This window comes from Mytilus californianus, unplaced genomic scaffold (assembly GCF_021869535.1).
Source record: "Mytilus californianus isolate M0D057914Y unplaced genomic scaffold, xbMytCali1.0.p SCAF_29, whole genome shotgun sequence".
NCBI lineage: Eukaryota > Metazoa > Mollusca > Bivalvia > Mytilida > Mytilidae > Mytilus > Mytilus californianus.
Window position 1 is genome coordinate 2134740 of NW_026262678.1, and position 72089 is coordinate 2206828.

The 72089-nt window shown below is 32.9% G+C and overlaps 1 protein-coding gene and 3 long non-coding RNA genes across 6 annotated transcripts in view; 1 reads left to right on the forward strand and 3 right to left on the reverse strand.

Moving 5' to 3' along the window:
• Nucleotides 1-2531: 2531 nt before the first annotated feature.
• Nucleotides 2532-10260, reverse strand: LOC127732837 (uncharacterized). The gene is made up of 7 exons (XM_052242018.1): nt 10147-10260; nt 9708-9793; nt 8613-8755; nt 7710-7820; nt 7089-7290; nt 3665-3782; nt 2532-2722 (listed from the first exon to the last, which is right to left on the reverse strand). The coding sequence occupies exons 4-7, from the start codon at nt 7731-7733 to the stop codon at nt 2554-2556; spliced, it is 513 nt and encodes a 170-aa protein (XP_052097978.1). The 5' UTR covers nt 7734-7820; nt 8613-8755; nt 9708-9793; nt 10147-10260; the 3' UTR covers nt 2532-2553.
• A 6622-nt stretch (nt 10261-16882) lies between these two features.
• Nucleotides 16883-23276, reverse strand: LOC127732838 (uncharacterized). Its single transcript, XR_007996450.1, has 2 exons — nt 23181-23276; nt 16883-18427 (listed from the first exon to the last, which is right to left on the reverse strand). It is a non-coding gene; the product is annotated as an uncharacterized LOC127732838 (long non-coding RNA).
• Nucleotides 23277-34663: 11387 nt separating this feature from the next.
• Nucleotides 34664-42774, reverse strand: LOC127732884 (uncharacterized). 3 transcript variants are annotated; one of them, XR_007996479.1, is made up of 3 exons: nt 42266-42774; nt 39433-39626; nt 34664-35059 (listed from the first exon to the last, which is right to left on the reverse strand). It is a non-coding gene; the product is annotated as an uncharacterized LOC127732884 (long non-coding RNA). The 3 variants fall into 3 exon arrangements; XR_007996480.1 differs by lacking the exon at nt 42266-42774 and adding an exon at nt 40752-41199; XR_007996478.1 differs by lacking the exon at nt 42266-42774 and having other exon boundaries at nt 39433-40441.
• A 15543-nt stretch (nt 42775-58317) lies between these two features.
• LOC127732888 (uncharacterized) overlaps nt 58318-72089 on the forward strand; it is a 19900-nt gene continuing 6128 nt past the window's right edge. Inside the window, exon 1 of the long non-coding RNA XR_007996485.1 lies at nt 58318-58421. This is a non-coding gene — a long non-coding RNA (uncharacterized LOC127732888). The remainder of the gene's footprint in view (nt 58422-72089) is intronic.

A 72089-nucleotide genomic window follows, 5' to 3' on the forward strand; every position in this document is an offset into this window, starting at 1 on the left:
GATCATTAATTTCTCCATTTGTTAAGTGCATAACTCTAGAACGGTATAGGTGATGCCTCCAAACGTAAGCTGTGTTATACAGCAACAAGCAATGTGTATAAGTTTCATAACATTTGGTTAAGGCAAACTAAAGTTAGAGAACGGAAAAAAACAATTCAGCAATTTATCAATTTGAAAAGGGGCATAACTCTATAACGGTAAAAGTGACACCACAAAAATTCAAACTAAATCTTTATTTTGTGGTAATAAGCATTGTGTATAAGTTTCATAACATTGTGTTGAGGGAAACTAAAGCTATACAACGGAAACGAAAAATTCAGCAATTTGTATGTTTATAATGAGGCATAACTCAAAAACAGTAAAAGTGATGCCACCCAATTTCGAACTTGATCTGAACTATGTCGTAATAGGCATTGTGTATAATTTTCATAACATTTGGTTGCGGCAAACTAAAGTTAGAGAACGGAAACGAAATATTTTTTATGTTTATAAAGAGGCATAACTCAAAAACGGTAAAAGTGACGCCACCAAATTTCGAACATGATCTGAATTATTTGGTAATAAGCATTGTGTATAATTTTCGAAACATTTGGTTGAGTCAAACTTAATTAAGAGAAAGGAAACCAAGTTTGGGACGGGCAATTGTAAAACTACGGCCCCGCCGCGAAGTCGTGGGCACAACATAAGATTATCTAAAGATAATAACAAACGCGTAACAACATCCAGGATCGAAATACTTTTTCAAAATAAGGTAAGCTTGCAATTTTCATTTAGTTAAATGAACCTTGAACAAAAGGGAACGAGATTAATAGTGCAAAGCAAAGCAGAATAAGCTACAGTGACCTGAATCATATCTTTACTTGAAAACGAACGTACTTTAAACATTATAGTTGCCATTAACACTGTGTGAACATTGTAAATGTTTGCCTCTCCTTGTCATCATGATGAACATTTACAGTAAATTATAACTTGTAAAATATAAAGACTATATCTACAAAGCAAAAAGCAAATTAGTAAATTATTCACTAACTCTAGTCACACTATCAAACATTCAAAAACGATGAATATAGTCGCCATCCCTATCAGCATATAACGAAAGTTACGATTATCACTGATCAGTTACTATTATCATGTCCAAGTTACGACTATCTGATAATCAAGTTACGATTATCATTTCTACCAAAATTCTTGGAGTTACAATGATCTTCCATAAAATTGCAATGGCTATTATTTCGGTAACAAGGCTACATATGATATTAAGAACACACACACACAACAATACCGTACATCAACCTAGCGGCTGAGTAATTCTTGAAAACAACGCGTGCACACTGAGAAATTAGAAGAAGGCGATTTCACTTGTTTTTGGCTCCGCCATGTTTGGATCGTGGTTACTGCAATTATCATGATCAGTTTAACAACAGTGAAATGTGCACCGCTCCCGTTCGACCTCTTCTTATTTTCCTATGAGTCGAAGTAGTTAGTACTTTGTAGTTTTCATTGATATTGTTCTGTTGACCAATCTATGTTGTACTCTTTTCAAAACGTTTAGAAAATACATACAGATGAATAAGTACATTTTATCTTTGGTTTAGATAACTTGATTACGTCCTGTCTATAAGTAATATAATCTTGTGATAAGATTTTACTGATTCATTCTCCAAAGTCGGATATGAGATAAGTAGAAAGAGCAGAACACTCCAAAATATGACGGCAAGAGATTAAGTCTTTCACATGCTAGAGGTTGTTGAAGTGAAAATCAAATTAAGTATTATTAAAACCGTTTGATTGATGTTTTTCAATTGTCTTGTATGCAATGTATATGGTTATTGTTTTGTATAGTTTATCAGTTAAATTCTGATTGATGCTGGGAATAACAGATTATTGGTATTCATATTATAGCTGGTTGATTTGGTCATATAGTTTTCTCTAAGTAGTTTAAACTTAGTCCTGTATCTCTTATGATAAAAATGTATATGCATATTAGTCGAAAATTAGGCAGCCTTGTAACCAGGTCCTATTGTATTTTCCAAATGCAGTGTAGTAGAATCCAAGATGAAACGGTATCGAGGCTGATTTCTTGAAATATGACAAGGCATACATGAAATCGAAAATTTGAAAATATTTAACAATTTTAAAGTTTAATCACAGGTTTTTGCTCGTCGTTGTTCTCCTCTTATATTTGATGCGTTTCCCTCAGTTTTAGTTTGTAACCCGGATTTGTTTTTATCTCTATCGATTTATGAGTTTCGAACAGCGGTATACTACTGTTGCCTTTATTTTTTGCTACATGGTTTGAAGGGTATGATCTCGGATGGTTATTAAGTTATAAAAAGATCACAACTATATCTAGTCATCTTGAAATGGTAAAATATCCGTTAATCAACATCATCAGATAATTACTTATTAAAAATCATAGTTTCTATGTTAAACTTTTTCCAGATATGTATACCTATTAAAACATCATTCATTCAACTAAACAACACTAGCAACAAGATTTATGTTTTAATATTTTTTATTTGTTGGTTATGATATAATGTTTGCTCGTTCCAACTAATGCTTCCTTCCAAGTAACTGCGCCATTCTTGTGCATGTACAATCGTTTCTTGTCGTATCGATGTATGTGACATAAGGACAACATAAACACATGTAAGCACGAGGTGAAGTTATGGAAACATTATCGCAGTCTTGGAAAACCCTTCGTCCATTCACTATTCCAACTCTATAAAATAAACAAATTACTTTTGAAAATCAAATAAAACAGGCATCACAATCACCCTTCACAATATTCAAAACTATAAATACAAACATTTTATCTTTATCTCACTCGATGATATGCTTTCTTCTCTATTAAACTTTGAGACTTAAGCACTGATCTGGTAATTTCACTCAAACCTCTGCTTTATTGAGTGAAGAAATTGAAAGAAGAAATTACTAAAAAAAACATGACTTACATTTGAATTTTGATGATGAATGCACTTTTTTATTGCATTAACATTATTGTCTTTTATCTGCTTCCCGATTTAAACTCAAATATGAAAGGTCATATTCCTTTATGTTTTCAACAGACCACTTGAAGAAACAGGTTAAAAAAAAACGAGCAAGTTTTTTCGAGCATTTCAAATCTCCTGAAAATTACGGTTTTAAATCATATTTTAACCAAACACCTCAAACATATTTATTTCTAAAGATATTAAAGATTACAGATTTGACCATCGAATGCAACATTGAAAAAAAAAAGTATACATGACGGAATCTTAAAAAAAACATATCATTATTTGGGATTCTTCAATTAAAAAAAACGAAAGGTATCTTTTCAATAGATTTAAGACAAGACGATTATTAAAATTATCAATATACAGTATTGTTTTATATCAAAATATAGATTAGAGCATGTTAGTTGGTTCTTTCTTAAAAGCGACTGTCACTAGAAAAAAAATAAGATGGAAATAAAATTCGGTAGCAGACAAAAATAAATTGAAAACTTGGAAGTCGAACAGATGAATAGTCGGTCGCAAGACCAAAATTAGATGGGATTTGACTTCTTTTGGTCCTCTTTCACCTTGGGGAACATAAAAAACAGCCCATCAAAAATGACAAAAACAGTTTTACAAGACAGGAAAAAGTAATATTTTGTTTTCTTGTTTGTTAAAATATATCTTACCTGTTGCACATTTGAAGTCGATTGGAAGATGTTCCTGAAGTTAAACCAAACTTCATTGTTGGATTCTGTCCATAGCAATCAGTAGGAAATACTGTTAATCCTCGTTTTACACGCCTTCCTAAGAAAAAAGAAATGTTTGACTTAGTCTGCTGTTGAAAATGGATATGTTCATATTGCACAACAGAGAAAAACACAACCGTATTGTTATAAGTTAATAGCAGTCAACCTCAAAACATTTGCATAGATGAGACATCCTGTACCTTTTAACTAATTTTTTTCAATAAAATTGAGAATGGAAATGGGGAATATGTCAAAGAGACAACAACCCGACCAAAGAGCAGACAACAGCCGAAGGTCACCTATGGTCTTCAACGCAGCGAGAAAATCCCGCACCCGGAGGTGGTCCTCAGCTGGCCCCTAAATAAAATAGTGTACTAGATCAGTGAAAATGGACGTCACACTAAACTCCAAAACATATAAATGAATTAAATTAAAAAACAAGACTAACAAAGGCCAGAGGCTCCTGACTTGGGACAGGCGTAAAAATGCGGCGGGGTTAAACATGTTTTGTGAGATCTCAACCCTCCCCCTATACCTGTAGTCAATGTAGAATAAAGAAACACATAGCAAAACGCACAGTAAAACTCAGTAAAAAAGAAGTCTGAGTCCAATGTCAGAATAGGTAACAAAAGAAACTAAGCAAAATGACAATGATACATAATTGAACTAAGGACTACTAGCAGTTACTGACATGCCAGCTCCAGACCTCAATTAAACTGATTGAAAGATTATGTTTTCATCATATGAAAATCAAGTACAATCCCTCCCGTAAGGGGTTAATATCATACCATCATAAAATATATGAGAAAAACATAACCCGTATCATGCCAATAACTGGTTTTAGAATAAATGTGTTTATTTCCGATGCAAAGACCCTATGAGTGAATCAATATTAATACCAAGATATGCAATCCTTAATGACTTGACAACAGTATCGTAACTATATCCTTTCCGAATAAGTCTGTTTAAAGGTTTGGTTATCTTTTGAGGTGAATGCCGACATTTTTGTGCTTTGAAAAGAATATTACCATAAAGTATTAGATGTGAAATACCCGAATGTATAAGATGTCTGCATGTTGATTTATATTTACGAATGATGTCCTTGTACCGATGATAAAATTTAGTAAATGTTTTGACTAGTTTGTGATATCGAAAACCCTGGTGTAATAATTTTTCAGTAATACAGAGATTTCTTTCGTTGAAATCAAATCCATTGTTACATACACGAGTGCATCGAACAAGTTGAGATGTATAAACACCCTAAGATGGTGACAAAGGAAAGTCACCATCTAAAAATGGATAATTAACAATAGGAAATGAAAAATCATCTCTTTTATTATAAATTTTGGTATTAAGCTTCCCGTTAAAGATATAGATATCAAGATCCAGGAAAGGGCAGTGTTCATTGTTAGTATTAGCTTTATTTAAAGTCAGTTCGGCAGGATAAATGTTTGTATTTAACAAACTGAAATTGGTTAAACCATGCCAATATCTAAATGTTCATTTTTTAAGTAGTCCTGTAAAGTTGTTGCTACTCTCTTTTGATTAATTTTATAACTTGATGTCTAATGTAGGACCTTTAGTCGTCCTTTGTTACCGTATATATTTATGAGCGTGGGTAAATCTTTGTTGATTTTAGTTTGCATATTCAAAAATTGGACCAAGACATTAACCATTGTTAATATTACCTTGTGAACCACCCATTTTAAGAGTAAACATTAAAATTTAACATTGAACAAGATCCTGTTTTTTCTAGTCTGTGTATGACGTCTTTAAAGTAAACCTTTTTTGTAAGTTCCGATTGGTATTTAATCATGGTTTATTTATAAGTTTAAATTGGCATTGAGTTGTAGATGATTACACCGAAACCTGTTATTATTTGCTTGTTTTTGTTCTAATATTGCTGATCTGATAAAACACTTTCCAACTCATTTTCCAGTTTGTCCCAGGTTTAGGGGAGCTTTAAGCGCTCATATATATTCCCTATGTCTTTCCAAGCCAGGAACCTGTGTTGCTGTTGTTGTCATACATTTGTTCAAGTACTAATATTTTTTTTATCTGTTCCTTTTAAACCATACGACGTGGAATGGTTTTTGCTCGCCGTTGAAGGTTGCACAATGCCCTATTGATGGTATACAAATCCTTGTCCATTGGTATCATGCGGATATTTGTCTCATTGACTCTCATTCCATGTCTCTCTAGTTTTATTTTGGTAAAAGTTTATTCTTTGAAAATCACTGAACCGTTTCAAATGATGACTGAATATGAAAAAAACAATTATGATGTTTTCGAAAAGCTTTTTGGATTAACAAACGTCATGAACGTTGAAACCCAAAAATCCGATTGCGAACGATGTATGAATACTTGAATGCATAAAGGGCTTCAAGTTCTAGTAATTATTTGTTTCGTTTATTTGCTGATGAGACAATGTAACGAAAATGTAACTAGAAGTTAATATGTGTTAACAATTATAATTTTTTGGAAAATTTGAAATGAAATCGCGTTAAAGGGAAAGACATATTCAAAGAAAGCGTGGAACAAAATTCAAGATTTGATTTGTATATAGATATAAGAAGATGTGGTATGAGTGCCAATGAGACAACTCTCCATCCAAGTCACAATTTATAAAAGTAAACCATAATAGGTCAAATTGCTGTCTTCAACACGGAGCTTTCGCTCACACCGAACAGCAAGTTATAAAGGGCCCCAAAAAATTACTAGTGTAAAACCATGTATGTCTGACAACAAAAAGGAGAACATTTAACGGGGCGTACAAACAAACTGATGTACAAACAGGATTTAACCAGTATACAACTTCTTTAAAGTTGTGGCACAAAACGATTAATCATTAGAGAATTTAACAATTGGCAAGGTTCCTGACATGAATATGTGGCAGGGTTCAAGTCGTTTTCTTATCTCTTCAATGTTGAATATTAAAAGGCTATAAAAGCGATCTCTACAATCTCTATTTTACTCTTAAATTGAAGGTATCGCATTTAACATAATTTCATGCACAAATAAAACATGATAAACACTAAAGAACTGAATATTTAGTCAATAAAACCGAACATACATAATAAAATAACAATTTCTAAATAAAATTGGCCTGGTGATTAGCATTATCGTAGAAAGATGGTGCGAAGTATTTCCAGTATAACTCTGCTAAAATACTATAAAAAGCCTTGGGTAACGAATATTCCTTGAAATCTATTTACCCGCTAGCCCCTCAGCAATTTTTTCGACGATAAATACATATCATATGGAAATTACTACGAATAACACAAATCAATTTCATTGAATATTTCATAGGTTATTTATGGTCACAATTAATTGACCGATAGTCATTCTAAAGTCAGAGACGTACCTGCTTTAAGATTTCTGATATTAAGTATTTTAGCGTCATTGAGTATTTTCTTTTCCTTACACAGTGGGAATCCAAAGCCGTGGTAAAACTCTCTTAAATCTTCTTCCAGTATAGTTGTGTCAACCATTTCATCTTTATCAACATGAAACAACTCTCCCTCAATTGTGGTATGCGCTTCCGATATACTGTTAACTTCGTTCAACTGAAAAATGATATTTGATTTATTTGAACTCGAAAACGAACTGAAAATGCCATGAAAAAAAATAAAGAACGAAAGACAAACAAAATTCTAAAAACAAATCAGGATAAAAAAAAACTAAAAACTTTAGCATTACGACCCAATTTCAGGGTTTCATCCAATGCATGTTGCTGTAAAAAGGCTACATATATTCTGTGGATTCATTATTAATCGTTGGATAACAATTTTCGTAGATATCAATAGTACAGGGGAAGCCCGAAGTTAGCTGTTCCACGAATAATGAATGTTCTATAGGCTTGTAAACAGACTGCGGCAAAACCAGGAAATTAATCAATTGTATCATATTTATACATATTGTAATATATAAAATAGGCATTCACAGACTAAACATGATTATATGTTGACATTTGTATATTTCTTACCAAGCTTTGCATAAATGTTTCCATAATCAGGCTTGCATCTACATTATGCTCTGCTTTGTTCTCCCGCAATCTACATTAATTTAATGATGGAATGCACGTGATCTGCTGTCCCTGAAACAAAAACGTAAGAGTCATGTTGGAATAATATATCTTTTTCATTTCAAAGAAACCCAGCATCATTCTCTTTCTACGCATACTCTCATTTTCTTTTATCAAAACAAATATGAAGATAATCCATATATATCCATTAGTTGTAAGTATTAAAATGTGTAATGTCTTGTTGTTTGTTGAATTTTAATGAAATTTGGGGTATCAGTCAACATGGTCAATGAAACAACACCACAACATTGTTCTTTTATCAGATTAAGTAATGATCTTACTCTTAATTGTGATTGCAAATGCATTTTTACCGAAATTTATCTGGTTGTTACTGGTAACTGTTTAAATACTGACATTATCCGAAATACTAGCGAATTTTTACTCCGGTAATCATGGTAATAGATTACAACATATGTATTTGACCAAACCATTTAGAATTATGGACCGTAGAGCTTTTCAGCTTCGTAATTTATTAGGCCTTAAAACATATTTGTTTCAAACGTAACTAATGAATATTTTGTATATGGATACGATTTTTGCGTACCCAATTGTAGGCCTGGTATATTTCACGATTGTTTTATCATACATGTACAAGACAATTCTTTAAAAAAATAAGTAATGACGCAATAATTAGTTTTCGTAGCAGCCTTTTTGAGGACTACTTAATTTAAATATGAGTTTCAGCGTATTCCCCATATAGAATATTTGTAATAACAAATTGTGTATCAATTGGTTTGGTGTGTTATTAAAGTTTCCACTGTCTTAAGTCAAAATGTTTCTGTCAGAAACTTTGATGTTACAAACCTTTTGAAAATTTTGCATTGAGTACGATTCCAAAACTTCATTGTGTGCAAGAGTATGAATTTTGAAAATATTCATTTCTCGATTTGTCTCCATCTCTCTCTCTCATAACTGGCATTTCCGTCATTAATCAGATAACCCAATTTCTGAAACAAATATAAGTTTTCGAAAATGTGTTTTAACTAGAATGTAAAAGAAAACGTTGTATCCATCCATGACGCAAAATCAGTACAAGCACAGCAAAAAAAAACAAAATCCTTTTATTGCTGTTCTTCTTATGAAAGTAGCAGTGAGTCCTTCAACACGGAGCAAAAAAACTCTCACCTTATACCAAGTTTCAAAAATTCACTACCACCGTCTTTAGTGGAATGCTTTGCAAAATGATAGTCAGATAGACTGTGTAAGATGTAAAACCACCATGTCGGGCCCGGTCAAATAGCATACTGGAAAGTAGTTCATTTTTAACAAACTAGTCTCTACGCATAGGTTTACATATGCATAGAATAAATATTTAGGTATCACCTGAAAGGTGAAGGACGGTGATCCTAGTAGAACATATTTTGACTGATAAAATTGAAATTCAAACATGTATTTAATAATTCTAAAATTGAGGGCATATCTTGTCTGTTTATCAGATATCAAGTACCTGATAACAATTTATTGGCAGTTTTGAATTAAATTATACTTCTGCTTCATTGAGTTTATCAAACAGAAAAAAGTATGATTACCAGAAATCCCATTCATATAAATTGAATAAAATGGGGGGAAATGTTTACTAAATAAAACAAGATAGCAATCCAAATATACACAAGTAACTAGAAAATATATAAAGTGCAAATATATGTCTCCAATAATGTATTGAGTTATAGAAAAAAAAACATGATTTGATATTGAACATTTACTCCCGTTTGTAAAGAAAATTTCAGACAAAGTTACAATAACGTTCCATTACAGAAGTCAACATTATAGATTTTGTTTTAGATATTCCGATAATCATAGATCTTATTTATGCCATATGGTTTATTCTATGCTCTACAATTATTAAAGCCTCAAATAAATTGACTTTTAGCTGTTTTCTTCGACATTAAATATACGTACCACATCATAAGCCGTTACAACCAGCAGACAGATAGCATTGATGTGAATGAAAATTATCAAGCTCATTTTAACGTTGATGTTGATATCTATAAAAATGAGAATAATAAGCAATGTTTTAGCTTTAGTTTTGATGAATACGATTGATTGCATAAACATGTCCATGTGAACCTAACTTGATTAAAAAATACTCCACTTAGAATTGTTTACTATTGTATAGAATTTTTCGATTTAATCTCAACATCTAGCCAGATGTACAATTTTTAAAGTACAAAGATTGAATTGTAAATAAGTTTTAACAGAAAATGAACCCGCATAGACTTCTCATTTAGTATATGTGCAAAAAAGTACAAAATTCTAACATTGATAATTAACAACTATTGCCTGTAAATAATATTTCATGAATTGAAAAGAAAGATAATCATTTTGTCAATTCACTTACCTTTTAAAATGTGATGACCACGTTATGATACAAAGTCTTTTTTAAAATCTTTATTTATACTTAGTTGTAAGTGTGCCCACATATATAAGTAAACCACTTTATACGTAACAAGTACTTAACTTGATGATATGTGAACGACATATAGATACATATACTATCCTTTTTCAGATATACGATCAAAAGTTGGAAATAGTAGAATATGACGAAATTGTTGAATGACAATCAACTACAAAATACCATGTCTTTTCACAGATGTTTTTTTATAATAATATTTGGTATTACAATAGAAATAGTTCAAAAACTGTTCCAAAAAGGACATAAAATTAACAAACAGGTCACCCATTAATTATTCAAACTATCGCTCATTTGCAAAATGCAGCTTAAATATACTCTGTTCTGTATGGTGCTGTGTTTGTCTACCATTTTGTGACTACCCCTTTTTCTTATATCATAGCTGAAATAATTTTGTTAGATTTAAGGCGTTCTTGTGATTTCGGAATGTTCTTTTAACCTTTTTATTGTTAATTGGTATATGCAGAATTTTTTTAAAATATATGTGTAACGGTCCCAATGAATATTTTTGTATTTCAATGTTTACAATCTGGTTTATTTCAAGAGATACAAGAATCCTCTTCACTTTCCGTCTGATCATGAATGAAATGACATGAATTGTCTTATAAACTGTTGAAATGTTAGTTAGTTCTCTAATATGAGCATATAGTCAAGAGTAAATCTTAAACATCTTTTCAAGTGACAGATTTTTTCCTCGGTTAAAGATTTTTGGAAAAAAAAATGTATTAATCCAACGTCGATCTTGTCAGTTGTTTCTGCTGAGCTATGTGTTGCGTTATGCAGTCTTATTCATGTCTGAACTTGAAAAAAATGAAGTATTTTAGGATATCGTTTTTTTTTTTGTAATCTTGATTGACATGAACACAGACAGTGCACGTATGAATTAGTCCCACCCTTATTTCATAAGACAGATATGGAATATTTTAAGCGTTTACTGCTACAAAGGTGAACATTCCTTCATATTTCATATACGTTAATTTTGATATAGGGCTATAAAATATTTGTACATACTTTAAATAATATAAATTAACATCTTAACACACTTAATTTTGTTGTCCTTTTGGTTTATACGCTCTTCATAGTGTAGATAGTTTTGGTTTTCAATAAATTCAGTACCGTTAATATTATTGTTCCCGGATACTTAGATTCAATTTTAAAAAATAAGTTAAAAAAAAACATAAACCCTGATAAAAGAGAATTCAAAAGTTTTAATAAAAACGAACTTTGGATCATTCACGTACAATCCCGGGTTAAAATAAGAACTCTACTTTTGCAGTGTACTGCCTTCATACAAGACCTAGAGTTAATACGACAGGATTCTTCATGCAAGTCTATTTTCTACTTACTACATATTTGTTCCATTCTGATGTTTAAAGTCTGGTCATTCATTTTAAAGAGCCTGTTTACATCAGAAATTAGATTGTTGAAGTGTACCTACTTTATACAAGGACAATATGAAAGATGTTAAAAATAATTTCTTCTGCTGACCTTGACAATTGATTATTTCAGTCTTCTGGTTTTGCCATCTTAATCGACATAAAAACCCAGTTTATACCAGGAATAGCTTCATACAAGAGCCAATATGAAAGATTTTCTGCCACTGACTTACTTTTCATTGAAGTGCGATCTTGAATACCAGGAATTGAATTTCTGAAGTGTACCTACTTCATACAAGGGTCAATATGACATATTTCGGAAATATCAGAAAGTTGTCTTTAATTGATAAAAAGATATAAATGTTTAATCTTCTTCAGGCAAAGATAACCCTCGATTAGTTTGCTATTTTTTTAGGTATATTTTTTCATTTAAATGTGCATATTGCTTTGCGAGTGTTTAAATTTTATTATCCGCTTTCAAATGTTTGGTTTTAATCGAAGGTGAATTTGGCGACACGATCCAGTTATACAAAGTTAGTTATTGTCTTTGTGTAAATAAGTAGAGTATTTAAACAAAACTAAATGATGTTTATTTTTCATTTAATTTATAAATGTAATAAAAACTTTTACATGTCAATATTTAATGTTGTATAAAGGTCATTGAATACCAATACACATTTTATGTATTAACGTAAAATTGATTTCAAAACATTATCATAAAGTCTCTAAACTTGTTTTACTTTAATAATTTACATTGAACATTAAAACCATATATATATCCCATGTGAAATTGAAATAATCGTCTAAAAGAAATAATCCACAATGCTTTTTAACATAAAACATAGTCTTTGTGAATATAACTTTTACTGTTAAGTCTAATTTTGGTAATATCCATATGAAGTGGCTCGGTATTTATACATCCCGTCATTGTATTATTGAGCTATGGTAAATTGTTATATTCTTGTCTTTCATTTTTTACTGATGTGCTATGCCTATATCCCTTTTTGTGTTTCATTGTTGACATATTTTTTTTTTTATAGTGATTAAGATTATAACACAATTTTGTATGTTGTACTCCTTTTTTTGACATTTCTACCTCTTATGTCTGTTTGTTTTGTTCACACATTGTTGTTTATATAATGGAATTTTATACGACTGTCATACAAGTAAAAGGTTTAGCTAGCTTTAAAACCAGGTTCAATCCACCATCATTTAATATGAAAAGGCCTGTACAATGTCTGGAATATGACAGTTCTCTTTCATATTTTTGGTGCGATTGAGCTTTTAAGTTTCCCATTTGATAAGGGATTTCCCGTTTAAAATTGTCCTCGGATTTCGGTATTTTTGTTTTTTTACTTCTCACCTAGTTTTTATTATTAATATTTAAAGGTACATTTTAGTAGAGATTTATAAGCACATTTTCCCCGTTATTGTATCGAACTCTTATGATTTTAAATTTTCAATGTCCAACAATCGAAACATATATTTGATATGAATATAATACATTAGCATCGATATTATCATAACTTTCATGATTAATCTTTAAAACAAACAAAAAAGATACAAATGCTCTGTAGATCAACATAAACGTTCATTGACAATAAAAAAAAATGCGTAACTACCAGCAAGAGTTACAAATACGTCTGACTTAATGTTCGCCCAATTTCTTATATAATCGTATATCTCATCTATCTTACTATTACTATACAAATAAGCGAGACGAGGTACGATAGCCACTAAGACAACTATCCACAAGATTTCAAATAGATTGATGAAAGCAAATACATTGTGTATATAAACAATTATAGGTAACCGTACTGCCTTTTATGATGCGAAAACCCGATATACTTTATACTTGATGAAATTATGTCATTGTCAAGAACATAAAGCTGCATCTTTTCTCAAATAAAAGAATTATGTTGGTATTGCTAAAAGTAACCGCGACAACACATCAAAATACCATTAAAAAGATGTACGGTAATTGAGCAAATGGAAGATGATGTGATTGTCTATTTCCCGAAGTGCCGCATGTTTACAAAACAAATCTATTAAATAAACATTGATTCACGAAAACCAGTGGTATGATCCATATATAAGTTTACCTGCATTGCGTTTTATATCATATTTAAAATAATGGAAAGTAGTGAAATTGCTAATTTGTAAACGTATATTATCAGAATATTACATGGCATTTTTCATAGCAGAACTGAATGCTTGAGGGCTGATATTGACAGAGGGCTGATATTACATCTGATATGAAAAATTACATGTTATGATCTTTAATCATATGCTTCAACAATGGAGAAAAATAACAGTTAAATATATTGATTCTTTTTAAGTGGTTCCGAAGTAGAAGTTCGCTTCTTTTTATCATACACGTCAAACAGAAAAAATACATACAAGGATTTTTTAAACTTTGAAAACATGAATTTTATTGTATCATTTTTTTTTTTTTTGCATTACTCAAGATATTTTTTCCTGTTTCCTAATATTTTGTTTTTCTTCTACATGTATCCTACACTATGTTTTCACTAAAAACGTACTATTGTGCCGAGTGACGTTGATATACATGCGAGAACGTTACGGAAATGCATGGGATAGTAACCAGAAGCTGTTGATATCAGCATATTAGGCCAGTAAGCACCATTACGGAAAATATGGAATTTACGTACATCTAAAGCTATTATCATACTGTTCAAAGTTATTTACTCTAAGTACAGATGGGTGCAGTCCTAACATGTACACAATTTAATTTGGAACATATTTTTTGACTGCACAACAGGTGAACTTGAAAATTTTTTAAGCAGACAAGAAAGTTAACTAAAATTGTCTCATTGGCAATTATACCACATCTTCATTTTATTATTAGCCGTTGGAAGACCAAACCTAGGTCTGCTTTTTAGGACTTCTGCAGACCTATTGGCATGCCTGCTCTAGACCAGACCTGTGGAAAAGTCTGCTATGGACCAGTCCTGATGAAATGTCTGGCCCAGAGCAGACCTAAGGACAAGTCTGCTACTGACCAGTCCTCAAGACAGGTCTGCTTTTGACAGATTATCGTGTTATAAGACTTTACATATTATGCCTGGACTTTTATTATGTAAACGGTGAACAAATATATCGTTATTTTTTCCAGGATAGCAAATTATTATACTCGTTAGATATTATACAAAATGAAAATTTCTTTTTTTCATTTCATATTCTTATATACAAATTTACATTAAATAATGGCTATAACATTATCCACTTGTGATCGACAAATATACATGCAGCTATCACGAAAGAAAGGTATTTGTTTTAATTAGAAGACGGATAGAAAGGTTATCAACCGCATAGGATTTTTTTTTATATGATGGTATATAAACATCATTGTTTACGTTGCTTCGTTGCCAATTTCTTAAGTCTCTATTTTAACAAAATGTGACTTGGATGGAGAGTTGTCTCATTGGCACTCATACCACATCTTCTTACGTTCATCTTCCTTAATATAGCTCTTTGTATTACATGGAAATTTTATCGTTATTCACCTTGTTTGCCTAGGAATAACGAATTTTAACAAAATGTTCAAACAAAAAAAATTATACAGTGTCCGGATATATAAGGTGTTGTATGATTATGAAACATTTCGTTAATGTGTACAGATTTATTTTGACCGATTATGAATGATATATTGGACGTCCATAAAGGTATACTCGTTCTGTACATGAATGGAATATTTGCCTCTGAACGTTTGGCTACCAACAAAATCAATCAACCGACATAATTTACTAACAGAATACTATTCCAAGAGAACTTCTCATACTTTTCATTATAAAGTACAAATGAAATCAGTCATGTAAGTGTTAGGCAATATGGACAGCGGTTAAATAGTTTTTTTTACAAACCATCCTGCACTACTGACTTAAGTGACGGTTCAATGTTATGAATACGGAGAGGGAATGCCGACACTTTAGTGCAGAGAATATTGTGTAGTCATCATGGCTATTATGTACCAATGTTGCTGTCATTTATTTTATACAATCGATTCTGCGTTAACAAATTTATAGATTTGCGATGCGGCTATAAAATAGCGAATGATCATGAATATTTTGTAGCATTGTGTTCCAATATTGCTGTCATTTGTATGGTACAATCCATTCTGACATAAAAAAAAAATAATGATTTATTGTGCAGCCATATAAATTTACACAATACAGTGCAAAAATGGTAAGTTTTGGTTGATGCGATCAAATGATTTCGTTATACGTGTCAGCCTCGGGTATCACAACTACTGATTGTTTTGGCTAGTCCATATTTTTAGCATGTTGTGTAAACGTGGTAAAGTGAAGACATACTGGCACTCTAAATTGACGCAAAACAACATTCTGTAGTCATTGTGTTCCGATATTGCTGTCACATATATTGTACAATATATTCTGACATAAAGATATTACTGATTTACTATGCGGCTATATAGATTTACATAATGAAATGCAAATATGGTCAGTTTTTATTGATGCGGTCAAATAATTTTGTTATACGTGTCACCCCCAGGTATAAAAAAACTACTGATTTTTTGTGGCTAGTCCATAATTTGAACATGTTGTGTAAACGTGGTAAAGTGAAGACATACTGGCACTCTAAACGGGTGCAAACAACATTGTGTAGTCATTGTGTGCCGATATTGCTGTCATATGTATTATACAACCTATCCTGACATAAAATTCTTACTGATTTTCTATGCGGCTACATAGATTTACTTATCTAAAACGTAATATGGTCAGGTTTGGTCAATTTGGCAGCTATACAGATTCACATAATAAAGTGCAAATTTGGTCAGCCTTAAAAGCGCAGGGTTTGGCTAGCCACAAAGCCAGGTTCAATTCACCTTTTTTTCTTAAAATGTCCTGTATCAAGTCAGGAAAATGGCAGTTGCTATCTTATAGTTCGTTTTTCTATGTGTGTTGCATTGTCTGTTGTTTTTGTTGCACTTCAGTGTTTCTGTTGTTTTGTTGTTTTCCTCCTCTTATAGTTGATGTGTTTCCCTAGGTTTTAGTTTGTAACTCGGATTTGTTTTCTCTCAATCGGTTTTTGACTTCGAACAGCGTATACTACTGTTGCCTTTTTTGGTTAATGCGGTCAAATATACGAGTCCACCTGAGGTATTAAAACTACTAAATGTTGTTGCTAGTCAATATTTTGAAGAAAAAAAAGAGGACATGATTGCACTTTTAATTGATGCGGACATACTTTTGTAGTAATTGTGATCCAATATTGCTGTCATTTGTATTAAAGAATCTCTCCTGACATAAAAAAAAAACACACTGATTTATTATGCGGCTTTAAAAATTTACATAACAAATTGCAAATATGGTCAGTTTTGGTTGATGCAGTCATAATATTTGTTACACAAGTCAGCCTGATATATCAAAACTAACGATTTTGTGTGGAGCGTTTATATTTTGAATATGTTGTATATAATGAAGACATGCTGGCACTTTAAATTGATGCGAACAACATTTTGTAATCATTGTGTTCAAATATTGCTGTCATTTGTATAACACAATCGATCCTGACATAAAGTGATTACTGACTCATGTTGCCGCTATATAAATATACATAATAAAGTGCAAATATGGTCAGTTCTGGTTGATGCCTTCAAATTATTTCATTTTATTTGAGCTAGTCTGAGTTGTGAAAACTGCAGCTTTTTGGTGATGTTGCAATTATTTGGATAAAAAAAGACAGACTCGCACCGTTAATTGGTGCAGGAAAAAAGAAATATTAGTTCGCCGACCATAAGAATGATAAATGTTAGTAACTGTACACTAATACACTTTCGTTTATAATGATTATTTTATACAATCTAAGTACTCTTCGTTATTGGCATTTTTATCGATTTTATCTGATAACCAAGTTTATAAGATAAATGCTACGTTTTGAAACCAATCAGAACTGATAACATTCTTTTCTATAGAATACATTTATATAAGACTTACAGAATTTGATATTCATTAGAATATATGTGTAATACCCGTCAGCATTTTACATGTTTTAACCAATATCGTATTCAATCTATAAATAGGCAGATTACGGAGAAATTTGTAAAGAAAGCAAAGTTTTATGCCACCATAAGCATGATAAGTTAATATATCCGTGCTGCAAATATATACTATGACTATAAACAACATTGACATAAGAAGCGAATACATAGTTAACACATTAACTAACTTATATGAAACACTGACATACTATTGTACCACCTCACGTTATCTTTTGACAATTCAAACTGTTAAACTATAATCAACACACACATACATGACACACAAAGTCCAAGCATCGCCCTTACATTTCTGTAAAAGACACTTGTGAAAAATGGAAATTTGAATCCGAAAAAAAAAAGTTTTGCTTATCCAACTATGTAAATTATAGAGAACGTTATTTTTCAAAGATCAATTTTAAAACACTTACACCGACTAGAAATTGCAGTATATGTCTTTAAATCCAATGAATCCATTATGAGGCAGAAATGTAGATGATAGGTGAAATGTTTTCACGAATAACCGGAATTGCAGTTTATTTACCGTAACGTATTGTTTTTGTTTTCCGTGTATTCATTATAAAGCATAGGTTTGTGTAATTTAAATGTAAGTAAATGAATATTGTTTAGATTTTTTTATATTTTATAACAAAACGGTGTTCTCCAATCAAATGTTTCTAGTTGCGTGTTCAACAGTGAACCAGCAGTAGTCATAGTGGATCTGCAAAAGGTTGTTTCCAGATCGAGTCGGCTTTCCACCTTACGGCTCATTTGCAAATAGCAATGCCTTCTGCTCCAAGGCATATTATGCATCCTAAAAAGAAAAAAAAAGATATCTTTTAGTTAGATTTTATGAGTTTTGTTCTTTTAATTTGCTCACTTTTTTGACTTGGTACAGATATTTTGGAAAATGGTATATTAAACCTCGTTTTTTAGCTAGCTAAACCTCTCACTTGTTTGACAGTCGCATAAAATTCCATTACATTGACAACGATGTGTGAACAAAACAAACAGACATAGTTTTGTCCGTTTCTTCCGACTTATTAGTTTTAAATGTACCCATAGTATCGTCTGCCCTTTTTCATAAGCTGGAAGTGTATATTAAACAAATCTATTAACATTTTCTGTCTTTTAGTTCCTGTTTTACTATTCCGGTTCAATATGTAAATATTAAGATAAAGAAATGATAAAAAAATGTACGGAATTTTACAGATATAGCCATGTTCATATTCATGATTACTGTATCTATATTGCTTTAGAGTACCTTCTTATTAACAAACATATAATTTACATTACATATACATGTAGTATAAGAATACATTTGCAGTTGATTGTTTGTCGCATGGTTTCAACGAATAAAACTGGTCAGGACCATTTGCATAATATATTTTCCAAACATAATTTTGGAACAAATATCGACCCAAATTTATGGAATGGAATATACGCAATTATAAAAGGTACCTGTATGACATTCTACAATAAGCAAACATCTTCCCATATAACCAGTTTTTAAATGCCTGAATATAATGTCAAAAAGTTCGTATAAAACATTAATCACTGACAAAATTTTGGGAAGTAAAAGATGTTTGCCCTTAATTTGAAAAGGGAAACAGTAAATAATTGAGGCTGTATATAATATTTTATGATAAATACTGCTTTATACTTGTACAAAGTGGTTTCTACTTCGTTTTCTTTAGAGTGACAATTCATAATCAACAAACTCATTCTTAAGGTTAAACGGGCACTAGCTGTCAAATTCATGTTCAGCGATTTGACTCAAATTATCATATGAAACCTGTAGCCAAATTGCAATAAATTTGAAATAAAAGGTTAACAAAGCTTGTGTTCGATAGTATGTATCAGAATTGTGTGTGTACATCTTTGCTTATTTTGACAAAATAGAACCAAATTGGATGCTAAAAACGAATAATTATTCTTTATTTCACTTTTATTCTTGATTGAACCTAACGAAATAATATGCCATTTTTTCATATCTCGTGCTAATGCCCCTAATTCATTAATTTAAATATTAAAAAAAAAAACATGCATGTATTTGTCAACAGGATCTTTTTGTTTTCAAGGAAATCAAAACACATAATTTCAGGCAACAGGTTTTGTCTATGGCATTTGTTATACCAGTATATATATGGGTACAGTATTATTGCCATGTGTTCATCAAACAGATATGTACCAAGAGAGTTACAATGCAGGTTAAAAAAACTGAAAATGATGTAAATACACAATAACCGATAAAAATATGGTTTTTGATTAAACGTAATTAATATGAACGGTGAAATACAGGTGGAATGTACGAATGGGTTACCCTTCCATAATGTCCTTCATTTCTTTTGATGGTATAACATTTTTAGATATACATCACAATGATGCATTTAACTTTGAATGCATTAAGCAGAAACAATCATAGTCAACGAATAATAAACTGTTATCACAGAGATATGTCTCGCTTTTTTTTAATTTTGATTATGCAAATGTTGAAATTTAAACAGCAATACTTTTACATGTGACGTAAGTGGCAAATATTCAAAGTCGATGAACCATGCCTGAGGTACATAGGTAATCAATCTCCATGTAAATGAGATGTGCCAATGCTAAAACATCAATACCAAATATCATTGACTTATTGTTTTGAACAAACCTAAACACAAACAATAACTTGTAAACTATGTAATAGTTTCAAAGTCAATGAACCTTGAAGAGGGGTGGAGCTATATAATCTCCATGGAAACGATACTTACAAATGTCAATAAATTTGCATACCAAATGTATTTATCAAAGTTGTACAAAAATCGAACATGTAAAAATGTTGTTTGTTTATAGTTGACTAGTGTTTGGTTAATTATAGTAAGGTCGGTTCGATTGGGATATTGAGTTCATGCACGAGTGAACTCAGGTAGTTTAAAGTCATTCGAGCCATTGCAGTCAAAGTGTACAGTAGCATTTTGCCAAATAAATAATATTATTAATTATATTATTTATTTTCAGATTTGTAGAACTAGTAAGGGGAAACCAGTACATGTACAAGCTGCTTAATACCTGTGTATTTATATGAACTTTTCACAATATTATACTCATATTTATAATACAATGTGCGCTTGTCTCTGCAAGTGGCGTCTCCCATGTAAGAGTTTGTGGTTATTTGATAAATATTGTATGTTCGTTTGAGTTTACGAATTAGAATTTAAATATCATTTACTTAACATTAGCAGTTCATCTTAAAATGATCGAATCACAAACTAATACATATATGTAAACTAAGCAAAAGTTTCAAAATCAATAGACCATGACTGAGGGGCAAGGCCAAATATTCTGCATGGAAATGAGATGTGCTAAAGCTTATACAACTGAATACCAATTAACTTTAGCCTACTATTTATGGTATCCCTTGAACTGACCTAATCACAAACTAATACATGTTAACTAAGCAAAATAGACCATGATGAAGGGGGCGGAGCCAAACAATCCCCATGAAAATGAGATATGCCAATGTTTATGCAACTGCATATTAAATATCATTGACCTACCACTAGTGGTTCCCCATAAACTGAACTAATCACATACTAATACATGTTAAATAAGCAAATGTTTCAAAGTCCATAGACCATGACTGAGGGGACAGGGCCAAATAATCGCCATTAAAATGAGATGTGCCAATGCTAATGCAACTACATACCAAATATGATTGACCTACCAACTAGACCTAATTACAAACTAATACATTGTTGACGGCGGCGGTCGTCGCCGACGCCGGAACCAGCATACCTATGTCCTGCTTTTTGACTCCGTCAAGCGAGACAAAAACCGATGAACCCACAAAATGTTGATGTTTGCCTCGCTGATATTATTTTACCACAAACAATAAAATAAATGAAAATTATTTTTTTAATCTATTCATGCTATTCTCACTTTAGAATGCTCAAAACAAATAAAGACAAAACATTTCTACATCTCAGACACATTGCAATTATAAATTGTGGATGAACGTTTAAGTTATCATCAATTATGGAAAGACATACCAACTTGCAAATATTAATAAACCTTCAATATTTTGTATCTTCTACTTTAATTGATTTTAATTTTTTGTGTTTAAACGCCACGTTTTAGCACTGCTTTTGGGCTTTTTCCTGGAGGCCAGTTTTTATTGGTGGAGAAAGCCGGAATGCATGGAGAAAACCATCGACCTTCGATAGAAAAACTGACAATCCTAATAAATTTAGATTACGTTTTTGTATTCCGAAACAGAAAATTTAAGTTGACAGAAAGACTATTCTTTATATCTGTAAATTAGTATAAATGTCAACTTAACCACAAAAAGACTCCGGGAGCGTTTGCATGTTAAATCACATATGTACAAACAAACACAATGTATATTTTTAAGTAGAAGTTGGGAACCTCGATGGCCGAGTGGTCAGAGTAGTTACTACTGTAATCACTAGCCAGTCAACACTGAGGTTGTGAGTTCGAACCCTGCTCGTACGGTTGCACCCAACTCCAATCTTAATTGACAAGGATTTGAAGATTGCCGCAAGACTACAGACACTGTTAAATACCGTATAAAATAAAAGGTAGTAGAAGAGTTGAAATGTGTAGATTAAAAATGTTTAAAACAAACTCTTGTAAATAATTATAGAATAAGTCTTACCTGTATCTATTCGGTGTGCAATGAAAAGACACGTGCTTGTAAAAACTGTAAATTTCAGTACATCATTTTTGGTAAATATCCTTCTTATATTACCTCAATGTTTTTATACTATTTTCAATTCTTGCAGGGAATTTCTAAAGATATTTTTACTATCGGATTTTCCTTGATAGATAAGTCAAACAATGTTATCTATGACCAAGAAAATTATGTTCAATATCAAGTTTTATATTTGTAACTTTTATCTAAGGAAGAACGGACAATCGTGATTGTTCACCTTGAATTGTAAATACATCGACACAAATACATGACATAATATTTTCTATCAAATGTAAATTGTGCGGATCGATTGCTGATCTCTTTGTTGTTTAAATACCCAGGTTTCAAAATAGTTGTTAAATCAGTAAGTAAACACTAAAAAATATTTGGATGAAGGTTTTGGTCGTTTAAATTATTAAACTAAGCTGTCTCGCCCTTTGTGGGGTTATGAAATTCCCGAAAATACACATCACCACTTGATTGATCCAGGAAGAAGGTGCACACACATATTTATCGTTGTATGCGAAGTAACGGAGACGAAAAGAGTGTAATGGCCTGACCATTAGGTATAACCGACGATTGGGCTCAAGCAGAAAAGACTACCAGGTGCTGATACTTTAATTATGAACCAATCTGACATATGGTAAAAAGCTGAAAATACAAAATGAAATACAATTTTACAATGTGTTGAATCAATGTTATAATGTATGAATGTCAAATGTAGATAATAGCACAGTCCGTAGAACACGAAATAAGCTGCAATTATTAACGGTAAAGTTTCCAGTATATCACGGATAAAGTAGGATAAAGAGTTCAAATATGTGAAGAACGATTTGAAGGCATCAAATACAAAGTTATAAATGTAACTCACTCTGTGGTTAGCCACGAATTGTGTCCTAGATGACGTTTGTCCTTAAATGTTCTCCAGTTCTGGGATGACCTTGCAATGTTCAATTCGAGATACGTGTCAGAAAGGGAAAGGTAGCGATGATAAGATGTTTTAAAGTTTTTTTAAGGTTAAAGATGAATAATCCTCCTAGACTGGAACACATACACAGATTAAGAATATAATTAAACGAACAATATAAATTGAGGAACGGCGTAACAGAATACTTCCCGTCTGATGTCTATCTGATATCACTATTTCATAAATTAATCGCATATATATGAATATAAGATAAATAAATAAATCCTAACATAAATTGAATATGTACAGGTGAAATGTCCACTATTGGTCGTTTGAGAAATATCAAGTCTCAACTTACGACTTTTCACAATAAAGTTTATTCCACGCGAAACTGGGTTTGGTACAGTTTCTTGTCCTTTAAAAGAAGGATGTCTCGGGTGAGATTGGTGTGTTCTGTAGAATGTTCCATTACTGCTGTATCGATAATAGGAACTGTTTTCTCCAACGTTTTTAGACGGCGATGACGGTCGAAGATGGTCCTCCGATAAGTATGACGAGAGTTAGTACTTGGTCCTCGCCCGACTTGTCAAAATGTCACATCTATGTGAGGATCAGACGAAATTAAGCGTTTCGGCGACCTCGATGTTTGATTTTGTCGAAGTAATGTCCAACAAAGGGTGCTACTTTGTGATGATGTCCAGATAAGACCACCGGTTCCTTATCACTAATATTCAAGTCAGACTTGGCGATACTGCTTCCTACTCGGAGTAGACGTTGATTGTACAAAGGCAGATTGAGATTTGCATTCGGTCCTTCTTTTGGAATAAGTTTGTGAATGCGACTGATTTCCTCTCCATGAACTACATGTCATGTTGATTTCGGAATAAAAATTTCTTTCTCCATAGATTTTTCTATAGAAGTCACATATTTTGCTTTAAGTGACACGAGTGCTGTCCCCTTAGAGAAATTCATGATTCTACCAGACTTGGTACTAGATCCAGTACACTGAAGAAATTGTATGGAATGCTTTTTTGCAACCTTGACATTCGATTTAAAGTGTTGGTCGTTATCCTGAACAACAATTGGATTTTCGTCCGTGAAGGCTATTTCCGGTCTTGAGGCAAGACGTTGTTCTGGTTCCGTGATTCAAATGTTAGTTATATTCGTGTTGACTTCAAGCGGAACAGTTTGCTTGTCAATGTATGTATTTCCAATTATGACCCAACCAAGTTTCAACTTTTGGGCAAATGGAGTTCTGGATGGTCCTAGGCGTTGTTAAAGGACGTGGTGTGCCTCTACAAGGTCTCTTCCAATTAAGAGAAGAATGTTCCTCTATTGGTGGAATTCTTCCTCTGAGTTCATTTAGATGAGGATGATGCATTGCGACTTCAGGAGTAGGAATTTCGTCTCGAGTATTGGGAATATTATTACATTCAATTAATGTAGCAGATCAAATTGTACGTCACCATGTACAGATTTTAAGACGAAATCTTGTCCTTTTTTCCCGGAAGTAGCTACTCTGCCGGAGCATTTTGTAAGAGAGTAGTTTTCAGGTTTTTCCTGAACGTTGAACAAACTGAAGAATTCAGGCGAGGAGAGAGACCGGATGCTTTGGTCGTCAATGATCGATACATCCGGATAATTTTGTCTGTCCTGTCCTTGTGGTACACATCCACAGGTACCATCTTGGCACAAGTTTTCTCACTCTTAGGATCCTTGTGGATCTCTGTGCAGGTTGAACTCACAGAAGTTAACTTGATTTCAGCCGATTCTGTTGGCTCCCCGTCGTAGGCTTGTGTTGGCTCCCCGCCGTAGGCTTGTCTGGGCGAGCTAGACTGAGAACTTGCAGGTTGCTGTGGTCTAGTGATGTGAAGTGCGGTGGTATGTCGTTGACTTCCACATTCATAACAACTGATACTTGCGTTGCAGTCCCGACTTCTGTGTGTGGTTGACTCACATCACTTGTAGCACACATTGTTCTGTTTTAACAGTTCTTTGCGTTCCTCGATTGATTTGGCTCGGAATGCTCGACATTCATTCAAGGGATGATTTGTATTGTGTAGGATACACAGATCTTGTTGTTGACCGCTGTCTTCAGGTTGCTGTTCAACATCCGTCTTATAGGCGTTGACTTTAGAGTACGTCTATGGTGTGAACCTTGGCATAGCGCCTTTTGTATTTGGTGTGACTTTTGATCCAAAGATAGCCTTAGAATCGTTCTTTATTTTTCTAATTTCCCTTATGAAGGCAGAGAATTCTGTGAAAGGTGGAAAGGCAACTTCATATTTAGACTTGTATCTTGAAGCCCTTGTTATCCACTTTTCTTGAAGTCCGTATGGCAATTTTTCCACAATAGGATTTATCCCGGACGAAGAGTCAAAATATGCTAGCAAACATTCCAGCTTCGGATTTTCTTTGTGATACTCTATTTCGGAGATAATATCTGACAAATCGTAAAGGAGTGAGTTGTCCTTATTCGTCAGTGTTGGGAAGTTGACAAGTTGTTGACGAGAGACGCCTCCAACACTTCTGGAGCACCATATCGGTCGTCCATTTTCTCCCATAGTCTCTGTATCCTCTTGTTGGGTTATTGGCAGTTGATGCCCTTATACTTATGGCATGTTTGGCAGACTCTGGTCCAAGCCATTTAATAAGTAAGTCTATCTGTTCTTAGTCCGAAACTTGTACTTCGTCTATGACGTTTTTAAAGCTGTCTTTCCATGTATGGAAGGATTCTGCCCTGTCATTAAAGTTTGTTACCCGGGAGAACAGCAGGTCCTTGCGTCGGAAAATCTGGTTATCTCCGACATAGGGTTGATTTGTTGCTGGTGTGCAACAGGGATCTCTTCTGCAACACCCTGTTTTTGGTGTTTAGCAAGGATCTCATCTGAAAAGCCTAGTTTTTGTATGCCAGTTACTATTCCCAGATCTGGGATAAAAGTAAATTCTGGTGACTAAGTATCGGTTGGGAAGACAGCAGATGTCTGTGACGTCAAGTTCAGTGCCACGGATGGCACGAACGCTGGTGCTTCATGACTTAGCTCAATCTTAACAGGAATTTGTTTTATCTTTTGTTACTTCCTGTACTGTAGTTGGTACAGGATGATTGTTTACGAAATCTTGCACACGTTGGAGCGGTCTTCCGTTTCTTCAGGAAGATCGTCTAACGCTTGGCTGTCGTCATATTCTAGGATACGAGCCTCGGCTTCTGCGGCTGAAGCTTCTCTTCGTGCTTCTCACGTGTGGCTTCCTGTTCCATTTCAGCCTTCTTACTTGCGGCTCCCTGCTCCATTTCAGCTTGTCTGAACAGGGCTTGTTCCTCTAACATTGCCTCCTATTGTAGGATAAGGGCATGTTGTTCGACAAAGGCTATTTTTGATTTAGCGGCCTCTGCTTTGGCACGCTTCCTCCGTGCTAGACTTGACATGTCAGACACGTTAGACTACCGCTATGTGAGGTTTTCTTACTCTTTGAGGTCTTTGTTTTAGTAGATTTAGCCTTTGTCAGGTCGAGACGATGTTCGTGCAATATTTCTAGAGCCAGGTCTACTTTGGACAGACGAATATCCAATGTGATATTACTTGCGTCTATTCTTTTTGACTGTCCAATGTTCTGGTCCTTTTTAGAAAGTCCAGGTACTCATCTGTGAGCCTACGATAATTCGTACAGGCTTTTACAAGTATATCCTGGGCTGTCAAGAGTTGCTGAAGCTTGTTAGGAGGCGTGGTGACTTCCAATAACTGTGATTCTACATCGGACCAGAGGGCATCTAGTTCCTGACAGAACTTGTCACGTTTTTCTGTGAAAGCTCCTTTACCCTTTTACGTAAGGTCACGTACTCTCTTAGTCTCGGGATTTTCATATAAATGTGTAGTATTAGACGGATTTTCCACTAATTCTTCAGGAACATCTCCCTCAGGGGGTTGAACCTCATCTTGCTGTTCCGTGTGACTGGGATCCATGATGGCTCAACGTTGTTGGTTTGCTGCCAAAACACAAGCTATTTTGCGTAGTGTCAAGGTAACATCTACAAACGATGCTCCGTTGTATTTCCTGGTCAGGATATGTGTAGACAAGTTGTTGTCAATTTACTGTACGTCAAGGGATGACGCGTTCTTGCAGGGCTCAACAGGCAGGTTGTAGCTGTATACTAGTAACTGTCGTGGAGTGGCGTTATCTGTGAGACACAACAGGCAAGTTGTAGAATTTTCCAGACTAGAAGTTTCCAGTATATCACGGATAAAGTAGGATAAGGAGTTCAAATATGTGAAGAACGATTTAAAGGCATCAAATACAAATACGCTCTGTCTGCCTACTGTAAAAAGTGGTATAAACGTGAAAAATCTGATAAAAAATCTCTAGACAGTTATTTGAATAAATTTATGAATACTGTTAATATTCGTATATCTCATTTTGAAAACAATTCTGAAATTAATAATAGGGTCCATGATATTCCCATTTCTAAAATAAAAAATAAACTCCAAGAACTCGCAAAGCGGTTTGAGTTCGTACCGGCAGACAAGGCAGCCAATAATGTAGTGGTGGTATGACTCATATACTACACGGAAGTTCTCCAAAACGAAATTATCAATTCTTCTACATTCAGGTTCGTACGCTCAAATTTCATGACTTCAACTTCAACTTTTAATACATTTTTCTGGCTTTTGCTAGCTGTAACGATTAAAATGGTACCTTATTTTTTAAAATTGGTTCAGTAATAAAGATGTTATAAATGTAAGCAGTTGACATTGAAATGCGACAAAAAGTGATTTAAAAAAAAAATTCTTGATCAAAGTGTAAAATATCAAATCTGTCTCATTTTTTGTTTAAATTTCTAAAACTTTTCCCATTTTTCTGTTTAAAATCATAAAATTACCGCTATAGAGGAAAAAATGTACAATATTTAGATATTTGAAAGCACTTATAGGTCAATTTTGATGTAAATAGCATGCCAAACCTTAGTTAAGAAACTCTCAAATAGGGTATAAATTTCTAACAGTAGTGGCAACTTTAGATTTAATTCATGCCAAATTATAACATCAAATCCTACTAAAAATGTTTATTTAACTTATTCGCATGCAAAAATATAAAGCGATATATTTTGAGGCTATCATATAAAGTGCAATCTTTGGTTACAAGGGAGAAGCTAATGGAGTACAAATTTAAGACCGAACCATATCTTAGTGTCAACATGTTTATATTTGGTTGATAAGGACAGTAAACAATAAAATTAACATGTATTGCCATCCTAGCAGATTTTTTCCCTTTAGAAACAAAATAAGAATCTATCAGTCAATAGATTTGTGGTAAAATTTATCTTAAAAAGTGCATTTCTGTATTTTCAGATGTGCCATAAGGTAGCACTCCACAGTTAGAAAATAAAATTAAAATTGAGCAACAAAATGTTTAATCATCTTCTATTCATGGCTTTCTAATACATTAGGCCAACTGTTTGTGTCATACATGTGCATATATATGTAATCAGTATCTTCCATAGATTTGATTTTCAAAAGTTAAAATGGTGAAAAATAATTCCTTTTTTGTGTATCCATGGCAACATTCTGCATTTATTTATCATAAAATATTGCAAAAAGGGGCATGAAAATGTCACATATTCCCAAAAAATTAGTTTTAAACTAGAACTGCAATGCCTATGAGTGATACCTTTTCTGAAACTATTGACATTAATCTACCAAATAATCAAATAAAAATTGGGTGTCTTTCTTCTCATTTGTTCGTAAAATTTAATCACAAAGTTTTTGCTACAAAAAGTTAGAAAAAAACAATGCAATAATTGCAAGACCGATGTCTGGTATGGATATGAAAATACGGACTGTCATACAGAAAACAGCCCATAATAAATGCATTACACAATCTAGATGTTCCTATAAACCCACTATGAAGGCTATATTAATCTTCAGCTATCCAAAAATGAATTTTATGCACACTAGCTCTCATATTTGAAAAATCCACAGGGGCCAAAATGCAAAACTACACACCTAACTGTGGAGTGTTACCTTAGTAAGTAGGAGAGATCGATTACGGGGAGGAACTGAATTATTCGGGTTATATGGTCACCTGCGTAATAGGTAATTCATTGCTCTAATGAATATTCAGTAGCCTTTTACAGTCACTATAGAGATCAGTTGTTATCGAGACTGATTGATATCCTACATCAGTAGTTGATTAATTATAGATGCATACATCACTACAAAAGTCTAAAAGTCTGATAAGACCAGATTTTGTCTTAATTTGCATGAACTTTTACTCGACATTCTCCAAAAGTATGACTTGTGTCTTAATTTTTCTTGACAAATTCTCATTTATATTAAATTTGTATGAAATTTACTCGACATGTTCTTGACATTCTGAATATGGTCTTAAAATTTCTTGACAAATTCTTGACATTTGAATACTGTCTTGAAATTTCTCGACATATTTCCGACATTCTTATTTTTTCTCAGTATGGCTTGACATATTCTGAACATTTTGAATCGTGTCTTAAATTTACTTGACAGTTCTGAGTTTTACAAATCATGACCAATATTCATGATATAACTTGAATCTTTATTTCTCTTTATATGATATACTGTTGTTTCAAGTTACACTTCTTTACAACAAAAATAAAAGTTGGGCATGTAAAATAATTGAAAATTTGGGTATATAAATATTTTTACAAATGCAAATATGGCTATGAAATCTAAAGTATAACATAATTCAAATGTGGGTGTGTTGATATAAAACAATTTCAATGTGGGTTTTTAAATAATTACAAATTTTGATTCCTAAATCTTATAAATTAAATGATTCAAACCAATCATACTGTAGACATATTTCATTCTACATTCATAATATTCAATGTTGATATGGTAAATAATTATTATACCAAAATGTGGTTTATATAAATAGCAAATTATGATGATATACAAATCATTCATTTAACAGAAGAAAAATTTGTGTAATGTCATCTGTTGGAATATATTAAGTATTACACATGGACAGGATGTTCCCCATAAAATTAAGGTATTCCACACCCCAGAGTACACGCAACTGTCAAATAGAAGTTATTGCTTTATCTGTAATCATGCCACTACAATTTAAAAAGTTTGTTGATAGATGAAAATGAAAATCATCATTTTGATGAAAAAAAATTTAATTGAAATGGATTTTCTTCATCAAAATTATGAAGTTAATTATTTTAACATAAAAACAAATTGAATAATTCCCAAAGATTAAAAGAAAATTATTATCTACTCCAGGAATAATAAAAAAAATGTATTTATAATGGGTCCCATCAATGATTTCTATAGAAATCATCGGTCTTATAAAATCTTTCTCAAACAGACATGCATAATATAGATCTAAAAATTTTTTTCTTTTCAGGAAGGAGTTATCACAAATATTTATTTTTGATAAAAAATTATAAAATTCAACACTCAAATTTGAATAAAAAATGTTTTTGGGTTGTTCTAAAAAATGAATAAGGTTTTTGAATCAAGATGGGAACAAATTCTTTGACCTAAACGAAAGCCCCTCCCCCCCCCCCCTCTTTTTTTAGCCACACAAACCCAAAAGATGAATTGTGGGGTCCAAAAGAGATACAAGACACCTATTTTAGTAAAGCAAATTTTACTGGCAGTTTTGCGAACGGCAAAAATCTAAATGCTGTTTGTCAATACCTTCGACTTATATTCCAAGTGAAAACAATTACTTTAAAAATGTTTAATAAAAATAAATCAAAATTAAACTACATGGGGGATTATTCAGGGTATTCCAACTTATTTGCACCAAAAGGGTATCTTACTATACCAAATAAATCCTTGATTCTTCAAAGTTTAGTTTAGCCATAATAAAAAGGAGTGTATAACAGCAATAGAATGTCATAAACAGTGCAGAATAAGTCTGTTCACATTTCAGGCGAAATTTATACTGTTGAGATAGTGTCAAGACATATTTAAGACTGTCAAGAATGTGTCGAGACATATTCAGACATTATTTAGAATGTCAAGAATATGTCAAGACAGATCGAGACAAATTTAAGACAGTCAAGAATTGGTCGAGACTAATCCAGACTCTTATCAGATGATACAGGAAGTGTCGAGAAATTTTAAGACAATGTTCATACTGTCAAGACACTTGTCAAGAAAAATCAAGAACCTTATTAGACAAATTCATACTATGTCAAGAATTTTTAAAAATTATTCAGACAAATTAAGAATGTCGAGTAAAAATTCAGGCAAATTCAGAAAAAAAAGTGTTCTTTTCAGACTTTTTGACTTTTGTAGTGCATGTATGTGAAGTGTTCTAAAACACAAGCTGTGTTCACATTAGAGATAAGACTTAAAGCGAAAAAAAGTGACCGTCGATGGATAGATCGTTTTTAGGATTTTCAAACTGAGCCATTTTGACTAAATTTAAAAAGAGCGCAGTCTATTGAAGCAGCTATTACTTCTACGTCCAGCACGTCCCGGAAAGATGCGAATAGAAAAAAAGGTTAAATTAAGTGTAAATTAAAATTACATAGGAGGGAATTACTTTTAATTTTACCTAATTGAGTAACCATCATCGTTTCAAGAGGAATATATTGGCGGAATATTTTTAACCTTCATCAAAGTAGAAACAAAAAACAAAATAAATTACGGCCACGAGGGCTTACATCCACAGTGGATAATTGTCTTATTGGCATTCATGCCACATCAATTTATTTCTTTTATTAATCTTATAAAAACATTGCCAGGTAACCCTAAAGATTCAAACGAAATTAAAAAGGCAGCTTTTCAATGGGTGTGTTAAATCAAAGACATATAATACGGCATTGTATATGCCATATATTGAAACAGTTGATTAGAGCTAGTTCCATAATGCTTGTACATTAAGACTTCGGTTGGCTTACTTGCTTTGTTTGTATTATAATTTGCTCAAGCATTGTAATTGAGATTATCATCTGCAAACAATATCAACTTGGCGGAGTTAAACCTGTATACATTATACTTAAATTTGATTGGATGTTATCCTGGAGGTAGGGAAAACCCAAACGTACATGTTAATATTACAAGACAATGTTAGTCAGGTTTAACTCTGCCCAATCTATATTGTTTGCAGATGTCAATCTTAATTACAATGATTGAGCAAACGTTTTTAAAACAAAGCAAGCAATGCAACCAAAGTCTTAATCTACAAGCATTAGGAAATTAGCACTAATAAATATGCCGCTTTGATTCCTTGAAATCATCCTATAGATATAAAACGATTCACGGACACTGAGTTGATGCGATGACTTTCTATTTATTTTATTGCAATAAAAAAAAAGAGGTTTGATATATTCTTCGATGTTTGGTATCGAAAACAATTGCAAATTACTACCAGTATGTGGTTTGTGTGAATAGATTAAAAATTGCTAATTTAAAGTATATATAACACTAGGAAGATAAATATTATTTAGTTATGACTACTTTATCAAATTAGAGATCCGTAGGTCATTTTTTGTCCAAGTTTTCCATGGGACACATGTGTAGACTACCCTCTCCAAAAAAAAATATAGTACTGTTATAAATGGATAAATCAATTCTTTTGTTTGTTTGGTATGTAAAACCCCTCCCCCAAATAAATAAGATTAAAAGTCAAGTAAGCAGGTGCACAATTTCGTTTTCCATCGAAAGAAGAATCATTGCAAGTTTCTCATAATTCCGTCAATTAAATTTCAAGGAGTCGCGATAATCATAAGCCAAGTTAGAGGGTCTAGTTGACAGAGGTCCAGAACGTGTTTGGCGACAAAACAGGACGATATGTTAATATAATAGGCGTTATATTCATAAGCAAAACAAAACAAAAATCACATACGCACCAGCTTTCATTGTAAAAATCGTTTTTCTTAAAATCTATATCAGCATTCAACGGACAGGCTATTGCAAAAACAGCTTTTTTTAAACGCAAACTAGACATGAACTATATTGCATTGATCCTATTATTCCTGCTTCCTTCTGTCTGTAAAACAATGCAACAAAACAATTTAAGAACTTCATTTTATTTTCGCTAAATTACAAAAGGACAAGTTAAAAATGAAAATTTGAGATTTAATTGAACAGCATACAGTTGAGGTTTCAAACTGTTTCACTCCAAAAGCATTGATAGCAAAAATAAGATATCCGATAAAAACACGTTGAATGCATACGATATGGACCGACGAAGTCTTATTTTATAGGGCTAGGATGTTATAATGTAGACTGGCATGGTCAGTGAGTTTTCATAGAGTTATAGTTCTTTGCATAGTTTCTTGCATATATGTTTCGGATACTGTTTTGTAATTTAAAATAGAAAATTAGACGTTTTAGCGCTAACGTATAGAACCAATTTTTAGCACCATATGTAGTTTAACAAAAAGTGAAATTATCAAAGCCCATCTTATTGACGGAAATTAAATCATAGTAGAGTAATAAATGTATATAATATCTAGACAGCACAACATTATATCCAATAAATTATTATAAAAGTGATTTTTGTAGCAATACAACCTCATTCCTATTTGTTATTGTTTTAAATTAATTTAAAAGACAATATACCTCAGTGAGTCAAATCGCCATAATTTTCATACCTAATACCAACTATAAGATATTTAAATTCTAAGAATGGTAAGCTGACAATAGGTATACTGAAGTCATTGCGTTTGTCATATAGGTCCTATATTCAAGTTTTCCATAAGCACAGTAAAATGTGCAAGTTTCTTGTCTTCGGTATTGTTAATTTTACAGAGTATTAATAGAAAAGAACATCATCAATATATCAAATTGTTTCCTTTGTCCTTTAAGACTACATGAAGAAGTCGGCTAGCAAGGACCTACAACTAGGAACTAGCAATGATTGGAAACTGACTGTCTCTTGAAATATCGATACACCAAAAACACTGGACACTTTTAATTTGCAAAACACTCATTTGCAAATCCGCCGCCGCCTCTCCTTAGACCTACAGTGTCGTGTAAATAACCAAAATGTGCGGAATTACATGGGATTCAATAATTTCATTGCTTTTCTGCTGTTTTTATTATATATATTTTGTAATTTGATTTAGAAAAACATGGGATTTTCAATATCCCATGGGATAAGGCAAATCCCATGGGATTGACCATTATCCCATGGGATTTTTTTGGGTCCCATGGGATAATTGTAGTCCCATGGGATATTTGTTGTCCCATGGGACAAAAAAAATCCCATGGGACTATAATTATCCCATGGGATTTTTAATATCCCATGGGACAAAATAAAATCCTATGATTCAAATTATAAATATACAGTAAATAAATGTGTATGTTACAATGAATTCTGTTTGGTAGTAAATTGCTTTAAGATGAATCTTTTTAGTTGAATATCTTTTTTGTTCCTTGGAAATGTTAATGCAATTATATTGTTCTATAACTGTTCAAAACTAAACTTTTAAACAACAAAGCAGATAATGTAAGTATCAATATATGTTTATTTATGAATTCTAGAACACTTTTTTGAAACACAATTTTTTCCCATTTGAAATCAATGAAAACTCTATTAATATGCTTAACATACTAGTAGCTTTTTACATAAATCTATTTTTTTTCAGGATATCCCTCCACCCAAAAAATTAATAGTTTCTTGTCATCCAGCATTGTGTGATCGTAATGTATAGTCCACTTTTTTGCCATTCAGCACAGAACATTGTCATTATTGTGGTTTTAATATCTTTAGATATTTAATAGAACTGCAATTCATTGGCTGAGTGATGAAAATAATAACTGATCTGACTTTTGTCTTTGAATTTATTTTGGTCTTGTTTCTGTGTTTTCTCCTTCTATTCTCAGTGATGAATTCCAATCCTTCTGAAAAAGAACCAATAAAATCCGAAGTTATGGATAATAAAAAATTGTATACATACACGACACATGTAGCAAGAACATATGATTTTCAACAAAAAACTGATTGTTGAAGGTTGTCCAGTGTCATCAGTTGCTAACCTCTTACATCCTTTGGTCTCTGATGGAGAGTTGTCAAATTAGCAACATACCACATCTTCCTATTCTAATATTATATAACAATCAATTTATGTATTCTTCTTTATAACATTTGGGTATTTTCCCCAGTTATATATATATATATAGATCAATGTTAAAACTTTAGGCAATTACAATAAAATTCCATTTTTCACAAGAATTTGCAATATATTATACAGAAAGCCAACAATAGAAACAGCACTTCTTTAAGCTTCTGAAGTTCTGAAAGAGTTCCACTTGTGTTTTATTTCAATTAGAAAATACATTGAACTCTTTGGAGATGTTGGAAATTATAACATTGATACAAAAAATTATATTGGTTTTTTTTTCTTATTTTTGTGTTGTTCGGTTGCTGTCTCATTTTTGTATATGGTTATACATATATCCTAAATCTTCTTTTTTATATACTTAATCATTAATACACAATGTAGTAAAAATGGGATATTTTTTATTTTGATAATCTCAAAACATTATTATTCTATCAAATAACTTATTTCCAAGTTCACAAAACACCAATGTGTCAGATATTAATTTTAAGACATGTATAAACATGATCAACAAGCAGTTGACAGGATGTCATGCAAAAATCTCACTAATATTAAACTTTCACAAAAACTCCATAATCAGCGAGTACTATTAAAGTTCTTAGTACAGGACAAATTCCTAGTACAGGACACAATGCCTGACAAACACTAGCATGTGTCAATGTCTAGTCAATCATGTAATCAGGCTCAAAATCTTAGTTTGGCACTGAATTTAAAAATTCACCACATAATGAACATGTGTATGAAATTCAACTTCATGGTAAGCTATGTACCTTAACCTAAAACTTTAACCTAAGAATGTACTATAATTTCACATTATGACATAACTATGTTCAGTGATCCATAAAATCAGGGTAAAAACAGTAAATGTGGTGTTTAATGTATACACAAGAGTGCACACACTGAAATGTTGCACCTTCTTTACTCATCATTGATATCATGTTGATAGTCCTAAATATAAAGCTTTACTACAACTGTCACATAAACTCAACATGATCCAAGAAAATGAATTCAAGAACATATAAACCTGACAAGAAATATATGTAAACCTTACAATCATTCAAATTACTAAATACAGTTGACCTACCGGTATTGCTTATAGTTTCTAAGAAGCAGACTTAACCAAGAAAACTAAACATTGACCAATGAACCATGGAAATGAGGTGAACATCAGATGAACCATGCCAGGCAGACATGTACAGCTTACAATCCTTCCATACAACACATATAGTTGACCTATTGCTTATAGATTAAGAAAAACAGACCAAAACACAAAAACTTAACACTGAGCAATGAACCGTGAAAATAAGGTCAAGGTCAAATTAAACCTGCCGGACTGACATGAACATCATAAAATGTTTCCATACACCAAATATAGTTGACCTATTGCATTTAGTGTTAGAAAAAAAGACCAAAACTCAAAAATTTAACTTTGACTACTGAACCATGAAAATGAGGTCATGGTCAGATGACACCTGCCAGCTAGACATGTACACCTTACAATCATTCCATACACCAAATATAGTAGACCTATTGCATACAGTATAAGAAAAACAGACCAAAACACAAAAACTTAACTATAACTACTGAACCATGCAAATGAGGTCAAGGTCAGATGACACCTGCCAGTTGGTCATGTACACCTTACAGTCCTTCCATACACCGAATATACTAGACCTATTGCTTATAGTATCTGAGATATGGACTTGACCACCAAAACTTAACCTTAAATATAAAAAAGAAGATGTGGTATGATTGCCAATGAGACAACAACTCTACACAAGAGACCAAATGACACAGAAATTAACAACTATAGGTCACCGTACGGCCTTCAACAATGAGCGATGCCCATACCGCACAGTCATCTATAAAAGGCCCCGAAATGACAATGTAAAACAATTCAAACGAAAAACTAACGGCCTAATTTATGTACAAAAAATGAACGAAAAACAAATATGTAACACATAAACAAACGACAACCACTGAATTACAGGCTCCTGACTTGGGACAGGCACATACATACAGAATGTGGCAGGGTTAAACATGTTAGCGGGATCCAAACCCTCCCCCTAACCTGGGACAGTGGTGTAACAGTACAACATAAGAACGAACAATAATAAAATGCTCCGCTGGGGCGCAGCTTGATACGACCGCAGAGGTCGAACCTTGAACAGTTGGGGCAAGTATGGACACAACATTCAAGCTTGATACAGCTCTGAATTTGGATTGTGATTAAATATTTGACACAGCATAGGTTTCTGACACAGAATGAATGTGGTCTAGGAACTTAAAAAATTTTAATTTACCTATTCAAACCATATCATAATGATTTGCTTTTATATATAAATCAGAAATAACCAATTTAAAATGGAAAATTTTAAAGAAAAAAAAAGGAAAAAAAATCCTCCCCCCCCAAATTTTTTGAACCCCCTTATGATTCATCACCCCAAAACTCAATAACAGCCTTCCCTTTGTGGTATGGTACCTTGCAGTTCAATTTCAGAGAGATTCATACACTTGAACACAAGTTATTGTCTGGAAACTAGAAAAATGCTTGTTTTTTTGGTCCCTTTTTGGCCCCAAATTCCTAAACGTTTAGGGCAATTACCCCCAAACTCAAACCCGGCTTTCCCTTTGTGATATGGAACCTTGTAGTACAATTTCATAAAGATCCATACACTTACACACAAGTTATTGTCCTGAAACTAGAAAAATGCTTGTTTTTTGTCCCTTTTTGGCCCCTAATTCCTAAAATTTTGAGGCAATTACCCCCAAAATCAATCCCAGCCTTCCCTTAGTGGTATGGTACCTTGCAGTACAATTTCAGAGAGATCCATACACTTGAACACAAGTTATTGTCTGGAAACTAGAAAAATGCTTATTTTTGGCCCCTTTTTCCTAAACGTTTTGGGCAATTACCTCCAAACTCAATTCCAGCTTTCTCTTTGTGATATGGAACCTTGTAGTACAAATTCAGAAAGATCCATACACTTACACACAAGTTATTGTCATGAAACTAGAAAAATGCTTGTTTTTTGCCCCTTTTTTGGCCCCTAATTCCTAATATTTTGAGGCAATTACCCCCCAACATCAATCCCAGCATTCCCTTTGTGATATGGAACCTTGTGGTACAATGTCAGAGATCCATACACTAACACACAAGTTATGTCTGGAAGTTACAAAAATGCTTATTTTTGGCCCCTTTTTGGCCCCTAATTCCTTAACTGTTGGTACCATAACCCCCAAAATCAATCCCAACCTTTCTTTTGTGGTATTGAACCTTATGGTAAAATTTCATAGAGATCCATTCACTTAAACTAAAGTTAAAGTGCGAAAACCAATGTGTCTTCGGACGACGACGACACCGACGACGACGCCAACATCATACCAATATACGACCGCAAAAAAAATCAGTTGAAAGAGGCTTAACTCATCAGATGGATAAAAATACAAATACTACAAATACAAGTGGACGTGGCCGGGTACTTGTACATCCAAACAACAAAAAGACACTAAGTACAGATCTGAGAGTACTCGCAGTTACTGACAGCTAGTACAAAGCCACTAACAACTAATAAAAAAAATCATGCATCTAAGACTAAGTTCTTGTTCACTGATCCATGAAATGAGGTCTAGGTCAAGTGAAAACTCTCTGAAGAGCATGAGGACCTTGCAAGGTACGCACATACCAAATATAGTTATCCTATTACTCATAATATGGGAGAAATTAACATTACAAAAAATCTGAACTTTTTTTTCAAGTAGTCACTGAACCATGAAAATGAGGTCAAGGACAATGGACATGTTTCAGACAGAATTCGTATCATGAGGCATCTATATACAAAGTATGAAGCATCCAGGTCTTCCACCTTCTAAAATATAAAGCTTTTAGGAAGTTAGCTAGTGCCCACTGCTTACGCCACTGCCGTAGCCGCCACCGGATCACTATCCCTATGTCGAGCTTTCTGCGACAAAAGTTGCAGGCTCGACAAAAATACATGAACATTTTAAAGTACTAAATTTTGAGTATATACATGTAAAACCACAAGTTACTAACTGAAGTTCATGGTGAACTGTAACCAAAAACTTAAAGTGAATACAATTAAGAGAAAGACAGATGGATGCACAAACACTATCATAACAGAGCATAAAACTTACCAAACAAGATGTTTTACATTTATCCTTCAGAAGCAGGAAAACTGAAGTGTTTCTTTTCTTTCTCTGCCCTCCAGGATATAAACTTCAAATTCATTCATGCAAAATATGAAAATCTGCAAAAGTAGGACCTTGTACCGCAGCTTATCCACATTTTGACTTTTGAACTGCATTGTTCTTTTCATCTTGCTGGCAACCTAAACATAAAAAAAAATGATAAACACATAATTCTGGATTAACTTTCTGTATTTATTTTTGTTGGTACAAACAATTTTTTCCAACTTTAAACTAAATCTGCCTCTGCTTTAAAAATCAACTGAAAACCATGTATTTATCTTAATTGAAAACAATTTCTTGAGTTTTTCTCATTTGTATCACCCTGTTATTATATATAAATTTTATTTTTGTCCCTTTTTAAAAATAGGAATGGTTCAAATTCCTCAATAATCATGATAATTCTAGTCAGTCAATTAAAAATGTATGAATAAATTATTTAACCTGTATACTATTAATATCAATATATTTCATTTTTGATAAAAACTAGGCTCTGTGTTGAAGACCATACCTTGACCTATAATGGTTTACTTTTATAAATTGTGTGACATGGATGGAGAGTTGTCTCATTGGCACTCATACCACATCTTCCTATATCTACAAACAGATTCTATGGGCGAGCAGACATTATACCCTGGAGGTGGTTTTAAAAAAAGCATACGACTTAGATGTACCATAAGCATGGAAAAACAATTCAGCAGTCAGTTTCACAAAAAAACTTACAAATAATATTGATAGTAATTAAGTCATGTACAATACAGTATACTTACGATAAATTGTAAGTTTTTTTTTTGTAAAACTGACTCAAGTATACTTATAATCAATCTTAGTCGTAAGTATTAAGTATTATTCATCTTTTGGATAATTTGTTGGTTTATTTTATGAATATACAGTGGCAGATCCAGAACTTTTCATAAGGGAGGGCCGGCTCCAGTCATGCATCAGTGATCCCTATATAATCAACCAAATTTTTCCCAAGAAAGCCCCCCCCCCCCCCGCGGATCAGCCTATGATATATGTTTATATATCTCTCTGATATGCCATTTCAAATCAAATGTGTATTAAATAAAACTTTACACTAGAAAAGTAATGGATAGTTACTCATTTGGGAAACTTACAAGTTCACAGCATGTCGGTGCCTGTGACTGTGTTCAAAGTGGTGGGTTTTCACCCTCGTTGTATTGCGGAATAACGATTTAGGCAAATTGAGAAAAACATCATGTCTGTGGTTGATAATAGTGTGTGTGCATTAATTTAATTTTCTATACCTTCTTATTTAATATTTTTCCAATTTTGAGTACTGACGGCAAGTGTTGTAACCAATGTCTTGAGACCAATGTGCTATTTACAAGTGCGATCGAGAAATGCAGGGGAAAGAAACTTATCAATTATGTTTATTCTTAAGACAAAACTGAGCCGCCGTAAAAATGAACCGTGTCGAGGAGGTTACTGACACGTAATAGGGAAGAGACATATTTACACATATGTGTATATATGTCTCTGTAATAGGGTCATCCCTCGAGAACATTAACTAGTACATTGATAGTTTACTATGCAGTCAGTATCCCGAAAAAAAACCGTATGGATGCAAAACGCTTAGTGGTTTCGGCTGACTACTAATACGTGCACTTTGTCTAAAAAATATCCCGGCAGCGTCAAAGTTGAAGTCAGGATCTTGGGGGGGGGGTCTTCTTTTTCTGTGTTCTTTATTTTTTTTTTTGCTATATTTCTCTAAACTTACACTTTTTGCTCATTACTCTCTTTCCTAATATTTTAGCATTTCATTATTCTTTAATCTTTATTGTTTGCCCGTTATTCTCTATTCTGTTAACCCCCATCCATACTTAAGCTTTCGGTAGTTTATTTTATCCTATTTCTGTCTAAATACATTATTTATCACAAAACAAAAACTTACTAAATATTTTTTCATGAAGTCCTCACCAGTTGCGGATCCAAAAAATGTCATAAGGAGGCACTTACTGTCATGCATAAAGAGGGGGCCCGCTTCATTGATTCTCTAAATAATCAACCAATTTTTTTCCAAAAAAGGGGCGGCCCCCCATGCCCTCACCTTAATCCACCTCTAAACCCTTCCCACTTCGTATCCTTGAATTCAGATTCAAGATCTCTCTGACTAAAGTAAGTAAGTAAGTCACATTTGCTTATATCAGGTTTTTGAATTGAACTGGCGGATAGTTGTTTCATTACCAATCGTACCACATCTCCTTATTTATATATATACGAAAGCTTTATTCATATTTTTTGGTGTATTGATGAATGTGTAAAGATGCAGCAATTGTAATACATTTTAAAATACAGCACAAGAGATGCAGATTATATAAAACCAATCTCACTATACAAATCCTTGATAAAACTTATAAGTCGAAGACATACTGACAAACGCCATGGCAAAAACTTAAAAACGACCAAATGACGTACAACAGTATATAAAACTTGACTATAACATTTAAAACACATAAGAAGCACCCAGACAGTCAAACAGAAATTAAAAGAATAAATAATTTGTAAAGATTTTCAACTAGGCCTACAGCTATATTTTCTTATCGGCTAAACATAGGTTCTGGTATTATGTGATAAGTCATTTTTTCATGCAGACCCAGTTTTATTGATACCTTGAACTTAAAGTGGTTTTATGCATATCAGCCCAGATTATGTGTGTAATTTTATTGAACAATTCAACAATACACGTTCTAAACAGGTTAAATTCAATTTAAAAATTTACAAATTCAGATCTACTGGCATTCAACACCCAATTACTTACTTGCTGTATATTGCTAACTTTGATTGTATATTGTCAATCCCTCCACATCGTGAATACGCCATGCGAGGTGTTGGATAAGTTTGATACAGGGTGGCGGCTTCGAAGCGTAGAAAAAAATCCAGGTAAATGAAAGTGTAAAATTGTGTTGTTGAAAATTTTAAGTACTAAATTCCTAAATTTGTACTTAACTCTGTTCTACGGGTAACATGGTTGTTTGATATGAAAATAGGATAAAAAGCATCCGGAAAAATTAATTATCACGTTATAAGTATTCGTAAATGGATATGAAAAAACTTAACAAGGAATAAGTATTGGTAAACGGACAGAAAGTCGCAGGACAAAGGTTTAGATTAATTATTTTACAATTGTTTAAATATATGAGAGAAAGTTCTTGACGAATTGACTTTATTTATAGATAAATGTATTTAGTTGAGGAAATGATTAATTCGCCTTCAAATAGTTTTTTTTATCAATAACTTATAAAAAGGAGACATTTTTGACAGCATGACTTCAGTAAATTACCAAACCACTTTTGCAGATTGTTTTCTTAACAATCATTGTTCATATTAATATTCAAAAATAAATTTTGTTTACAAGTCCGTTTCCTTTTAAAAATGTTTCAGAAAAATACTGAAACGTTTTTAAAATTAAGTTTATTCAAAGAAAAAAATATCCCAAAACTGAATCGTGACTTTTTACTTGTTACTTTTTGTTGTACGTTCTAAGTGTCAATCCTAGCAAACAAAAATTTGGAAATAAAATCGATTACAATGTAATTTTATAGAAGGAAAAAGGGGGGTTAATGAACAAATTATTACTATACACTCACATACTTCTAAAAAGATTTGCATATGTAAGCTGTCTATAGATAATGTTAAATTATTTCAGGAGTTTCAATTAATTTAGGAGAAAAAAAAGATTATAAACAGTTTAGTTTTCAACGCCTACTACTACAAAAAATAGTGATTCTTTTTGTAGATTTGGTACTTCAGTTTCGACTCAAAATTTCCTATTGTAATTGTTAGATGCCAAATATTTAGGAGAAGATTGTATTTGTACTTTATGTAATTGTGGTGATATTGGCGACGCAATTCATTATATTATAGCAAGGATTTGTAAAAATCCTTGATTATAGAATGTTCGGCAATAGACGAAAGTAGACAAACCCTATTTAAACGGGGTTTTGATCTCCAAGGACGCCACATTTTACATCGAATAAGATCTACATTTGTTAACGTTTTCAAATGAAATAACTTGAATTGAAAATTTCCCGACTATGTGAAGATTTCTTATATTTCTAAATGGCTTCAATTATTACATACAAAACGAAACATTTATTTAACTTTTTTTGTAAAAACAATATTCATGTATTTTAATATTTTTTCCAAGGAAACGTTTTTTTTTTGTTTGTTTGCAAAGTTTACTTGTATGTGTTTATAACCATCACCAATCAGTCCTAATTATTAAAGATCAAACGTTGTAATCAAAATGATGATTGGTATTGAATATGATCATCGGTCATGCATGACGTATCCCAGATAACTTCTTTAATGTTGGTTTGATTTTATCAAAACCAAAATTATAAGATCAAATATTAAATTATCTATCGAATGTATACCCTCAACGCTCACTAAAACATATATACATGTCCTGAGTGACTTTTTATGTCCTGTCTGCACTCAGGAGGTCCTTAGCGGTTTTTAGACGTACCGTTAATTTACAGGCATATATTTGAAGCTTTTCTTAATTATGTACATTATCTATAGGTATACATGTATCAGACAAAAAGACTTTCCAATGAACTTAGTTCTAGTTATCTTAGTTCCTAGTCACAGGCACTTGTCTCAGAAAAAAATGTCCTATATACTTTTAATGTTATATTAAGCAGGGACTTTCTATACCAAGTTAGTATAGAAAGTCCCTGTATTAAGGTATATAGGAAACAAAATTCTGAGACAAGTGCCTGTGGTCCTAGAGTGAAATAAATCCACTGGGAATTGGCCTTTTTAAACACATCTATATATACGTTTTCTCAAGGGTTTGTACATGTAAAGTGAAATTATGTTTACTCAATGCGTAGTTACATAAGTTTATTTGCTACTTTTTTCTTCTTTATTTTATATAAATGATTTTTTTTTTTTAAATTTTAACATTTTTTTCTTCGAAAGAATTGTAGTGTTGCAATAGGGAATCGACACAGATACTTAACTACATTTAACGAAAAAAAAATTGTGTAATGTCATCAATCTGTATTACACATAGACAGGATGTTCTCTAGAAAACTATGATATTTCTAATACGTTATACACACCCCAGGGTACACGCACTGTCGTAATGGAAAATTACTGCATGCTTTAATTACCTGTAATCAGCCATGCAACAAATCAGTTGACTGACCATGTCATTACAGTTTAAAAGTTTTTCCTCAGATCAAAACGGAATATTCATTTTAACTTTAAAATTTAAAACTTTAAAAAGTAAACTTTGATATAATTATGACGTTAAAGAATTTAACAATTTAAAAATCGGATTTTCCCAAAGATTAAGATACAATTATATTTATTATTCTGGGACTGACAGATATATCACAGGCACTTGTATCAGAATTTTTTTCCTATATACTTTTATTAAAGTATATAGGATTTTTTTTTCTGAGACAAGTGCCTGTGAGATATATGCATGCCTAAGTCCCAGACATATATAATTGTAAATCAAAATGATTTACATAGTTACTGGGAAATAATATAATGTTCAGTTATGTTGATGTCACAAATACACATGAATTATTTGATGATGCATGCTGGAATTTCTTATCTAACTGCATGACGGTGACCACAGACATATATATATATATATCCATTTACTAATTCTATAATTTCTTGAGAAAAAAAATCTGGAGGGAAGTCAGAGGGAAGTGAAACAAACATTTTAAGCTTTAATTAAAAATTGTTGGGAAAACAATAAAATACGACACTGCATGAGTTTTGAAAAAAAAGTTTATGATTGGTCTTAATTTTTTTTTTAATAAAGATAGAAACAATTTTTTGTCCCAAGAAAAAAAAAACAATGCCCCCTCTTTAGCCAAACCGACACACGCCGATGAATGAAGAATTCCAAGTAGGGTCACAAGGTAACATTTTAAAACTTTTTCAGTCGCCCAGTCTCAAAAAGCAATTTTGACTGGCATTGTTTTAGTCGAATTATGTTTTTGCAGGTCAGGTTGCAAAGTGGCAGGTCGCGATCGGATTTGACAATGTCAAGTTGACAACGGTCCTAAAAAATATCCGAAAAAACGATCAATACTTAATTGATAGGGGGTGTCGCTGGGGTTCTGTTACCCCACCCTATTCATATAATTTAGATCTTAAAAATGTATTATACCTTTTCATATATTGCGAGGGTAAAATTGTAACCTTTTCCCATATTGGAATTGGTTGGTTTTCGTGGGGTGTGTTGGAAAAGTGGAATATTTAAGGCTAAGATTCTGTATGTAATGTTTACTTACGGCGAGACTTTCGGCTGTGAAAAAATGACAGGGCTTTTCATATACAAGTAATTGGAACTTTATCGACCTTATCATATATTTCTGATAGTTTTCCCCACCTATTCCCATATTTTCAAGCTGGAAAAAGTGACCTATTCCAGCGGCACGTCATATCACCTTGTATATAGGAAGTGCCCCCCCCGAGTAAAATACACAAATGTATAATACCTTAATTCAGGAGCACAGTCTGTCTTTACCGTAAATAACTTCGAGATTAATATGTAAGTTTACTTTGCTAATCGATGTTCCTGTAATTCAGATTTAAATTTATTTGTGAGACCCCCGTCACTATTTATATTCACTCAAAGAAAGGGGTTCTCCGTTACTGGGAAAATCCAAGGACGTATTGTGTTAGTTATACGTCCTTGGAAAATCGTATCTGATTCAGGATCAATTTATCGGTTACATCTTTTGGTAGTCCAAATAATTATGACGTCTAGCAAGGCTATTTTATTTTTTTTATGCCCCCGCCGTAGCGGTGGGGGCATTAAGTTTTACCCTTGTCCGTCTGTACGTACATACGTCCGTACATCCCAAAATTGGTTTCCGTTCTCTAACTTGAGTTTGCCTCAACCAAATGTTAAAGTAAAAACTTATACACAATGCTTATTACCACAAAACACAGATCAAGTTTGAATTTTGGTGGCGTCACTTTAACCGTTCTAGAGTTATGCCCCTTTTTAAATGGAAAAATTGCAAAATTTTTAGTTTCCATTCTCTAACTTAAGTTTGCCTCAACCAAATGTTATAAAACTTATACACAATGCTTATTACCACAAAACACAGATCAAGTTTGAATTTTGGTGGCGTCACTTTAACCCGTTCTAGAGTCATGCCCCTTTATAAATGGAAAAATTGCAAATTTTTTATTTTCTTCTAAATATCAAGTAATTTTTAAAATTGGAATTATCTCCCTTTGTCCATTATTATAGTTGAATCAACTACAATCAATGCTTTATACAATGCAATGTTTAATTTTGACTTCCAATGATAAAACACAGATCAAGTTGAATTTGGGTAGTGTCACTTTAACCATTATTGAGTTATGCCCCTTTATAAATTGAACGATTGCAAATTTTTAGTTTCCATTCTGTAACTTAAGTTTGCCTCAACCAATCATTATGAAACCTATACCCAATATTCATAACCACAAAAACTAAGATCAAGTACAAATTTTTTGTTTCCGTTTTCTAACTTTAGTTTGCCTCAACCAAATGTATGATGAAACTTATACACAATGCTTATTAGTACATAATACAGATTAAGTACGAAATTAGGTGGCGACAAATTACCATTCTTGAGTAATGTCCCTTTATAAACATAAAAATTGCTGAATTTTTCGTTTCCGTTCTCTAACTTTAGTTTGTCTCAACCAAATGTTATTAAACTTATACACAACCGTTCTAGAGCTATGCGTGTTTACAAATAGAAAAATTGCTGAATTTTTAGTTTCTGTTCTCTACTTAAGTTAGCCTCAACCAAATGTTATGAGACTTACACACAATGCTTAATACCACAAAACTCAGATCAAGTTCAAATTTGGGTAGCGTCACTTTTACCGTTCTTCAGTTATGTCCCTTTATAATTTTTCTATCTATCTATCTTCATATTTCCGCACTCAGTCACAACTTTGACTATTACGTGCCCAGAAAAAAGTTAAAATAGCCTTGTAAGACGTCATAATTATTTGGACTAATCTTTTGGCAAATATGGTCGTACCACAGGGGTTTGTTACAATTTGCCGGGTTTTCTATCTTTACGAACCCTGAAAAACTTACCAGGCCAGGTGATAAAAAATCTGTCTCCCCTTTTTATCCCACCAGAAAATCAAAAGGTTGTCTCCTTACACCTACATGACAAAAACATATACAAATATGGTATCATTGCCAATGTGACGGCTCTTCAACAGAAACTTAAACCGTAGAAGTTAACAACTATATAGGTCACCGTACAGATTTCAACAATGGGCTAAAAAGCCAAACTGCGTAATAAGCTACAAAAGGCTAAAATAGATAGACAATATCTGACAAGGGTAGAAATGTTCAGAATGTTGAAAAAAAAATCTACTGTCCATTTGCATCAAAACTAGCAACTGACTCATAGGAGTTGTTGCCTTAAATACAGATTTTAACCATTTTTTTTTTCTTCATATTTCTTGAATTTGCCTTTTTATCTCGAAAACTGTAATAATTAAAGAGAAACTTATGATGATTTTGATCCAGTTTTTGCAAAAACTTGGAAACTTTAAATCTTGGGTAAACTCCTTATATTATACTGCCTGGTCTCGTGGTAGCGTGTTCACCTCACGTGCAGAAGGTTGTTTATTTTGAACCCAACCGGGTAAAACCAAAGACTTTAAAGTTGGTATTTGCTGCTTCTCCCCTAAGCACGCAGTATTATTAAGGAGTAAGAGCAAATACTGGTTTGTTCAGAGTCAGAATAATGTGTCAAGGTAAGGTGACATGTCTCTCTGAGAACTAGTGTAAGAGATAAATTGTCTGGTCAGACAAATATAACTAGTATAAAAAGTCCATGGATACAGAATTTACTAGTACCGTATATTTAGTCCGATGTCAGTAATTTATGTCCCCAGACTAATTTTCCTAGTCCATGACATCACTATTCCTAGGTAATAACATGAATAAGGCCCCTATATTTGGTGAATGGAATGATTGTGAGATGCACAGTCTGTCTGGCATGTTTTATATGACCTTGACCTCATTTTCATGGTTCATTGGTCAATGAAAAGTTTGCATTGTATTGTCAGTTTATCATATGCTTTAAGCAACAGGTAAATTATATTTGGCGGATGTAACGATTGTAAGGTGTGCATGTCTGTCTGGCAGATTCATATAACCATGATCGCATTTTATGGTTCTTTGGTCAATGCTAAGTTTTCTTAGTTTTTTATATGGTCATATATTGGTATGACGTTGGCGTTATCGTCGTCCGAAGACACATTGGTTTTCGCACTCTAACTTTAGTTTAAGTGAATGGATCTCTATGAAATTTTACCATAAGGATTGATTTTGGGGGTTATGGTACCAACAGTTAAGGAATTAGGGGCCAAAAAGGGGCCAAAAATAAGCATTTTTGTAACTTCCAGACATAACTTGTGTGTTAGTGTATGGATCTCTCTGACATTGTACCACAAGGTTCCATATCACACAGGGAATGCTGGGATTGATTTTGGGGGTAATTGCCTTAAAATATTAGGAATTAGGGGCCAAAAAAGGGGCAAAAAACAAGCATTTTTCTAGTTTCATGACAATAACTTGTGTGTAAGTGTATGGATCTTTCTAAAATTGTACTACAAGGTTCCATATCATAAAGGGAAAGCTGGAATTGAGTTTGGGGGTAATTGCCCAAAACGTTTAGGAATAAGGGGCCAAAAAGGGGCCAAAAATAAGCATTTTTCTAGTTTCCAGACAATAACTTCTGTTCAAGTGTAAGGATCTCTCTGAAATTGTACTACAAGGTTCCATATCATAAAGGAAAAGCTGGAATTGAGTTTGGGGGTAATTGCCCAAAACGTTTAGGAATAAGGGGCCAAAAAGGGGCCAAAAATAAGCATTTTTCTAGTTTCCAGACAATAACTTGTGTTCAAGTGTAAGGATCTCTCTGAAATTGTACTGCAAGGTACCATACCACAAAGGGAAGGCTGGGATTGATTTTGGGGGCAATTGCTTTAAAATTTTAGGATTTTGGGGCCAAAAAAGGGGCAAAAAACAAGAATTTTTCTAGTTTCATGACAATAACTTGTGTGTAAGTGTATGGATCTTTCTGAAATTGTACTACAAGGTTCCATATCACAAAGGGAAAGCTGGAATTGAGTTTGGGGGTAATTGCCCAAATGTTTAGCAAAAAGGGGCCAAAAATAAGCATTTTTCTAGTTTCCAGACAATAACTTGTGTTCAAGTGTATGGATCTCTCTGAAATTGTACTGCAAGGTACCATACCACAAAGGGAAGGCTGGGATTGATTTTGGGGGTAATTGCCTCAAAAGTTTAGGAATAAGGGGCCAAAAAGGGGCAAAAAACAAGCATTTTTCTAGTTTCAGGACAATAACTTGTGTGTAAGTGTATGGATCTTTATGAAATTGTACTACAAGGTTCCATATCACAAAGGGAAAGCTGGGTTTGAGTTTGGGGGTAATTGCCTCAAAATTTTAGGAAAAGGGGCCAAAAAGGGGCCAAAAAACAAGCATTTTTCTAGTTTCCAGACAATAACTTGTGTATAAGTGTATGGATCTCTCTGAAATTGTACTGCAAGGTACCATACCACAAAGGGAAGGCTAGGATTGAGTTTGGGGTGATGAATCATAAGGGGGTTCAAAAAATTGGGGGGGGGGGGTTCCCTTTTTTTCTTTAAAATTTTCCATTTTAAATTGGTTATTTCTGATTTATATATAAAAGCAAATAATAATGATATGGTTTGAATAGATAAATTAAAAATTTTTAAGTTCTTAGACCACATTCATTTTGTGTCAGAAACCTATGCTGTGTCAAATATTTAATCACAATCCAAATTCAGTGCTGTATCAAGCTTGAATGTTGTGTCCATACTTGCCCCAACTGTTCAGGGTTCGACCTCTGCGTTCGTATCAAGCTGCGCCCAGCGGAGCATTTTATTCATTTTATCAGATATTATAAGCATATGTCTACTTGTTGGTGTATGGAATGACTACAAGGTGTCATATAAAAATAAGAAGATGTCTGTCTGCCAAGTTTAATATTACTGTGACCTCAATTTCATAGAATATTGATAATATCAAGCAAAAATGATGAGCAAGACAAGATACAAATGATCCAAAATTGTCAGTTGCCTACTCATTATGTAAAAGTAGTTATTGTCATTAAATGATAATGTTTACCCTTTTATGTGTAGGGCAAGAACATTAAAGATAAAGGGAAACTATAAACAAAAGAAATTATCAACAAAAATAGATTTACAGACGTCAACAAAGCCTAAATGGTAAGTCCACTTCTATAAAAGTTATTGCCCTTGAATAATGATTATTATGAAAATAAGATGTGGTATGATAAATGAGAAAACTATCCACCAGAGTTCAATTAAGTGGATGTAAGCAATGCAATTACTTATTAGAGGCCAATGATGACCTGTAAATAATGACAGGAAAAATATGGCAGGGTTGATATAAAAATAAGAAGCGGTACGATTGCCAATGAGACTTTTCTCCAATAGAGATCAAATGACATTAAATTTAACAAAATTAGTTCACTGTACAGCCTTCGACAATGAGCAAACCCTATACTGCATAGTAATCCATAAAAGGCCATGAAATAACAAATGTAAAACAATTCAATAAGGGCATGGCGTCATTTAAAAAGGGCATGGTGTCTATCCATGCTAAACATGCTTGGGGGAAACACCATAAAGGTGAAAGCTAAGTGCCTGATTTTTGCACAAAACAATAAACAAAAAACAAATATGATATATAGCAACAATTGACAACCACTGAATAAAAAACCCCTGACTTGTGACAGACACTTACAAAATGTGGCATGGTTTAACATGTTTGCTGGCGCCAAATCCTCCTCTAATTAAGGATAGTGGTGTAAGTGTCAGTTCAATATAAAAACTATAAAATCAGTTGAAAAGGGTTTTTTTCTGCTGGGCCAGGTTATTTAAGGAATGACTATAATATTTTTTCTGTCTATGAAGAAATAACATCAAAAATGTGGTGCACACTGAATAACCCGCGTAGCGGGTTATTTTAAAGTGTGCACCACATTTTTTATGTTATTTCGAATAGACAGAAAAAATATTACAGTCATTTCTTATAATTTAATTCTAAATTCCATTTTAAACCGGAGTAAACCATGAAAAAACGTTGATGACGTCACAGTCACATGACAAAATTATGTCTATGAGCTGATAAACAAAACAACGTCAGCCAATCAGAAGATGCGTTACATCCAAAATTAAATTATTTTGATACATTCCCGTTTTCATTCTCAATTTTATTAACTCATTAGAATGCAACAAAGCAGAAAAACAGCTACCAAAAACACAGACCGGATGTGGCTGGAAATTTATTCTTTCCCTTTAACAAAAAAGACTCAACATACAGATCTATTAGTACTCACAGTTACTGACAGCTAATTCAAAGCAAATATCAACTAATAAAATAAACATTTAGTGAACACCCAACCCACCCCTAACCTGGGACAGTGGTTTTAATAACAGCACAACATTTGAACAAACTGTAAACATTTGATGCAATTGGCTTAATTCGAAAGACTGCAACAAGGCACAAAAAACAACTAATATGAAAACCATAGACACAAAGCACTGAAATAAGAGTTCTTACAATTTTAAATATTCAAATGAAATTTTTATCAAAATGTACATAAATATGATAAAATAGCCATTTTATTGCTGTATTTCTCTTCATTTATAATTTTTGAGTTTTGTGTATTTGTAGGTCAGACATCTTGGTTTTCATGATCATCATTCAACAGGTCAATACTGAACAGCAAACTTTTTTTCTACATAGTGTGACTTTTTTATTAATTTGAAATGGAATGTGTTTTTTTTCCTACATAAGAAAGAGGAAATTTCAACATAATTACTATAAACAAAAAGGAGTCATATCATCATGATCATAGATGCTCAAGAACTTAATTAATCATGTAAATGCAACAACGTAATTATCAATTGAAAGAAGGGAGGAATGAAAAAATATATTAGTACTTTGTTGTCCAAATGAACTTGCTTTGTCCACTCATTTAAATCGCTCCATCCAATAAAGATGTACAGAGGAAGATTTTTGAAGAACAGATTGCATAAATGTTTTGTCTTAGAATTGTAGGAATATTCTAGTGGATGAAATAATTTATTTACTTGACTCTTATATAGTGGACTGAATAATTGTTCATAGCAAGCTGAAACAAGAAAACTAAAACTTAACAGGAAAAGTGTTTATTTTATAAATTTACAAATATAAATGTAATATTATGAACACCACAAAGGAATAAGATTCAAATCATTTGCATATTCATGTATTGCAATGGAACTATAACAAAGAAAACTTTACCTCATGAAAAGAGTAAACTATTAACTGTGCTTTGTCAATTTATTCAGTCAGAATATGAAATATTTTTTTCAGTTCTATTTTTCATAATAAAACAAAGAAGACAAAGATTTCAAATCAATATTTTTTTCTTTTATTAAGACGTCATCATTTTATTTCAGTTAAAGGATTTTATTTTTTGACTTTAAATATTATTATATTTCCAAAAAAATAATAATCTTTATTGTCATATAAACAAATTAAAAACATGTTTGTGACAAAATGAAAAAAAACCAAAATACACTCATATATATATTATAAACTTTTTACTACCAAACAGAATTCATTGTAACATACACATTACTGTATATTTATAATTTGAATTCCATAGGATTTTATTTTGTCCCATGGGATATTAAAAATCCCATGGGATAATTATAGTCCCATGGGATTTTTTTTGTCCCATAGGACAACAAATATCCCATGGGACTACAATTATCCCATGGGACCCAAAAAAATCCCATGGGATTTAACCAAAATCCCATGGGATAATGGTCAATCCCATGGGATTTGCCTTATCCCATGGGATATTGAAAATCCCATGTTTTTCTAAATCAAATTACAAAATATATATAATAATAACAGCAGAAAAGCAATGAAATTATTGAATCCCATGTAATTCCGCACATTTTGGTTATTTACACGACACTGTAGGTCTAAGGAGAGGCGGCGGCGGATTTGCAAATGAGTGTTTTGCAAATTAAAAGTGTCCAGTGTTCAAATTCCACAAATTGTGTCGATCAAAAATTTTGCAAAACCAATTGACACACTTACAAAATGTATAACAGAACAATAATTTACATAACACGCATTTTGAATCAACTATTTCTAAAGGTTAATAAGTGCAAAGAGTTTCACATTCCAGTTATAGCTTTCTTACATGTTGAAAAATTCGGAAGGGTTTTTTTTTTTTTTTGGACTTTGGTAATCTTCTGGTTTTTATGCCAATTCAAACAAATCTAATTATTTTCAAAATAAATGTGGCAAAATTTACGTCCTTCATAATAGGCAATATAAAAATGAAAGTCGTCATAATCTATAAAGACTATACTATAGTAACCAGACTCAAGCTAGCGAACAATAAGCCAGCGAACAATAAGAAGCATTAAGCTAGCGAACATTAAGCCAGCGAACAATAAGAAAACGCGCCAACATGATCATGCCTAAAAACCGAAGACTTGCAATAATATGAAACGTCCTTTTAAATCTGATGACAATAATTTCCAGTAGGAAGATAAAATGCAATTCCATTTTAACACAGACAAAGTGAATTAGTTATTCGTGTATTTAATACAATTTTTGTTTAAGCCGGGCATCTTATATTCCTTTTAGCTAATCCTTTCTCTTTTTAGTGTTCTCTGATAAAAGATGAGTTTGTTGTCTTTATAATAATGAAATAATTAATACAATAGTTCATACTAAACGATACAATTAAATCTTCTGCCTTATATATGCGTTTGAAATGAAAAGAAAAAATCCGACTGATTATGGAACGTCAAGAATTTTTATTAGTTTTCTGTAGAAATAAAAGCTGATAAACATTATACGCAATTTTTTTCTTTTGTCAAAAAACTAGTACATTTTTCTCTTTATTCAAAAGTATGTTGTTACACTGGTAATTCATTTATTATATTTCGATATGAAGAGTGATGAGTGTAAGAGTGACACACACATAGAACAAAAAACGAATTGACAAACTATTTTAAGTAATATACACGACAAATCTTTTTGAATCCAAGACGATGTGAAATCTGGACCCAACCCCCTCCAAACTATAATCTGTGAAAACTTTTATCCACACTAGGTACATTTGATAGGCAATTGCCTAAGCTTGCCTGGACCCAAAGACCCAGGTGGGTAAAGTTACGTAATTTTTTTAATTGAGGTCCAAACGTTGGGATATGGTGACCCAACCCCCTTCCTTCTTTAATTCATAAAAAAGTCCCTACGGCAAAGCTTTTGTCCACACTAGGTACATTTGATAGGCAATTACCTAAGCTTGCCTGAACCCAAAGACCCAGGTGGGTAAAGTTACGGAATTTTTTTAATTGAGGTCCAAAGTTGGGATATGGTGACCAAACCCCCTTCCTTCTTTAATTCATTAAAAAGTTGCGCACCCTACATTGATACATAATATAGTTCGCTAGCCTTTAACAAAAAGAAGAAAGAAATCTGCTTTTTCAAAAAGAAATTTATTCACACAAACACATTTGTCTTGAAGGGTAATCATTTGAATAGTGTTTACATTGTCTAGTACGTTATTTTACAAAAAATATTATTTTAGGAACTATTTGATGCCGAAAGTACGGAAAGCCATTTCCACACAACACATAATTCCTACTTGAAAAATTACTGTTGATAAAATAACAGGGAATGCTGTTTACACTCAAGATTTAACAAAACATAGAAATTTATCTGCACAAACCAACAAAATATAAATAGTCAACTGACGACAATATCAAATAAGTAGATCTTTATAATGAGGAAAATCTTTTGTAAAAGTAAACGGATGATGACGGCGGACGACTACGTACTGCAAACGACAGACGTTACATATTCTAAAAAGCCGACACTGACCCTTTAGGCCAGGTTAGATATAATAGTTAATGCGTGTTTAATATTACACAATATTTCAAGTTAAAACTAGAACTGCCTATTTAGCTGGACTTATAACCGAGCGTCTTGGTTTGACTAAGTATTATAGTTACTGAAAAACATGTTGCATGAAGCTGATAATAATAATTTGGTCTTTTTTCTAGTATGGTACTGTAGATTCATGTAATATATTTTTTTTATATCGTGGAATATATGAACACAGTAGGGGTATAGATGCACGGTTTAAAGGATTAATTTTGCAAGTCAGTTGAAGAAATTCGGTGGATTTACCGTCCTCTGCTATCTGGTCCGGGCAACTTCAAGGCCTTACCTATCATGATCTTCGTCGTAGGAAATTTTCTATCAATTAAAGTTTGGACGGAATGATCTCCTTACCCCGACTTTGAACCTCAGTTCCAGTAGTTCCGTGAATTAAACTCACCTTGGTCATCTTATCCAGGCAATTTTATACCATTCAATTTCATCTGTACCTTGTGTGGTCATTCTTTGTCGCGTAGAGAATTTTTTTTACGAATTAACGTTTTGAGGGGACAAGGTCTCTATATCCCAACTTTGGACCTCAGTTGCAAACGTTCCGAAAATTTATCAAACCGGACCATCTGTTCCAGGCGTGCAAAACCTAAATATGAAAACAGTTGTAGAAGTTCTGGAACTTCGCCCACCTGCAGGTTCTCTAGGTCCAGCCATCCGTCGGCAATTGCCTATCAATTGTTACCAGAGTGGACAAAAGCTTTGCTGTGATTGTGTTTTTACGAATTAAAGTTAGGAGATATGATCTACAAACTTTGGACCTAAGTTGTAAAGGTACCGTAACTTTACCCATCTTGGTCTTTGGGTGTGGGCAACTTAGTCCATGATCAATCAGTTGTACTTAAGGTGGGCGAAAAACTGTGCCCGATGGAAATTTTTACACGCTTTTACGCTTTGCCGTAGGGAATTCTGTATAAATTAAAGAAGGGAGGTGGTATTTGTCACCTTACCCCAACTTTGGACCTCAATTAAAAATGTTCCGAAACCTTACCCACCTAGGTCTTTAGGTCAAGTCAAGCTTAGGTAATTGCCAATCGTTTGTACCTAGTGTGGACAAAAGCTTTGCCGTACGGAATTTTTTATGAATTAAAGAAGGGAGGTGGTAGGGTCGGGTCACCATACCCCAACTTTGGACCTCAATTTAAAAAAAAATCCGTATCTTTACCCACCGGGGTCTTTGGGTCTAGGCAACCTTGGGCAATTGCCTATCATTTGTACCTAGTGGGGACAAAAGCTTTGCCGTAGGGAAGTTTTTACGGATTATAGTTATTTTACATAGGCTTGGATTCAAATAAATTGTCGTTTAGATTAACCAAAATCTTTATGCCAATTCGCTTTTCGTTCTTTTTTGTGTGTTACTCTTACACTTATCACTCTTCTTATTGAAATATAATAAATAAATGACCAGAGTGACTATTTACTTTTGAATAATTAGAAAAAAAATGAACTAGCAAGTTCTTTGACGATGGTTATCAGCTTTTATTTCTACAGAAAATCTAACAATTTTGTTTTCTTTTCTTTCCAATCGTATATATAAGCTTGAAGATTTAATTGTATCGCTACACTAGTTGAGTGTGAACTGTTGTTATTAATTGTTTCATTAATTTAAAGACAACAAACCCATCTCTAATCAGAGAGAAAAGAGAAAGGATTACCTAAAAAGAATTTGTCTGTGTTAAAATGGAATTGCATTTCATCTTCCTACTGGAGATTATTGTCATCAGATTCGTGTTATTGCAAGTCTTCGGTTTTTAGGCATGACCATGTTGGCGCGTTTTCTTATTGTTCGCCAGCTTGATGCATCTTATTGTTCGCTGGCTTATTGTTCGCTAGCTTGAGTCTGGTACTATAGTATTAGGAGAAATCAAATTTATGTGTGAAAAATGCTTTGTTAGAAGCATATTTAGTAATGCACGTATAGAATAGGTCGCTGACCGTTTTTATAATAACCAAAATATTATGAGTGCATTTCTTTCTAACACAAACGATACAAACGATTCGGCGAGCATACGTTTAGATCATGTGTTTCTTACATACGTTTGCAAAGTGTGCATAAACTTTGACAAACTACACACTCGCTGACAATACGTCTACAGTTTGTCGTTCGCTGTTTGTTAGTATAAACGCTGTATTTCTTTCTAAGGGAGCTACCATTTGGTTTTTATGAGGGGGGGCTAGGATGAAAAATTTTGTCCTGCATATTTTTTAGTGGTATCTCCGTCCTGCCTTTTTATTTTTCACTATATTCGGTCCTGCCTTTTTTTTTTATTAGTTTATCCTGACTTTTTTTACAAAAATTGTCATCCTGCCTTTTTTTTTTACTGAAAACTCATGTCCTGCCTTTTTTTCAAATTTCATCCATTAAAATATTTATCATCACTATCTTCATACATTCATCTAGAATTACATATGCACAGAAGATCGATGTCATCTGTGTATAAAACATCTTCTACAGAAGCTATTATCCCGCGTAGTAAGTTTGATTACCAACTTTTTGACAGTTCAAACAAACTAAACAGGGTCAGTAAACACTGATTAAAAGATGCATTTTTTCTTCTTCTTTTGTAACGTTTAAAATAATCTATAACAAACGACACACAACGTTTACAAAACTTTGGTTAGAAAGAAATGCACTCATAGAGTATCATTGAAAATATATATAGCATTAAACCTTTTATAGTAAGAAATTTAAATTGAAATTTTGAGTATTTAATTTAAATGCTTTTATCATGTGCAGTTACCCATGACGGTCATAATATCATTACACGGTTATGTTGATGCATGAAGTTTTCACTGTTAAACATTGTGTTATTGTGTACTACATCAATAAATCAATAATAGCAAAGATGATATACACACTGAAATAAAATGTGAGTATCATTATTTACTTCTTCATTTTGTAGGAATTAAAGTGAATGGATTTAATGAAAAACATAAAATCTCAGGCACATTGAAAGTTAAGGTCTAATGACAATTTTCTGTAAAATCCATAACATCAGACTCTTTGTCATTGTTCTAGAAATTGTTATTGTAATTTTGAATCACGAGCACAGGAATGAAACGAGTCAATCTCACATATAAATATGCCCGTGTGCCTCCATAATTAGTATATAAGAAGAACATACAAATTTTTCTGACTTGTACTCCACAACCATAATCTCGGGTAACTCTAAAAGTACTTTAAACGGTACCAATTTTACAGAACTTCGTAGAAGCGCATTTCGACAATTAATATCTCTTAATTGATGTTCGAGGCCAAACATTTGAAAACCCAAACCAACAGTATTACCAAACCTGGTCAAAGAATCGAGACTAGATATTCAACCAACTTTCTAATTCTTACAACGGCAAAGTTCAAAGTTCGATAAACAATATCCACATTTCGATGACAGCTCTGAATACGTTCTTTTTCTAAATTCAACTCCCTCAAAATTAGATAACTATTTATACCGATAATATTCTTCGCCGTACACGTTTAGACTTAATTCGTATTCTTATGTAAAACGTGGCAATTTTTGCAATTTTGTTTTGAAATTAGTTCATAAAGTGGCAATGCACAATTATTCCCATTCTCATTATCATTATTATACATTTATAATCACAGCGACTGCAGAGTTTTCGCTGGCGGTCGTCATTTGCATATTTTGCAAAAAAACTTTGGCAAAAGAAGTGAAAAAATGTTCGAGGTCGTCCATCTTGTTTATTTTTTTTCGCTATCAGTAAACACTCATCTTTTTACCTTGAACTCTTCATGCGATACTGTTATGACAGAAAATTTATCAGCTGATTGTACAACGATTTGATAGGTATCAGCTATAAACGCATAAACGGTGATAATTTATTTAAATGGTAATTTAAAATGTTTTAGTCGAATGGCTTCATATGTCACAGGAGTGAGTTTTACAACTTTTAAATACAATATTGTTAAGCAGTGGATGGTTTACAATCGCTTAAGCGCTCATTCTTACATTTCAAGTTAATGTTTTAACGATGGTCAAAAAGCTTTAATTTTCTTTTAAAGAAACGCAAAGAAAAATTGTATCTAAAGCCCTTCGACAAAACGGGATCCAATGTCCGATAAACTTTAAGAAGATGAAATCTAACCAGCTGACCAGGTGACATTGTAGATGTACTAATATAAATAATTGTGAAATTGATGAAATTTTAGACCAAATAGTGCCAAATACATAGTTTGATCCTACCTTTATTTTAAATAACTGGCTGATAAATCTTCAACATGTCTAAATAAGCGTATGCACTTAACTTGTAAGTTAAACCAAATGCATGGTCTTAATAGACATTTGCGGAAACTGTCATACACCTACGATTAGGATTACAATTACACTTACAGGTAGCATTTAAATCTTGGGTCGTTTCAAAGTGTAAATATAAACCGTCGGTTCAAAACAAAGACTAACTCCTATGATGTTTTTCTATGGTTGAACAACGGGATTTCAAAGAAATATTGATAAAAAATGGCATCTTGGCAGCTTCAGGTGGAATCTGGACAACTCTGACCCAAAGGCAAATCGGACTATGACAACTTGGGCCAATTTAAAGACAACTCGGACCACTTTTATAGACAGCTCGAACCAGTTTGAAAGACAAGACGGACCAGTTTGAAACACTTGTCAGACCAGAGGCTCTTCGTGGTTTTTACATTTAATATGATTTTTGTTTATTTTGTCTAGATTTTGTTCTTCTCAGTCCCTCCCCCCCTACCCCCCCCCCCCCCCTAAACCCCCCCCCCCCCCCCCTCCCCAACTGACCATCTTAGGTTGCTGTGATAACTTGTCAGTTTGATGCATTTCAATAAGTTCTGTTACTATAAATTGTTTTATGACGGCCTAACGAGATCAATTAGGAAAAATAAACCAACAAATATCTTTCAATGCAATGAAAATATAAAGCAGATATATATATTCGTCTTTACATATACGGGCCCGTGTTGTAATAAGTGATCCTAGAAATATTTCAAGATGGTTGAAACGCCTTTTACCGTCAGGCACCAAATGTTAATTTTCGACTATCATTAGCGACAACTTGATTCAATTTATATTGTGGTTTGTCAAATTATCCTTACCATTTATCAGAAGTCTCAATTATTTAAACTTTACCTTTCTAATTGGAAAACATATACTATGATTCGTCAAAATCAGTTGGTTTTTTTTATGATGGAGAAATGAACTCTACATGTATATTTCTTTGTGGAGTTTTTGTGAACTTTTGTTCGTATTTTCGTCGTTTTTCTTTTGACCATGGTGGAGTCTTTTTTCTTCGACTTATGGGTTCTAAATGCCCCTTTGCATCGTTTCCTCGTTTAAAAAAAAGAAAAGGTAACTTAAGCTGCATTAAACATATACATGCATTACATTTTAAATTAAATCAAGAATTTCAAAATATAGACTGTCAGGAACTTCGTTTAAATATTCTTAAAACACTCAAGTTGTCTTTTAAAGTACACGGATGTCTGTGAACCCTATTTTAGATTTAATGCAAGTCAAACATTTTTTTAAACGAGGATTTTTTTTTATTTCTTTAGAAATAAAGTAGTTATATGTTATTAAATAAAACTATATTACATCATTCTTCACTTCAATGATCTTTGCTTTTAAAGATATTTGAATGCACACGAATATTGATAGGATCTGAATCTTAATCAAACACATCACACATCATTTATAACGAGATATTTTCATATTAAAAATTTTCATTAGGAATAGATTATAAGCTGATATTTTAAAAAAATCGCCAACGTGATATTTACTACATGAATCATTAACGTCAAAAACAGTAGAAAAATACCGTTTACATTATTTGGAAAGATTTAAACGTTAAAAAAAATCACACGTAATTTAATTCGGTTAAGGAGCATTTGCGGATACAAAAGTGTAATCGTATAAAAGATGTACGACTTCCAATTACTACATATCGCCCGCTTTTGTAAAGCGAGTGGAACTATTAATACGGAAAAATGAATAAATGATAATTGTATTTCGTGCATTTATTTTTTTCCCCGTTATGGACGAAGAACACAGATTAACCATGACAGCACTACCTGCCCTGATGCAGACTCCACCAGATGTAAGGTATACATTTCATTCGCCATCTGATTCTAACACTGGTAGTCCTAGCTTGACCAACGACAAACCAATCTTTTATAATCAGGAAATATTATAGGCAATGATGTATACTTTTGGAATAGGGAAATGTGATCACTTGTTTTGCAAGCAAACGATATTCTTTTTACATGTGAAACTCCTGAAACGTTACTTTAAATTGTAGTCGATGTTAATGGTCTCTTCAGACAGAGAACCGGTCGGGATCATAAGCTTTCCCCGGGAAACAGAATTCTTCCTTTATGTTATGGTTACCCGTCTTGTCATCTGATTTCTGAAATAGTTGACCTTAGTGTTTCGACTATAAAAGAAAAAAAAAACACATACATGTATACCTATTTCAAGAAACATATAACCGTCTTATCTATTGGCCTTCTTTCACTGGATGATTGGCAGAACTTACAAGGTGGGTGGCCAAAACTTCCGTTTGCAGTAGGGCTATCGACGGAAAGTTTGTGGCCGATAACGGAACTAAAAGTCTTAGAATAGTATTTCCCAGGACACAGACATTGTCACTGCATTCACACTTAATTTGTAATATTGAACGAAGACAGGAAATGTTATGTTGAGTGAAGATTTCTTTGGCATCAGCAATAAATGTTGATAAGAAATATAGGACAAGAATTACCTTTCACGACCGAGCTGTTTTTGCTAGGCGACAAAATACATCCGAACAGATATCCAGTATTGACACCTGACATGAGACAAACCCCAGATTATGCAGAGGAAGTGTAGAAAATTAAATAGACATATTACACACTATAGAGAAGAGGTGGAACACGCATTCGGAGAATTAAAAAAAACCACACACAATGTTATGGGGACTTTGTGGCGATTCATATCTGTTGTGACCATAAGTTTCTGCATTTGTGTGTCGTCGAAAAGACTTATTTACATGATAAAAAAAATATCATTTCATTTTACTATATCTATATCAATTGGGTTTATTTTCTTATTTTGAGAGGACACCTTGTTTTTCGTCAACTGCAATCGTAAGTATAAGTGTAACCCTAGGTATAGACATAGTTTCCGCAAATGTCTAATATACCTTTAAGTGCATTTTAAATATGGATATTGGCTCATTCATGTATTTTATGTTTTTAAAAAAGTATGAAAGTCATGCTTGCCTTTTTCTATTTATTTTTTTTTCTTTATAATATGTATTCATGTAAACTGAATAATTTTGTCTTTTTCTAATTTTGTAGGTCCTTATCATGTATATACAATGCGTCTCAGATTGAGACGTCAAATTCTATTGAGCGGTTACATGCATGACATGTATACATATGCTTAATTTGTAACTTTCTTGACCAAATACATGATCTATTTTCAATGTAAATATCATATACCAAAAACATGGTATAAATGTGCTATGCATAGTTCAAATGCTCTATAAGTGTACATGTGTGTACAAATATGATCTGTGTTAAATACATGAAATTTATAAATATAGAAATAGATACAAAAATGTATTTCTTGAATTAAACTTGTTATAGGCCAAATACAATATCATTTTTTGATATTTTTCTAATATTTATTTATAATGTACATGTGTACCTGAAAAATTGTATCGCTATTTTTGTGACCAGATACATGTAGCTGAAGAATACATGTATGTCACTTGGACTTGTGTCTTACTCTATTGTACATGTGTTTATTTATTTTAAGTATATGCATGATTGCATGATAAATATATTAAGACACAATTTGCAAACTGCCTTATTATAAGTATATTACATGTACCTTTTTCTGTTCTGACTGGCAAATGTTTGACAAAATAACCTTGTATATTAAATGAAAACAAAATGATTACTCTACATTTTAAAATCTAAAATATACATTACATGACTGTACATTGTACAGTATTTCAAAGGCGAATATCTTTATAATACATTTGTACTTTTAATTCCCAATACTGATAAGTGTAACTCTTCTGCAGCAAAGATTGGTTACGAGCTGTTTATAAGTCTTGAATGGTTCCAAAACAAAACATCCTGTTCTATAAACCCGATCTAGACCATCATACATGTCTTGGATATCAATTATAAAACACCAACATACCATTTCTGATTAAATGATACATAACAATGCTACAAACATAGGTACGAGTTGGTAAAAGTAGGATTGGTAGAAATACGAGTTGGTAAAAGTACGACTTGTAGACGGTACCAGTTGTCGTGTACTCACACACACATCAACATTATGATTCCGTTAAAAACTTGCATCAAATCAACACTTTAGTATGCTAATGTATCTAGTTTTAAGCTTGCATCACATTGGTAGGTCTTTATCTTCTTATTTTCATACATGTACGGATTGAGGCATGAGTCTGTTTAATTTGACCAAATGATAATAAAAATCATAACAAAGTACAGTTGAAAATTTTAGATAGAGGAATGATAGTTCTATATGAAAAAACGGTACACTATGTCCACTAGCAAGACTAGCTAGGATAACTTGTCGAAATTTATTAGTTTTTATACGCCCGTCAATTTTTGACGGGACGTATTATGGTATACAAATGTCCGGTGTCCGTCCGTCTGTCCGTCTGTCTGTCCGGGGTAAACATGTCGCACCGTAACTTGAGAATGACTTATCCAAATTTCATGAAACTGAACATAGTTGTTTCTTATGATGGTCAAACGATCTGTATACTTTTTTGGTGAAAATAAGATTAAAACTTTTTGAGTTACGGGACTTAGTAACTAAAACAGGTGTGTGTTTTTTTTCACATGTCGCGCCGTATCTCAAAAACAATTTATGATTATTGCTTAAAACTTTACACACTTCTTAGTTATATTAATCTTAAGATCTGTATACTTTTTGGTGATGATTCAAAATTTTATTTTAGAGATATTGAGTATTTTGTTAAAAAAGGGGGAAGGGATTTTCACATGTCGCGCCGTATCTCAAAAACAGTTTATGATTATTGCTTAAAACTTTACACACCTCTTAGTTATATTAACCTTAAGATCTGTATACTTTTTGGTGATGATTCAAAATTTATTTTTGAGTTATTGAGTATTTTGTAAAAAAAAGGAGGAGGGGTTTTTCACATGTTGCGCCGTATCTCAAAAACGATTTATGATTATTGCTTAAAATTTTACACACTTCTTAGTTATATTAATCTAAATATCTGTATACATTTTGGTTTTGATTCAAAATTTTATTTTTGAGATATTGATTTTTTTTTTTAAAGGGGGGTTTTCACATGTCGCGCCGTATCTCAAAAACGATTTATGATTATTGCTTAAAATTTTACACACTTCTTAGTTATATTAATCTAAAGATCTGTATACTTTTTGGTTTTGATTCAAAATTTTATTTTAGAGATATTGAGTTTTTTGTAAAAAAAAAAGAAGGGGGGGGGGGGGGGGTTTCGCATGTCACTTCGCCATATGTCAGAAACTTTTTATGCTTATTGCATAAAAATTCACACACAAGACGACGGGCGTATCATGCGCTCATGGCGCAGCTGTTTATTTATATATTGCATATTCCGAATTATATACTTAAAACGATTTTCAATTAAAAAATAGTTATTTTGCACTTAAAATTGTTGTTCCATGCCTTTTTAAAACGATATTGCAAATATTATATGTTTAAGTAAATTTCTATCTCGAATGACATCGCTGACCAACAGAAATTAATTTGTTTCCAAAATGCAATACATAGTTTTCTTTTGACAGATATTTCAAATTGGTTCTCCTTGAAAAATACTGGGTCATGATATATCTAAATTGCAGTCCCGAGTTGTCTGACGTTGTTTTTTGGGGGATAAATGATCAGAAATGCACAATTATATTTTTTTTTAAATTCTTAAAGTATAAACATATCAAGTTGTTAATATGATCATACTGATCATTGAAATAAGATCAAAAGACGTTAAAATGCCCCTGGCGTGGAATAAATTCGTGGTAAATTGGTCATACTTCTTAATTTCCTTATTTCAAACAGAGTTTTATATATTGTACAGATAGTTGTCTATTGTTGCCGACTTTATTACTCCGTTGTTGTACGTTTATCTTTGTCGTTGGATTGCTACCTCATTGACGCATATTCATATCTCCTTTTTTCATATGAATATAAAAAGGAATGAGACATCGTAGGTAGATTCAGTGGATTGACGTGTTTCATGTACGCAAACTATTTCTGTCCAAGTGCAGAATCTGCTGTCGGTGGTTGACCGGTTGTCATTTATCCATGTTCGTTTTTTTTTAATTTGTTTTAGTTCATTCTTTGCGACGGGATGTTTTATCCTTTGTTGTTCCTAAACATAAGCCATTGTGATATGTATAAAATATTTAAAACAAATATTTGTATATTTGCACAGCATTATACGAAAACAAAACGATCACTTCAGAGAAAATAAAAAAAAATCAAAGTTGGAACAAATGATCAAATCATGTAATACATCGAAAAGAGGAGACTTTCGGTTATAGTTTGATGTACAGTCATGGGACCACATGATTTGAGAAACGGACCTCGATTAAGGTTCCCGGTGGACGTCGATCTGAGTCTTACATATATGAAATATGGCACTGAATATTGACTTAAGACTTTAAATGGCTTATATCTTTTGGTTGTTCAATATGAAATGAGCTCGAGACATATAGTATACTAATGTCATTCAATATTTCATATTTAATATTCATTATTTTTAATTACATATTATGCCGTGCGTATTTCTTAAGATATATAGAACTATAATTAATGCATTCAACTCTTAGTTTCACAATTTCCTCGGAATGAACTACCCCTAAATGGATAAAATATTTTTTTCCAATTTGCAGTCAATAGCTGGTGTTATTTTTTCTCTGATAAAGATTTCAATCGAATTGCCTAAATTACATGACTTCAATAACTAGCTGTTTCGTTTTGTTTGCGGGGCATTATCATTTATGATTGCATTCGGTAATTTCCGATAAAAAAATTACGAAGTTTACCGAATCTGAACCACCACCATCACTATGATTAATCATCATCATCACCATCACTGATCATCAACTTCATCAACAAAACACGTATAATGTTGTGACCACTGCATATAATGTTCCAACAACTGCATATAATGCTATCACGACTGCAAATAATGTTGTGACCACTGCATATAATGTTCCAACAACTGCATATAATGCTATCACGACTGCAAATAATGTTGTGACCACTGCATATAATGTTCCAACAACTGAATATAATGCTATCACGACTGCAAATAATGTTGTGACCACTGCATATAATGTTCCAACAACTGAAAATAATGCTATCACGACTGCAAATAATGTTGTGACCACTGCATATAATGTTCCAACAACTGAATATAATGCTATCACGACTGCAAATAATGTTGTGACCACTGCATATAATGTTTTAACCACTGCATATAATGTTGTAATCACTGCATATAATGTTTCAACAACTGCATATAATGCTATCACGACTGCATATAATGTTGTGACCACTGCATATAATGTTGTAATTACTGCATATAATGTTCCAACAACTGCATATAATGCTATCACGACTGCATATAATGTTGTGACCACTGCATATAATGTTGTGACCACTGCATATAATGTTCCAACAACTGCATATAATGCTATCACGACTGCATATAATGTTGTGATCACTGCATATAATGTTGTAATCACTGCATATAATGTTTTAACTACTGCATATAATGTTGTGACCACTGCATATAATGTTGTGACCACTGCATATAATGTTGTGACCACTGCATATAATGTTCCAACAACTGAATATAATGCTATCACGACTGCATATAATGTTGTGACCACTGCATATAATGTTGTAATCACTGCATATAATGTTCCAACAACTGAATATAATGTTATCACGACTGCATATAATGTTGTGACCACTGCATATAATGTTGTAATCACTGCATATAATGTTCCAACAACTGCATATAATGCTATCACGACTGCATATAATGTTGTGACCACTGCATATAATGTTGTAATCACTGCATATAATGTTCCAACAACTGCATATAATGCTATCACGACTGCATATAATGTTGTGACCACTGCATATAATGTTGTGACCACTGCATATAATGTTCCAACAACTGCATATAATGCTATCACGACTGCATATAATGTTGTGACCACTGCATATAATGTTGTAATCACTGCATATAATGTTCCAACAACTGCATATAATGCTATCACGACTGCATATAATGATGTGACCACTGCATATAATGTTGTAATCACTGCATATAATGTTCCAACAACTGCATATAATGCTATCACGACTGCATATAATGTTGTGACCACTGCATATAATGTTGTAATCACTGCATATAATGTTCCAACAACTGCATATAATGTTGTGACCACTGCATATAATGTTGTGACCACTGCAAATAATGTTCCAACAACTGCATATAATGCTATCACGACTGCAAATAATGTTGTGATCACTGCATATAATGTTCCAACAACTGCATATAATGCTATCACGACTGCAAATAATGTTGTGACCACTGCATATAATGTTCCAACAACTGAATATAATGCTATCACGACTGCAAATAATGTTGTGACCACTGCATATAATGTTCCAACAACTGGATAGAATGCTATCACGACTGCAAATAATGTTGTGACCACTGCATATAATGTTCCAACAACTGAATATAATGCTTTCACGACTGCAAATAATGTTGTGACCACTGCATATAATGTTCCAACAACTGAATATAATGCTATCACGACTGCAAATAATGTTGTGACCACTGCATATAATGTTTTAACCACTGCATAATAATGTTGTGACCACTGCATATAATGTTGTGACCACTGCATATAATGTTGTGACCACTGCATATAATGTTGTGACCACTGCATATAATGTTCCAACAACTGAATATAATGCTATCACGACTGCATATAATGTTGTGACCACTGCATATAATATTTTAATCACTGCATATAATGTTCCAACAACTGAATATAATGCTATCACGACTGCATATAATGTTGTGACCACTGCATATAATGTTGTAATCACTGCATATAATGTTCCAACAACTGCATATAATGCTATCACGACTGCATATAATGTTGTGACCACTGCATATAATGTTGTAATCACTGCATATAATGTTCCAACAACTGCATATAATGCTATCACGACTGCATATAATGTTGTGACCACTGCATATAATGTTGTAATCACTGCATATAATGTTCCAACAACTGCATATAATGTTGTGACCACTGCATATAATGTTGTGACCACTGCAAATAATGTTCCAACAACTGCATATAATGCTATCACGACTGCAAATAATGTTGTGACCACTGCATATAATGTTCCAACAACTGCATATAATGCTATCACGACTGCAAATAATGTTGTGACCACTGCATATAATGTTCCAACAACTGAATATAATGCTATCACGACTGCAAATAATGTTGTGACCACTGCATATAATGTTCCAACAACTGGATATAATGCTATCACGACTGCAAATAATGTTGTGACCACTGCATATAATGTTCCAACAACTGAATATAATGCTATCACGACTGCAAATAATGTTGTGACCACTGCATATAATGTTCCAACAACTGAATATAATGCTATCACGACTGCAAATAATGTTGTGACCACTGCATATAATGTTTTAACCACTGCATAATAATGTTGTGACCACTGCATATAATGTTGTGACCACTGCATATAATGTTGTGACCACTGCATATAATGTTGTGACCACTGCATATAATGTTGTGACCACTGCATATAATGTTCCAACAACTGAATATAATGCTATCACGACTGCATATAATGTTGTGACCACTGAATATAATATTGTAATCACTGCATATAATGTTCCAACAACTGAATATAATGCTATCACGACTGCATATAATGTTGTGACCACTGCATATAATGTTGTAATCACTGCATATAATGTTCCAACAACTGCATATAATGCTATCACGACTGCATATAATGTTGTGACCACTGCATATAATGTTGTGACCACTGCATATAATGTTCCAACAACTGCATATAATGATATCACGACTGCATATAATGTTGTGACCACTGCATATAATGTTGTAATCACTGCATATAATGTTTTAACTACTGCATATAATGTTGTGACCACTGCATATAATGTTGTGACCACTGCATATAATGTTCCAACAACTGCATATAATGCTATCACGACTGCATATAATGTTGTGACCACTGCATATAATGTTGTAATCACTGCATATAATGTTCCAACAACTGAATATAATGCTATCACGACTGCATATAATGTTGGGACCACTGCATATAATGTTGTAATCACTGCATATAATGTTCCAACAACTGCATATAATGCTATCACGACTGCATATAATGTTGTGACCACTGCATATAATGTTGTAATCACTGCATATAATGTTCCAACAACTGCATATAATGTTGTGACCACTGCATATAATGTTGTGACCACTGCATATAATGTTCCAACAACTGCATATAATGCTATCACGACTGCAAATAATGTTGTGACCACTGCATATAATGTTCCAACAACTGCAGATAATGCTATCACGACTGCAAATAATGTTGTGACCACTGCATATAATGTTCCAACAACTGAATATAATGCTATTACGACTGCAAATAATGTTGTGACCACTGCATATAATGTTTTAACCACTGCATAATAATGTTGTGACCACTGCATATAATGTTGTGACCACTGCATATAATGTTGTGACCACTGTATATAATGTTGTGACCACTGCATATAATGTTGTGACCACTGCATATAATGTTCCAACAACTGAATATAATGCTATCACGACTGCATATAATGTTGTGACCACTGCATATAATATTGTAATCACTGCATATAATGTTCCAACAACTGAATATAATGCTATCACGACTGCATATAATGTTGTGACCACTGCATATAATGTTGTGACCACTGCATATAATGTTCCAACAACTGCATATAATGCTATCACGACTGCATATAATGTTGTGACCACTGCATATAATGTTGTAATCACTGCATATTATGTTCCAACAACTGCATATAATGCTATCACGACTGCATATAATGTTGTGACCACTGCATATAATGTTGTAATCACTGCATATAATGTTCCAACAACTGCATATAATGCTATCACGACTGCATATAATGTTGTGACCACTGCATATAATGTTGTAATCACTGCATATAATGTTCCAACAACTGCATATAATGCTATCACGACTGCATATAATGTTGTGACCACTGCATATAATGTTGTAATCACTGCATATAATGTTTTAACTACTGCATATAATGTTGTGACCACTGCATATAATGTTGTGACCACTGCATATAATGTTGTGACCACTGCATATAATGTTGTGACCATTGCTTATAATGTTTTAACTACTGCATATAATGTTGTGACCACTGCATATAATGTTGTGACCACTGCATATAATGTTGTGAACACTGCATATAATGTTGTAACCACTGCATATAATGTTGTGACCACTGCATATAATGTTGTGACCACTGAATATAATGGTGTAACCACTGCATATAATGTTGTGAACACTGCATATAATGTTGTGACCACTGCATATAATGTTGTGACCACTGCATATAATGTTGTGACCACTGAATATAATGCTGTCACAGCTGCATATAATGCTGTGATCACTGCATATAATGATTATCATCAACATAAGGCAGTCATGGCGTTCCATAATCACCCAGAAAGAGAGTGATGTTTATGAGTGCATGTGTTGTTCTGGTGTCTGATGACTTTTGTACGATTATAATGTGTTCTATGACTATTGAAGTACATGTAATGATTTGTACTTGTTATACACATTGTTTATCTTTATCTGTAATTTCATCTTTTACTTCTTTACTAAAAAATAAACTTTTCTGTGTTTAAGTGAATCACCGGCCTTCTATTTATTAACAAGTAAGATGATGTGATGTGATGTGTTGTGATGAACTATCCTCATACATTTTTACGACTGTACTTCGCTCGCCAAAATATTTTATAGATTTCAGTCAAAATTCCTTCTGCCCAATAAAAGTCATGCATTGCTTATGTTTAAAAATCCTTTATGTTTTTGAATTAAATCTATGCTATAGAATCATGTTTGTTTACATGGTCTCTGCAATTTCTATTTCGTGAATTCCAATGCAGAAAACGAGTATTCGGGCAACTTATACACAATTTACATGAAGCGCTTATGTGCAGCGTGAACCTTAATATTAGTAAGTTTCTGTCAAAAGGGTTAAAAAAGATATATATGGACGAGATTTAAGAAATATTTTGTAAAAGTAATTCTTGTGGTAAAATGATTATGAAGTTACAGAAATCAATTCTAACATTTCGCGCAAATGGCTTTAATGCC

Excerpts from the sequence above, each read along its gene's own strand:
- LOC127732837 (XM_052242018.1), bottom strand. The coding sequence starts at position 7,733 with ATGGAAACATTTATGCAAAGCTTG. Across the intron at positions 7,291-7,709 it reads AAACATTTATGCAAAGCTTG|TTGAACGAAGTTAACAGTAT; the intron begins GTAAGAAATATA and ends ATCATTTTTCAG. Across the intron at positions 2,723-3,664 it reads CGACTTCAAATGTGCAACAG|AGTTGGAATAGTGAATGGAC; the intron begins GTAAGATATATT and ends TTTATTTTATAG.